General features: G+C 42.2%; 1 long non-coding RNA gene across 1 annotated transcript, besides 3 other annotated features; it reads left to right on the top strand.

Annotated features, from left to right (window-relative positions):
• Nucleotides 16,081-16,273: a silencer, noted in NCBI's record as "fragment chr10:34072014-34072206 (GRCh37/hg19 assembly coordinates)". NCBI's record gives its function as "represses an EF-1alpha promoter that drives an FKBP-Casp9 reporter gene in an ReSE screen in K562 erythroleukemia cells {active_cell/tissue: K562}" and the evidence as "EXISTENCE:reporter gene assay evidence [ECO:0000049][PMID:32094911]".
• Nucleotides 25,293-26,016: an enhancer, noted in NCBI's record as "OCT4-NANOG-H3K27ac-H3K4me1 hESC enhancer chr10:34062271-34062994 (GRCh37/hg19 assembly coordinates)". NCBI's record gives its function as "activates a minimal SCP1, AML or CMV promoter by ChIP-STARR-seq in naive H9 embryonic stem cells {active_cell/tissue: H9 hESC(naive)}" and the evidence as "EXISTENCE:reporter gene assay evidence [ECO:0000049][PMID:30033119]".
• Nucleotides 26,017-26,740: an enhancer, noted in NCBI's record as "OCT4-NANOG-H3K27ac hESC enhancer chr10:34061547-34062270 (GRCh37/hg19 assembly coordinates)". NCBI's record gives its function as "activates a minimal SCP1, AML or CMV promoter by ChIP-STARR-seq in naive and primed H9 embryonic stem cells {active_cell/tissue: H9 hESC(naive and primed)}" and the evidence as "EXISTENCE:reporter gene assay evidence [ECO:0000049][PMID:30033119]".
• Nucleotides 26,679-39,646, top strand: LINC00838 (long intergenic non-protein coding RNA 838). Its single transcript, NR_038932.1, has 3 exons — nt 26,679-27,176; nt 32,013-33,609; nt 38,784-39,646. It is a non-coding gene; the product is annotated as a long intergenic non-protein coding RNA 838 (long non-coding RNA).
• The last annotated feature ends 32,443 nt before the right edge of the window (nt 39,647-72,089 follow it).

Raw genomic sequence — 72,089 nt, 5'->3', positions numbered from 1 at the left:
ACACATCTCTCCTTTGCTTCAAAGTGGTTTAATATGAAATATATTTGGCCTTTGCCCCTGGTTCCTGATACTGAGTTCCTAAACCCTGGTAATTTCCTGAGTGATAGGAATGTCTTTTGTTATTCATAATGAACCCCTTTTGATCACACCTAAGTTTATGTTAATGAGGTAACTTAGGGTGGGGTCCCTAAATAGCCTCAGGTTGGGGCTGAGGAAAGACCAAGCCATTAGAAAGATGGAATTTTCTGACCCACACACTAACTTCTGGAAGACTGGGGGAGCTTGGAGGCCAACTTCTATAAAAACTCTCCAACAAGATTTGATGAGCTTCTGGGTGGTTGAACATGTGGAGATGCTGGGAGTGTCAAAGGCTTTTGAGCCAGAGCAATTCCATCTTGAATAGGGGCTGGGTGAAATAAGGCTGAGACCTACTGGGCTGCATTCCCAGGAGGTTAGAGCATTCTAAGTCACAGGATAAGATAGATAGGTGGTTGTCAAAAGATACAGGTCTCAAAGACCTTGCTATAAAAAAGCATGTGGTAAAGAAGACGGCCAGAACCCACAAAAACCAAGATGGCAACAAGAATAACCTCTGGTCACTCTCACTGCTCAGTATATGCTAATTATAATGCATTAGCATGCTAAAACACTCCCATCAGCGCCCTGACAGTTTACAAATGCCATGGCAATGTCTAGAAGTTACCCTATATGGTCTAAAAAGGGGAGGAACCCTCAGTTACGGGAATTGCCCACCTCTTTCCCTGAAAACTCATGAATAATCCACCCTTTGCTTGGCATATAATCAAGAAATAACTATATAAGTATAATCAGCTGTGCAGTCCACGCCACTGCTCTACCTAAGGAGCAACCATTCTTTTATTCCTTTACTTTCTTAAAAAACTTACATTCACTTTACTCCGTGGACTTGTCCTGAATTCTTTCTTGCATGAGATCCAAGAACCCTCTCTTGGGGTCTGGATAGGGACCCCTTTCTGGTAATAGGAGGGTGGTATGCAGGAGAGGGCATGGAGGCTCTACAACCCCCATACCTTGCCCTCTCCATCTCTCCATCTGGATGTTCATCGCTGCCCTTTATAATAGACCAGTAAATGTAAGGGAACTGCTCCCTTGAGTTCTGTGAGCCATCATTGTGTTACTGAGCTGAACTGGAGTCTGCTCACCTGATGCGTAAAGTCAGACACTGAGAACCAGGTTTGCAGCTGGAGAAAACAATATTTATTGGAGGGCACCGTGCAAGGAGAATGGGCAGCTAATGCTTAAGACCCAAATTCCCCAATAACTTACAGGCAAGGGTTTTTATTGTTTATTTATTCGTTTGTTTGTTTTTTGAGATGGAGTTTTGTTCTTGTTGCCCAGGCTGGAGTACAATGGTGTGATCTCAGCTCACTGTAACTTCCGCCTCTTGGGTTCAAGCAGTTCTCCTGTCTCAGCCTCCCAAATAGCTGGGATTACAGGTGTGTGCCACCACTCCCGGCTAATTTTTTGTATTTTTAGTAGAGACAGGGTTTCACCATGTTGGTCAGGCTGGTCTCGAACTCCTGACTTCAGGTGATCTACCCACTTTGGCCTCCCAAACTGTTGGGATTACAGGAGTGAGACACTGCATCCGGCCAGGCAAGGGTTTTTTAAAGGCTGGGGTACATTTCAGGAAAACAAGTTGCAGGTCAAATCTTAAACCAACACATGGAGGTTAAGCCTTAGTCTGGCCTGTGGATGTGACTCCTTCCAGGCCCCTCAGGAAGAAATTTAGAGAAAAAAATGGCAGTCAGAGTTCAGTCCTCAGTTTTCCTGTAGCTGACAACCATGTGATGTCATGTGAGTTGCTTCCAAAAAGCAATGCAAGTACGTATGTCAAGATGTTACCCTTCCATCTCTATAGCGAGCCCAAACACCTTATGACTCTGGCTTGCTTGGGAGACTATTGCTACTATCTTCTTGCTGATCAGGCTGCTCATTTACATTTTTTTTTTTTTTGACACAGGGTCTTTTTCTGTTGCCCAGGCTAGAGTGCAGTGGTGCAATCATAGCTCACTGCAGCCTCCAGCTCCTGGGCTCAAGCAATCCTCCCCCCTCAGCCTCCTGAGTAGCTGGTAGCTGGGACTACAAGCGCATGCCATCATGCCTGGTTAATTTTTGTATTTTTCGTAGAGATGGGGTTTTACCATGTTGGCCAGGCTGATTGTAAACTCCTGGGTTCAAGTGATCCACCCACCTTGGCCTCCCAAATTGCTGAAATTATAGGTGTTAGCCACTGGGCCTAGGTGCCTGGAAATTCCCTTATAGAGACTCAAGACTTCTGGCAGGCCCCTAAGAGGGATCCCTGCTCTGTCTCGCTAGCAAAGTATCCAATCCAAAGGGGTGGAATCATGAGACCCTGATTTATAGCCAGTTAATCAAAAGCACAAGCTGCATCCTGTGATTCGCCATTGGTGTCTGAAGTGGGGGCAACCTTGTGGGGCTGAGCCCTCAATCTGTGGGTCTGATAGTAGCTCCAGGTAGTGTCAGACCCAGTGACAGAACTGAATTGAATTATAGGACACCCAGCTGGTGTCTGCTGGAGAATTGCTTGGTGTATTTGAAAAACAAAAACAAAAACCACACACACATATCTGGTTGCAGAAGTGTTCTATGTTGAGTGTGAAAGCAGAGAGAAAAAACAGTTTGATTTTTCCTTTACATAAAGGTTCTGAGTAAAGGAAGGAGTGGAATGAAACAGAAGGTTCTGGTATCACCTGGTGTAAATGAAATTCAGGGCAATCCATAACAAAGTCATCTTTTACAGCTCTAACAATCAGAAAGCTTAAATGTGTTTTATTTTTAGGTTTATAACTTATAACTGGGAAAAATGTTACATCTCAGATATCCACTCTTCACACTTCTTTTGTCTTCCCTTCCCTTCTCAGTGAGCACCAAGCCTCTCCCAAGTAAGGAAGATTTCAGGACCAAAACATGGTTCAAATCACAGACCAAGGACAAAGGCAATCCGACTCTGGTGGGGTGATGTGGATGAGGATGTCACTCAGAAAGCTGGCTGAGGCCAGGTGGGGATCACTTGAGCCCAGGAGTTTAAGACCAGCCTGGGTAACATAGCAAGACTTTGTTTCTATAAAAATTAAAAAAAAAAAATTAGCCAAAAGGCATGGTGGTGTGGACCTGTAGTCCCAGCTACTTGGGAGGCTAAAGTGAGAGGATCACTTGAGCCCAGGAGGTCAAGGCTGCAGTGAGTCGTGATCACATCACTGTATTCCAGCCTGGGTAACAGAATGATACCCCCATCTCTATAGGATACAAATAAAAAAAAATAGCAAGTCATGGTGGCACACACCTGGAGTCCCAGCTACTCGAGAGGCTGAGGCAGGAGGATCACTTGATCTCTGGAGTTTGAGGCTGCAGTGAGCCATGATTGCACCACTGCACTCCAGCCTGGGCCACAGAGCAAGAACTCATCTCAAAAAATAAAAATTAAAAAAAAAGTGGTCAGCATGAGGGGTCAGAAGCAGAAATACAAAGATACATTATCCTCAAGTCAAGGCAGAATGTGACAGTTGTCATAATTCATGCACAAAGAAAGCTGTGGGTCTTCAGAAGACAGTAAGGCCACATCCTGTGAGATTTTAAAAAAATGGTAAAAGAAAACCAATGGTTGTGGTTCAAAGTGCTCAAAAACCTAAGGTTAGATAGGAGTGTCAGATATTGAGCAAATGTGATCCTGTTGTTTTAATTTTGCATTTTTGTTTTGAGTATTGGTGGTGTGTTTGAGCCATTCCCTTAAAAAGTAAAGGATATGCATCCTTTTTATTTTATCAATAGATACAGCTTTCTTGTAGCAAGAAAGGATTATTTGCAGACACAAAAATATTTATTTTCTCTTCATTTTCAAAGTACTTGCCTCAGGCTTGGAATTCACTTTCCATCATGAAAGTGGAATAGAGAAAATCCCCCTTTATTCCTTTTGTTATTGCAAATTTGAACATAACTTTCATGTCTGTCATTATACTAGCCATTTTGAGCACTTATGTGTCAGACCCTGGGCTGGGGCCTTTAGTGACAGGATCCTACTTAATCTTCCCATTTTACAGATGAGGAAACAGAAGCTCAAATTGCTTAACTGGTCCAAGATCCCAAGAGACTTAAACCAGGGATGTCTGGTGTGGAGGCCCAAGCACCTTCAGTTTCACTTCACTGCTTGGGACTGGTACTCCCTCAGGTCACATTGGGACTATGCCCACATGAACCACCTTTGCAAGATTATGGTGGTAAGAGAAATCTGACATAGCTGACGCCATCTTGCTTCTGACCTCTAAGCTGTCCTTGATGATTCCTGCGCATAGGCCAAGCTAACTTTGGGAGAAGTTTAGTTTATAGTTTAACTTGAAGGCAAAGATGACCATAGTCTCTCCCTAAAATTAACGCCCTCCTTGTTTAGGGACTGAAAACCACCTTTGTGAGTCTAATAAGAGAGCATGAGAATAGGATTATGGGAAGGGCATGAACTCTGCTAAAATGTAAGTATAGTTTCTATAATCCCTTACTGCTCAGAAGTCCTGTAGCCAGGAGTCACAAGGTTTGTGATTTCCTCAGTTGCGCCTATAGACAACATTGCTATTGAAAAACCGAAGATTGGTTTTTGGAGATATTTCTCAAACTGACCCTACCCAGACTCATGACTCATGACTCAACTGGTCTTGTGGCCCTACACCCCTATGATTTCATTCACAACAAATCAGCAGCACCCATTTCCTAGTCCCCTGCCCACCAAATCACCCACAAAACCCCTGACCTCTGAGCCTTTAGGAAGACTGTTTTGAGAGATAACCTCAATTCTCTCACATGGGCCAGCCTTGCATTAGTTAAACTCTTTCTCTACTGCAATTCCGGGGTCTCAGTGAATTGATTTTGCCTGTGCAGTGGGCAGGAAGGACCCACTGGCAATTACCCATGCATTGCAGTTGTAAGGGAGCCATTGCCTACCTGATCCCTTCTATCCTTCTCCTTCCCCATGGCTCTTGAAACTTTTCTGTTCATTGGTTGGTTCTTGGTTCTTGAACTTAATTTACTCTCCTCCATTGTGTTTGAAGTGAATTTGTTGCATGGCTTTGTTTGCTTTTATTTTTATTTTTGAAAACAGTGTTTTGATGGGGTTTGAGAGAAAGAGGTGGTGGAGACACTAGAAGCCTGAAGGAAGCAGAGTCACAGGCATTAGTGATAGGAAAATGATAGTATAGACCAGGGATTCTGAAGGAAAATTGTGTTCTTCCTAATTCTGTTGAGGCCAGCTTTGCTTCTTAATCCAGAAGATGTTGTCTCCTAGGCCCCGTACTAAACTTAACACTGAGGTTTAGGGGGTAAAAACTAGAAGAAGAAAAAGGAACAGAAACCATATAATATTTGGGTAATGTATTTAAAAACTTTGCCTTCTCCTTCCAAAATTACAGGCATTTTTTTTTTACATTTTTCGTCATGTGTTGGCCTGCAATTTACATATTCATTAAATAATTAATTACTGATGTACATGAAAGAGACAATTTTTAAGTATGCATTAATTTATTAAATTGAACATCACATAATATAATCTGTAAATATAATCTGTAGTCCATGGGTATGCTTGCAGAAATCTGCAGAGGAATCCCCCCACATTTTGTGTTAAATTAAGGCAACTCTTCATGCTTTGAAATGTGCCTCTTGCTGGCTTTGCATGTATTTTTGTGAGGAATACAAATAAGTGGACATAAATAAAACATTTAAAAACTATTACCCATCAAGACTGCTATACTTAATATCCGAACTTAGGGAAACCAGATTGCTTTTATTTGCTGGCTTTCTAGGTAGAGGAATATTTGAAACTGCTAAATGTTTTGAAGGTAGTATTAAGGGATTAGTAAACTGAAATTTTAACTTCCATAGATCTAGAATTATCTATAGATAAAGTCGTGAAAGTCTAAGGCTAGTTTGAGAAAATCAGGGTTTGCACCTTTTAAAATAATACAATGAAGAGTTGAGTAAATGTCTTCAGGACATGATGAGTGATGAAAGCAAATCTTCACCTGTAAGACTAAATTATTTTTAAATGCTCTGTATTTATTTATTTTATTTTATTTTTTTGAGACGGAGTCTGTCGCTCAGGCTGGAGTGCAGTGGCACAATCTCGGCTCACTGCAACCTCTGCTTCCCAGGCTCAAGTGATTCTCCTGCCTGTCTCCCAAATAGCTGGGATTACAGGCATGCGCCACCACTCCCAGCTAATTTTTTGTATTTTTAGTAGATAGGAGGGTTCACCATGTTGGCCAGGCTGGTCTTGAACTCCTGGCCTCAAGTGATCCACTCACCTCTGCCTCCCAAAGTGCTGGGATTACAGGCGTCAGCCACTGCAACTGGTCACATATATTTATTTACTTATTTATTTAATTTTTATTTTTATTTTTTTGAGGACGGAGTCTCACTCTGTCGCCCAGGCTGGAGTGCAGTGGCGCAATCTCCACTCACTGCAAGCTCTGCTCCCCCGCTAAGTTCATGCCATTCTCCTGCCTCAGCCCAGCTGGGACTACAGGCACCCGCCACCACGCCCGGCTAATTTTTTTGTATTTTCAGTAGAGACGGGGTTTCACCATGTTAGCCAGGATGGTCTTGATCTCCTGACCTCGTGATCCACCCGCCTCGTCCTCCCAAAGTGCTGGGATTATAGGAGTGAGCCACCCCACTCGGCCATATTTATTTTTTGACTGTCACATATGTCCGTTGGGAAAATGAAAATACAGAATATAAATAATTTTTTTTTTTTTTGAGACAGAGTCTTGCTCTGTTGCCCAGGCTGGTGTGCAATGGTGTGATCTCAGCTCACTGCAAACTCTGCCTCCCAGGTTCAAGCAGTTCTCCTGCTTCAGCCTCTTGAGTAGCTGGGACTACAGGCGTCCGCCAACACGCCCGGCTAATTTTTGCATTTTTGGTAGAGGTGGGGTTTGTTGGCCAGGCGGGTCTCGAACTCCTGACCTTAAGTGATCTACCCGCCTTGGCCTCCCAAATTGCTGGGATTACAGGTGTGAGCCACCTCGTCCAGCCAAGAAAAATATTTTAAGAGAAGCATTCACAATTCTACTACCCCAATTTTGGGGGGAGTGCCGTAAGAATACATATTCATCTACACAAAGTAATTACATAAATATATTAAATAAACAATTAAACAACCACCTTTTACCATTCAACATTTTTTATCTTAAGCATTTTCCATAATATTAACTATACCTCAAAATATCATTTTTGAGGACTGAATGAATTATTATCTTTTGGATGTCCAAAAATTAATATTACCAGTATTCCATTGGTACGCCACTTATAATTTATTTAGCATAAATAAATAACCCTAATGGACAATCTTATCATATGTATTTATCTTTAGGTTTGTGTGTGTTTTTGTATAGATGGTTAAGTAGCTCGCCTTCTTAGGATAACGTCTAGTGAGAGAATGCCTAGGTTAAAGATTGTGAGCATTTTTACAATCCACATTTGGATCCTAGGTCAGTTTTCCAAAGTCATCCATGCCAGAAGCTGCTGATTTGTAGCCAGTCTCCTTTGGCGAGGGTAGACTGCCATAACGGACAATTCCAGTTTACGATGGGTATCGTCCCAATTGGCAGATACAAGGCTCTGTGAGTTTGGCAGCAATAGGTTCCATCCAGGGCTTATTTTACCTCCACCTGCCCAGAGTTCATTATGGACCCTGGAGGAAGGCCCATCCATCCACAATGAGCTCCTAGTGGGCAGAGGAAACAATGGTAGCTATTGAGATGCTGGCTGGAGATGTCAACTTTATGCAGACAACTGTGTCTCTCTTATTCAGTTCACCAGCTGCCCCTGAATATCCCAGTGAACTACTCACCCCTCAAATATCCTTCTTAACGGGATGGAGGGGGAGGACTGGGAGAAGGATAACAAATGTGTACTGGATGAAGCAATTCATCTCTAGGAAAATAAGAACGAATGTGGAAAGTGCGTCTGGAGAAGATGCCGTATTCTATTTTTGGCAAAATGCGAACATCTATAGATAAATTGCTCTGTTTCCAGCACATCCAGATTTGACCACCTGTGAATTTAATTGAGGCATACCCAAGTAGCAATTTAGGTAATCTGCTCATTTATAAAGTTGGTGCCTGTGATTTATCTGCATAATGAGGGGGAGTTGGTTTTCTTTTGATTTTTCAAAACTGAAAAAAAAAATGGTTATCTTACTCGAAGCTAGTTTAAAGTTTAAAGGAGGGCACTGACCCAGGGTCATTGGTCACTTTCTGCATACATCTGTTTCCTCTGGGTCACAAGTCAATGTAGCCTCTCTGTTTTCAATTATTATATTATTCTCATTCTCAGGGCTGGCGGGAGTCCCTACTCCAGCAGCTGTCAGTCTGTCCCCAAACAGCAGCTCTGAAATGGCATCTGATGCAGGATCCGGATGGACAGGGTCCAGAGAGATGCTGACTGGGAGAAAGATGCGTTTGGGGGTGAGGTGATTCATAACGTCCACGGTAAAAAGAAATGCAGGCATTTGATAATTACAATTGCACTCAAAGCTTGCAATGGAAGCCACTGTTTCGCCACAGCAAGGCAGACACTATGCACAGTGCGTTCCTCTGTGGTTTATGTTGGAAGGTAATGGATTCTGGCTGTGGACTCCCTGAAGGGACCCCCTGGTGTCTCCTTTATCTCTAGCCTCAGCGTCTAGCACTTGGCCCAGCCCACACCGCGATTGTGAATTCGTGGGAAAAGGCCTTAATAACAAATCTTTATTATCACACTCAGATTTGTACTAGGAAAAAATAACCTGGAAAGAGGCCTGCACCGACTAATTTTGATTAACCTACAACTGAACCAGGCCACTCACCCCTGCAGCCAATTCTGCTCCCTCCAGTGAATATGCAGGTCAAAATGAAAGCAAGAACATAATTTTTAAAAATATGTACATTTCAGGCCAGGCGTGGTGGCTCATGCCTGTAATCCCACTCTGGGAGGCCAAGGCGGGTGGATCACCTGAGGTCAGGAGTTCAAGACCAGCCTGGCCAACACGGTGAAACCCTGTCTCTAGTAGAAATACAAAAAATTTGCTGGGCATGGTGGCATGCCTGTAATCCCAGCTACACAGGAGTCTGAGGCAGGAGAATAGCTTGAACCCAGGAAGTAGAGGTTGCAGTGAGCTGAGATCGGCCACTGTTCCCAAGCACACACCCTATAAACCCAGCCTGGTGATAAGAGTGAAACTTTGTCTCAAAAAAAAAAAATGTCCATTTCAGGTAATCTTTCTGTAAAACCTCCCATAGAATCCTCTTACCCATTATCATTGAATTGCTATGGACCATGAGAGATCTTTTCTCTTTCGCTTTGCAGTAAGTAAATGACCAAATCACCCAGGACAGATGAGGCTATCACCCTTGTTCTTAAAGATCCCCATGATAATATCAGGTATTGGCAAGCATGGGAAGAAATGGATTCTCTAAGGCATTGTAGGTATTAGTTGCTACTTTCAGCATTGTCTGTAATAGGAAAAATTTAAAACGGCCTAAGTATCAACAAAAAGGGAATAGTTGAATGAATTATTTTGAGCCATATTATGGAATATTTTACAAAAAGTAGATCAATATACACTGATACAGAAAGATCACCAAGGTGTATATTTTTGGAATGAAAGAATAAGTATAGAATATTATTTATAGTGTGATAGCATCTATCACATATAAATAGAATGCTATCCACCAGATATATGTACTGGTGGGGGAAGTGTGTGCACGTGTGCATGTAAGGAAAAGGTCTGGAAAAACACAGGGCAAATTGATTAGTGTGTTGTGCACTTTTTGAAAGGAAAATTAGGTGTGGTGGGAGAGGGTGTGGTCTGAGATACTTCAAATTTATTTGCAATGTTTAAAATGAAGATAACTGGTATTTATCTTTTTTATATATTCTAATTGTTACCTTTAATTTACTTTTTTTTTTGAGACAAAGTCTCATTCTGACATCCAGGCTGGTGTGCAATGGTGCCATCGTATCTCATTGCAGCCTTGAACTCCTGGGCTCAAGTGTTCTTCTCACCTCAGCCTCCCAAGTAGCTGGGACCACAGGTGCAGACCACCACACCTGGTTAATTTTTGTATTTTATAGAAATAGAGTCTCAACTATGTTGTCCAGGCTGGTCTCAAACTCCTGGGCAATCCACCTGCCTCAGCCTCCCAAAGTGCTGCAATTACAGGCATGAGCCACTGTGCCCAATCAGTCTTATTTACTTTTTATGTTACTTCACTTATTACTTTATTATAGTAAAGTAATAGTTATTATTGATTGCTTATGAATTTATTGATTACTTATACATTTTAAAAAGGGAAAAGTAAAGCTCTCTAGAGCAAGGCACACAGCAAGCACTCAATAGATGCTGTCAGGAATGTTGCTCCATGGGCATGTGGTTCCAATGTTTGTCGTGTTCTTGATTACAGACTGAATCAGGCTGAAATCCTTCTCATCTTAGCTTGAGCTTATGCTTATTTTTTCTGGTTTTGCCCTTATGTTGGGCACTCTGAAAATTCAAAGAACACGGCCGGCGTTTCCTGCCTCTTGCCAGCCTTCTGACAGGCCTGCTTGACATTCCGCCCGCTTCCCTGGCTCCCTTGGTGGGGAGAAAGTTCTCGGCTCTTGATCTGGCCACCCTGGATCATGGTGGTGCTCAATGGTGAACAAGTACATCAGCTCCCTGCTCGGTTAACGTGAGTACTCATGGACAGGGTCTGTCCACATCTTCTCGACAGAACACAGGAGTGGTCCCTGTTGGCTTAGGGGGGAAAAATTAAGATTCATTTTTCCTTGTAAAAGTGATTGACCCAGGGAAAATGTCCGCACCGAACTTGAGCTGTCAAGCTATTCTGTGGACAATTAGTTCCCTGTGGATTGTTGCATATCAATACATATCTGCAAACTCAGAGATTCAACAACTCCAGCCAAACACACTTATCTACCCACAGTGGGAAAAAGTGTTCACAGTAGATTATGTTAACTGTCCATCCAAGTTCTTTTTAACACATGAAAACAGCTGTCTTACTTTTCTCACAAGTCAGCGGCCTGCAGAATTCTATTACCTGAGTCAAATGTAACACAATTTAAAATAAAATAGATGAGCTTTATGATGAGAGACAAATAGAAACAGAGAATCCCATCTCTGGCTAGTGGGGAGAGGCCAGGCGAGAGCAGAATGAAACTACTGGAAATTATTTGCAGAGAAGAGAGCGTGCCCCAGTTTTAAATTTCGCCGCTTGGCCCTGTTTGGTTCCTCCTATCAAATAATGATGTTAGTCTCACCCGCTACCCCTTGAATCGGACCCCAGCAGGATGCTACAATGATAGCCAGTACCAAGTTCTAGAAGCTTTCCTGTCTTGGGCAATTTCCTGACTTTTAAAAATGTCTTTCTTAGGTGGTTTCCATCCAAGCAAATTGATGAGAAGCAAATGCTGAATAAAATGCAGCCCCAGAGAAGAGTAGAGGAGACAGGAGGTCTTGAGAAGAAAATGCCCACTCTCCCAATTCTTCTGCCTCAGCCTTGCTAGAGCTCTGCATCCAGCCCAGCGGCCTCGCCACCAGCTGCAAGTCCATTCATTTTTGGTGGAAGCTCCACTCTTCCAGCGCCCTGGCTGGATACCATTCCCTCTTTCCTGCTGCAAAAGCCAAGGTCTCCTCCAGGCTGAGGTGTGCCAGTGTAACTGCTCTTTCAGATCCAGATGACAAGATTCCCCAGTGGGATAGGGCCTCTCTCTCCCCAGGCCCTTCTATGGCCCAAGATGGCCTGGAGAAGTCACACACCCACCTCTTCCCAAGGCAGGGTCCTCTGAACTCTGGGGACTCCTCCTGTCCATGATTTTTTTATGACTCTAGAATTACTTGTTGGGTCAAGTTCCTGCCTCATCAGTTGAAAATATTTCTATTATTTTTCTGTGTTTTTTAAGGTTGTGCATTATAAAAATGTAGCTGATTGTAAATTCAACATGTCTCAGACTGTGAAACTATATGTCTGAGAGGAGAGTTGAGAATGTCCAAACTTTGCACGTCTTGGAAGTGAGATGAGCAGGCTATGAGGCCTACACTGCTGATGTTTGCTCTGTACGGAATTCTTGTCTGCAGAGTGGCAAGCAGGAGTGGAGCTGTGGCTGAATCAGACTCTGCATCCTAGCTGTGGCTGCTGTTCCCAAGCACACACGCTATACCCATCTAAGGGCCTCCCTCTAGATTCCCCTGCTTCTCTCCTTCTATCTCACACACATCTTTTACCAGCTCCCTTGCGTTGAATACCAAATAGTATTAAAATCATACAGGGATACTTCTGATATATTGCAGGTTTGGTTCCAGACCACCACAATAAAACAGATATCACAATAAAGTTAGTAACACAATTGTCTTTGTTTCCAGTGCGTATAAAAGTTATATTCATGACACTGCTGTCTTTTAAGTGTGCAATGGCATTATGTCTAAAAACCTATGTATATACCTTCATTTAAAAATGCAACCAAGCATGGCGGCTCATACCTATAATCCCAGCACTTTGGGAGGCCAAGGCAGGCAGATTGTTGGAGGCCAGGAGTTCGAGACCAGCCTGGCCAACACGGTGAAACCTCATCTCTACTAAAAATACAAAACTTAGCTGGGCATAGTAGCATGCACGTAATCCCAGCTACTCCACAGGCCGAGGCATGAGGATTGCTTGAACCCGGGAGGTGGAGGTTGCAGTGAGCCAAGATTGCACCACTGCACTCCAGCCTGGGCCACAGAGTGGGACTCTGTCTCAAAAAAATAAGAAAATAAATAAATAATAAGAAATAAATAAGTAAAAATATTGCTAAAAAATGTTAACGATTATCTGAGCCTTCAATGAACAAATTGCCATCTTTTTGCTGGTAGAGGGTTTTGTCTCAGTGCTGATGGCTGCTGACTAATCAGGGTGGTGGTTGCTGAAGACTGGGGTGGCAGTGGTAGTTTTTTAGAATAAGACAGCAATGCAATCTGTTACATTGATTGACTCTTCCTTTCATGAAAGATTTCTCTGTAGCATGCAATGCTATTTGATAGTATTTTACCCACAGTAGAATTCTTTTCACAATTGAAGTTAATCCTCTCAAACCCTGCCACTGTGTTATCAACTAAGTTTATGGAATATTCTAAATCCTTTGTTGTCATTTCAACAATTTTCACAGCACCTTCACCAGAAGTAGATTCCATATCTTCAGAAAGTAATTTCTTTGCTCATCCATAAGAAGCAACTCCTTGTCTGTTCAAGTTTTATCATAAGATTGCAGCAATTCAGTCACATCTTCAGGCTCCATTTCTATTTCTAATTCTCTTGCCATTTCCACTACATCTGCAGTTCCTCCCTCCGCTGACATCTTGAACCCTACAATGTCATCCATGAGGGTTGGAATCAACTTCTTCCAAGCTTCTGTTAATATGGATATTTTGACCTCCTCCTATGAATCACGAATGTTCTTAATGGCATCTAGAATGGCGAATTGTTTCCTAAAGGTTTTCAATGTAAGCTATAGCCTTACAAAATATATCCCTTAAATAGTAAGACTTGAAAGTTGAAATGTCTTCTTGATCCATGGGCTGCAGAATGGATGTTAACAGGCATGAAAACAACATTAGTCTTCTCGTACATCTCCATCAGAGCTCTTGGGTAACTACCAGGTGCATCGTCAATGAATGGTAGTATTTTCAAAGGAATTTTTTTTTTCTAAGCAGCTGGTCTCAACAGTGGGCTTAAAATATTCAGTAAGCTATGCTGTAAACAGATATGCTGTCACCTAGGCTTTGTGGTTCCATGTATAGAGTTCAGGTTGAATACATTCAGAGTAATTCTTAAGGGCCCTAGGATTTTCAGAACAGTCAACAAACATTGGCTTTAACTTAAAGTCACCAGCTGCATTAGCCCCTAAGATAGTCAGCCTGTCCTTTGAAGCTTTGATGCTAGGCAGTGGCTTCTCTCTAGGTATCAAAATCTCAGGTGGCATCATCTCCCACAGAAGGCTGTTTCATCTACACTGAAATTCTGTTGTTTAGTGAAGCTATCTTCATCCATGATCTTAGCTAGATCTTCTGGATAACTTGCTGCAGCTTCTCCACCAGTATTTGCTGCTTCACCTTGCACTTTCATGTGATGGAGATGGTTTCTTTTCTTAAACCTCATGCACCACCTCTGCTAGCTTTCAACTTTTCTTCTGCAGCTTCCTCATCTGTCTCAGCCTTCATAGAATGACATGAGGCAGAGCCTTGCTATGGATTAGGCATTGGCTTAAGGGAATGCTATGGTTGGTTTGATCTTCTACCTAGACCACTCAAACTTTCTCCATGTCGGTAGTAAGGGTGTTTTATCATTTATCTGTTCACTGGAGTAGCACTTTTTATTTCCTTCAATAACTTTTCCTTGACACTCACAACTTGGCTAACTGGATCAAGAAGCCTAGCTTTCATCCTATCTCCGCTTTTGACGTGCCTTCCTCACTAAGCTTAATCATTTCTAGCTTTTGATTTAAAGCGATAGATATGCAACTCTTCCTTTTACCTGAATACTTAGAGGTTATTGCAGGGTTATTAACTGGCCTAATTTCAGTATTTTTGTGTCTCGTGGAATAGGAAGACCCTAGGAGAGGGAGAGAGACTGGAGAATGGCCAACTGGTGGAGCATTCAGAACACACATGACATTTATTAAGTATTCTGTCTTATATGGGCATGATTTGTGCTGCCCCCAAACAATTACAAAAGTAACATCAAAGATCACTGATCACAGATTACCCTAACAGATATATTAATATCAAAAGCATTTGAAGAGTTGCAAGAATTACCAAAATGTGACACAGAGATACAAAGTGAACATATGCTGTTGGAAAAATGGCGCCTACAGACTTGCTTGATGAGGAATTGCCATAAACCTTCCATTTGTAGAAAATGCAATATCTGCAAAGTGCAATAAGGTGAAGCGCAATAACATGAGGTCTGCCTGTACCTAATTTTGGTATGTAGAGAGCCTTTTATGACAGTCTGACTTGCCACCTCTTGTGGATAGAATTACATCCTCCAAAAAGATATGTTCAAGTCCTAATCCCCATACCCATGTAAGTGACCTTATTGGGAAATTGGTTCTTTGCAGATGCAATTAGTTAAAATGAGGTCATGCTGGCATAGGGTGGCTTTTAATCCAACATGGCTGGTGTCCTCGTAAGAAAAGTAGAAGAAACACCAAGACACTCCCTCAGAGGGAAGTTGTCATGTGGCTATAGAGACAGTGTTTGGAGTGAGGCAGCTATGAGCCAAGGGATGATAGAAGGGACAGATTTTCCTGCATAGCCACCAGAAGATAGAAAGGACAGACTCTCCTACATAGGATCTAGAAGGAATCAGTCCTGCTGACACTTTGATTTTGGACTTTGAGACTCCAGAATTGTGATAAAATAAATTTCTCTTAATGTAAGCCACCCAGTTCATGGTAATCTGTTACAGCAGCCTTCAGAAACTAACACACCACCCAAGCCACAACTTTACCTCCTTCCACATCCTGAACCCATCTACAGCAGGTGCTCTGCTGTCCCGTTCACACACCAGACCTCTCCTCAGTTACTTGTAACTCACAAGTTTCTGTATCTTCAGGGTACAGCACTGGGGACCACAGAGAAAATAAGCTCAGAAAAAAAGGCAATTGGGTTTTCTCAGACCACAATGACCTCTGAGTAATGAGGCATTTGCTCCCCAGGTAGAGAACCTTAGCTAAAAAATGTATAATATAAATTGAAGTTAAGTATAATAATAAAATAGACAAGTGCAGATGATCTAACATGACACCTGTGTGGTGTGGTGTTTTCCCATAGAACTTAAATGCTGTGATCAATATTGAACCCAGGAGAAATTGGGATATGAGGGTAGCTGCATGAGACTTGTCTGATTCAACTTTTATGTAACAAAGTTGTGAGCTGTTTTTCAGTTACCATGGACCCTCAAGTCACGTGACCTGAGCATGCCCAGATGAACCAAGTGTGCAACCACAGGGGGAACCCAAGTGCTCAGATAGAGCACGGGGGACTGAATTAAGAAGCGGACACAGCATGGTAGGATCCAGGATCAAATCAGATGGAGCCCTGGTGTCACCCCACAGCAAGATCCAGTCAGATCATGCCACTTGGCATCACCTCATTGCAACATCCAATCAGATCACACTTCATTACCCCATGCTTATAAAACCTGACCCAGTCCCCAGCTCCGGGAGCCACTGCTTTGGGAATTACCCCTGGGATTCTCCTTACTTGTTTCAAGTAATAAAATCCCCTGGCTAAATCCTCCTTTGTGGTGGTCATTGGGCTGATACCCACCAAGCTACTGAACCCACCCGTTGTGTAGGTAACACAAGTGCAACAAGGTCTAGCGCCTCAGAAGCAGTGTGTAGCCAGAAGCAGCCTATCTGGTTGGATTATCTAAGAATGGAGTTTTTTTTCTATTTTTTCTTTTTTCTTTTTGAGATGGAGTCTCGCTCTGTCCCAAGCTGGAGTGCAGTGGCATGACCTCGGCTCACTGCAACCTCCGCCTCCTGGGTTCAAGTGATTCTCCTGCTTCAGCCTTCCAAGTAGCTGGGATTACAGGAACATGCCACCACACCTGGGTAATTTTTGTATTTTTAGTAGAGACGGGGTTTCTCCATGTTGGTCAAGCTGGTCTCGAACTCCCGACCTCAGGTGATCTGCCCGCCTCACCCTCCCAAAGTGCTGGGATTACAGGCGTGAGCCACTGTGCCTTGCCAAGAGTGGAATTTCTGGCATCCATCCCATAGGAAACACATTAAGTATACACTCACAGTTCTACCACTGTGTACTCTGATGGAGTCCATGGTCAAACATTAGGGCTTCAATCTTATGGGTCAGATTTTTCTGGCTGTAATGAAGCTGGAGGAAATTGGAATACATTTCCATTTCTGCTTTTAGTTTTTCAGTTTTGCCATCTTCCACTATTCATAGGCAGTCATGTTCCTTGACTTGAGTTCAAGGAAATGCTATAAAGTTTCTTAAGTCTTTTTCCTTACACATACTTGTAGTGCAAATGGCACTTATGAGGCATCTATATAGAAAGAAAGAACTGCCGGGCATGGTGACTCATGCCTGTAATCCCAGCACTTTGGGAGGCTGAGGTGGGAGGATTGCTTGAGGCCAGGCGTTTGAGACTAGCTTGGACAACACAGCGAGACCTGGTCTCTACAAAAAAATTTAATTAATTAAAAAAGAAAGAGAGAACTAATATAGAGTTGAATGAATGAATAAATTAATATAGAGTTGAATGAACGAATAAATGAGTAAGAGAATGGAGGCTATAAAACTCTAAATCGATTTGCTGAAGCTTTTCAAGCTGACATACTTCTCAGGGCAACAGAGCAGGAAGAGAAAGTCCCTGGTGGCTTGCGCAGTCAGGGATATGAAGAGGAAGAGTAACTCTCCCTCATTCCATTAGAACAGCTGCTACTTCTTTCACTGGTTAGGCAGAAATTCTTTTCAGAAGTCATGAAGCATTTTACGTGTATTAAGTTATGGGTTTTCTTTGCTTTTGCATATTTCTAGTTTTTTCTTCTTTTTTTTTCCACTCCAGGCTATATCCATGGGATTTGTGGAACTCATTGGAAACAAAATTTCTGATATTTAATCCAGTCAATCCACACACTGCTTTTCAGAGGGATTAGAGCTTTCTCCAGTTTGTGGACAGTACACACTGTAACCTCACCTCAAAATCACAACCAAACTTTGGATTACAATTTGATCTGGCCACTCTGGACAAAATGGGTACACTGCTTTTGTATCCAGCCTTCTTTATGATTGTCTTGTTATCTGTTTCTGAGCTATGTGGAAATGATTGTCTACATGTGCACACACACACACACACACACACACATTTAAACACACAGAAGCATGCACAAACATTGGTGTTTCTTTCTACAGGGAAAATGGAGGGCAGGGATATAGTTCATCATTTTATTTGCTTCACTGAATTACGATTCTACGTGTACCATTGGCTTCATTCCGAAGCTGCCTGAGCACAAGGGGGCGAATTCTGTTACAGCACAAGGCTGTACAACTGAGCAGCCAAAAGTATTTAGTGTTGCATTTGTTGTTGATTTTGAAAACAAACAAATGTGCATTGACGTAAAGCGATCTAAAAATTCAATTCAGGCATACTGACTTTTTTCACACTTAGGCATCAGAGAGTAGCTGAGAAATGAAAGATTCAACCAATAATGGATACGTGCCAGCCCGTGGATGTAATGCACATTTGAAGGCTTTTCATCTCAAGTGTTGATCACAGTTTTTAGCACGAATGAACACTCTGGTTGGCACTTTGAATGTTTTTAAGGGGCGTGGATGGACGTAAATGCTTGCATTCCTGTACAGTTTCTTTCTTCTCCACCTTCTTTGCTTTTTTCGGATGCACACAGAAGGATCTCTTTATCTGAAATCTGTCCCCACAAGCTTTGTACTTCATCAGACACCAGGCTGAGACAGGAGAACTAGGTTTCCTACTTCATTGTACCCCAAATCTCAGGGGAAATTGTCAATGATGGAAAATCTGAGAAGCCACTGTTTGGTAGAGGCCTCCCAAATCAAGTTATTACTTTTTTTGTTTTGTTTTGTTTTGATTTTTTTGAGATAGAGTCTCACTCTGTGGCCCAGGCTGGAGTGGAGTGATGCAATCTCGGCTCACGGCAACCTCCACCTCCTGGGTTCAAGTGATTCTCCTGCCTCAGCCTCTTGTGTAGCTGGGATCACAGGTGTGTGCCACCACACCAGGTAAATTTTTGTATTTTTAGTAGATATAGGGTTTTGCCATTTTGGCCAGGCTGACCTTGAACTCCTGACCTCAGGTGATCCTCCCACCTTGGCCTCCCAAAGTGCTGGGATTACAGGTGTGAGCCACTGCACCCAGCAAAGCTATTACTTTTTAATGAATGATTTATTCTAGAAATTCCCAATCTTTTGGGGCTTGTCATACTCTTATTTTTAGAGTTGTGCTATTCTCAACTCTGCCTGTTTTCTAAAAGAGCTTATATTTTAGACCATGAGCTAGCATGTCAAGAGAATTTAAATTATTGTGATCTCTTGAGGCAGTTTATAAAAATGTGTGAGTTTTCTGTTTTTACAATCACTGGACTCCTCCCATCCTGGGACAACATCAGGATGGCAACGTACTGATCTGTCATCTTCTTCTAGTGTAGGATGAGCTGCCACTCTGTAAAACTAGGCATTGCTTAACCCAGGTACTTCTGTATACATACACCAAACAGTATGGCCCCCAAACAGCAGGTGATTGTTATTTAATGCACAGAGCTAAACAGAGTAATTATAGGTTCCGAGGTAACAGGCCACATGGATGGAAGCTGCCTCAGTTCGGGCTTTCTTTGCATGAAAGTGTTCTAATTATATCTTTAATGGCCTAGAATTCACAAGAAGCTAAGAAAGCAATACATTGATATTCTTTCTGGGATTGTATTGGTTGATTGTTTTTGTTTTGTAAAGTTACACAAGGAAATGTTGAAGAGTCTATCAATACTTCAGCAGAGGTGCTTATTCCCTCTGAAACTGGCAGATCCTAGCCTTGAGACATACCCTGCCGTATAATACTTTATTTAGGTTTTGATTTTTTGAAAAGTGGGTTTCAGGGTCTGAAAGATAACTCCTTTTGAAAGCACGTCTTTTTGGTTTTCAGGGTCTGAAAGATAACTTTCTTATGTTGGTATTCTAACAAATACTGATTGCAATCATCTTGTGTAGCTTTAGTTTAACTCTAAGCTATAAAGTAGAACGAAGTCCTTACTGTTTGCATTTTCTTAATGGAAGATAGTTTAACAGCATTGTATTTCACCCAGATTTTAACTCATTATAGTTTTATAAGCTTAGGAGAATATCATTTTCATTGAAAAGCTATAAACATCATTTCTATTTCTTGAGCCATATGGAATGCATGATTAAATAAATAGAAATCATATAACAGTACCTACAAAATTATTTTTATTATATTTAATGCATTAAAAAAGCAAAAGGGTATTTTAAAACTGAGACTAGTGATGACTTCCTTCTGGAGTCTACTGTTAGTGTGTGTTTATCATATGCCAATCAACCAAGCAAATCTATGAATCGGCCATTTTAATAGGGGAAAAAAGTGGGTCAAACCAATTGTTTGGTCTTATATAGCTAAACTGATTGGTCAAATGACCTAAATTTTGCTGGCCAACACGTTGTCATGATGTCTTGTAGCATCATGTCGTAGTCCAAATTGGGATATGAAACTGCTCCAGCAAAAGTGCCCTTGTGGTACCTTTGCTACATTACTGAGTAGCACATCGGGAGGGCCTTCCTTTAGATGCATTTCCACTGACCACTGCAATCTTTGGGACCTTCTTAGAAGCATTGTGGTTGCAGTAGCACCTTTAGGCATTGGTGGAAGGATCAGTCCTGCTGGCAGGTATCACTGTAGCCTGGTAGCTTTCATGTTTTAGGGCCAGAGTAGTCAAAAGATTGAAAAAACTATCTGATTATCCTCCTGGTTTTTTCTATTTTTAGTGTTATTTTACTTTCTTTTCTCTCCATTGAAGAGAAAGTGATTTTCCCAAGCTCAGGAGGAAAGAGTTACCTCCCTACTCTCTCCCATAGTCTCACCTACAACAAGATGAAAAAGTGAAATAATCCCACTTTATAGATTCATGAATTCTGCTTTTGCTTGTGGTGTGATCATCTAAAAATACCTACTTAACTTTCTCATTGGATGTTTAATATAGGCTTATATCAAACTAAAACTCAAGAGAATATGGAAGTACTATACTGTTCAATTCTTTTTTTTTAAATTTCTTAAACTAATGGGCTCAAGTGATCCTCCTGCCTCAGCCTCCCAAAGTGCTGGGATTGCAGGTGTGACATGAGGTCTTGATTGGCCCCAAGAGTTCCTGAAGTGACCCCGGTAGGTGTCTGTTTGCATGACAGGCAGAGGCTAGGTCTCAGCCTCAGTAAAGCATGCCTTGAAGCTCATGGGGGCACATTTCCAAGGCCACCATAATATCTGTCACTCTAATTTCATTCACCCAAGTTCCCAAGGGCTCAAACAGCAGTCCGAGGAAGAAGCTATAGTAAAGACCTGAGTGACAAAGGAAAGAGCTATTTTCCTAACACTCCTATATCACATGCCAGGACTTGTGGCCATGGCCTACGTGATAGCTCAGCCACTGGTGTGGACAGTGGGCACTTTCTCCCTTTATCATTGGGATATGAAACTGCTCCAGCAAAAGTGCCCTTGTGGTACCTTTGCTACATTACTGAGTAGCACACTGGAAGGGCCTTCCTTTAGATGCATTTCCACTGACCACTGCAATCTTTGGGACCTTCTTAGAAGCATTGTGGTTGCAGTAGCACCTTTAGGCATTGGTGGAAGGATCAGTTCTGCTGGCAGGTACCACTGTAGCCTGGTAGCTTTCATGTCCACAGCCACCGATGGCATCTTGACCAAAAGCCAGAGAAAAGGACAGTGGCAGGTGCCACGCAGTAACTTACAGAGCTCAAGCACCCCAGAAATAACCTCTCATGTCCCAGAAAGGAAGATGAGGGTTTGAGGGGACTGGCCATTCTGCAGTTATGGGAGGTCAGAGGAGAGCCAGCACAGAGCAATGCCATTTTGTCATGGCAGAATGATCCTATTGTTATTCCCGGGCTGGAGTGGTGTCACAGAATATGGGCCTGAAAGGCTGTGAATTTCTTGTCTCTCAAGCTAAAAGCAAAAAAATCCTCTTTGAAAATTCAGAGAGAAACTCTTTCAGTGCAGAATTGCTGTCAAAACTGCGTTATCTTGTCAACCAGGGTGTCAATTAAACCGGGCTTGAAGAAGCATGTTCGGAGGTCCCCACCACGCCTGGTGTCTTGGAATTTCGTGTGGCAATCCTCCACATATAGTGCATGCAGCGTTTCTGTCACAATGTGAGAATGGGAATCATATGCTCTGTCTTCCTGAGGGGGAAAAAATATTCTTTAATGTTTTGCAGAAATGACACTGTTTTTCATGATCGGGTGCATCTCACGTCTGCTGTTCGGCTCAATACATTAGATTCACATCCTCCTGGCTGTTTCCACAGGCTGCAGTGGGGAATCAGCATTTTTCTCTGCTATGAGTTTGGAAAGTACGTGTCTATTTCCCTTGAGAAAAGAGAACGAGACTAAACTCTTCTCTCCCGTATTTCCACCTTGCCCTCTGCCATCTCATTTACTGTGTGACAAGTGTGTTAGTTTGGTCTTGAAAACATCTCCCCAGAAATACAAACTTGCCATTGGAATAACGGACATAGCTGAGGTGTCATCAGCATTTTCTTTGCCATCATTTACTGTATAGAAATCAACTTGGTTCTTAATGGGACTTTGCAAGATATAATCTCACAGTACATTTCAAGACAGAAGGGGGCCATATGGTCTATCCAAACCCATCCACCTGTCTGTCTAATGTTGGTATCATGGAATTTTTTTCTTCCTTGTCTAGCTCTTCTTTGAATATCCTCACAGTTGCATTGTTTCATTGTTGCCTTTGGTAGACCATTTCACACCTTAATTATTCTCTGCATAAAGAAGTTGGGTACTTTTTTTTCCCTTCCTAAAGGCTGAAGGGGGAAAAGGCTGACTATGACTAACCTGAATCTTATAATAGCAGGTGGGCAGTTAATTGGGAAATGAAAGCAACCTAACACCAATTTGCAGAAGTGTTCAGATTTCATGAGTAATTGCCATGTAAAAGGTAACTTGGCGGTGGGCTCAGTGAAGCTGAACAGCAGACAGAGCCTAAATATGGCTATGGCATTTCTGACATATGTTCCTTGCCTAGAGGTATAGTAAAAGAAAGGGGTTGTTCCTGGATGTAAACCTTGAATCCAAAGACATAGGGCATTTTTCAAAAAAAAGCAAACACCAATGAGGCCGGGTATTTTCAGTGGAGTCAGATGAGCTCTGTGAGTTGAAGTGACTTTTCTCATCATGGAGGCTGGGGTGTCACGGTTGCAGCATTTGGTTGAGTGCAGGTACAATCACCGGAGGCCAGCTTTCTCTCTCTAACCCAAGAGAATCCCTGCACAATGCAATCTTGAGGAAAGAGCCTGCATTTTACACTGCCCCCACCTTTTTTTTATTTTTATTTTTTTTGAGACAGAGTTTCGCTCTTGTCACCCAGGCTGGAGAAGTTGGAGAGCAGCAGTGCAGTCTTGGCTCACTGCAACCTTCACCTCCTAGGTTCAAGTGATTCTCCTGCCTCAGCCTCCCAAGTAGCTGGGATCACAGGCACGTGCCACCATGTCCAGCTAATGTTTATATTTTTAGTAGAGATGGGGTTTTGCCATGTTGGCCGGGCTGGTCTCGAGCTCCTGACCACAGGTGATCCACCTGCCTCAGCCTCCCAAAGTGCTGGGATTACAGGTGTGAGCCACCGCGCCCCACCCATTTTACCCTTTTTATAGCTATGCAGGCCCTGTTAGTGTCAGAGGTGTTTGAACCAGAGCGACTCCATCTTGAATGGGGGCTGGGTAAAATAAGGGTGAGACCTACTGGGCTGCAGTCCCAGGAGGTTAGGCATTCTAAGTCACAGGATGAGACAGGAAGTTGGCACAAAGTAGAGGTCACAAAGAGAACAACTGTGGTAAAGAAGCTGGCCAAAACCCACCAAAACTGAGACTGCCATGAAAGTGACCTCTGGTCATCCTCACTGCTCATTATACACTAATTATAATACAGTAACATGCTAAGAGACACTCCCACCAGCACCATGACAGTTTACAAATGCCATGGCAACATCAAGAAGTTAAGCTATATGGTTTGAAAAGTGGAGGAACCCTTTTCCGGGAATTGCCCACCCCTGTCTCAGAAAATACACAAATAATCCACCCCTTGTTTAGCATACAATAAAAAAATAACTAAAAGTATAATTAGTCGAGCAGCCCACGCTGCTGCTCTGTCTATGGAGTAGCCATTCTTTATTCATTTACTTTCTTAATAAACTTGCTTTCAGTTTACTCTATGGACTCGCCTTGAATTCTTTCTTGGGTGAAGTCCAAGAACCCTCTCATGGGGTCTGGATCCGGACCCCTTTCCAGTAACATAAGAGTGCCTTGCACATAACTGGTTCTCGATAAATAGAAGGGTGTTTGATGGAAATATGGAAGGTGTGGGCCTTCCAGCCCATCTTGAAGGGTGTATTCAGACTGAAACTTTTGAGTAACCTGTTGCTTGTCCCAGCTCCAAAGATGAGAGATCCTAAGTTTCCTTCTGACTTCCTTCTCCAGTATGTCTTTTCTCCTCCTTCTCCCTAACGTTCTATCCCAGTTTTCCAGCTGGATAGTTAAGTGGTCTTCCCGGCAGAATGCAACTGCACATCTAACTCATATTCCTGAGTAGAGCCAGGAAGAGTTTTACTGAATCCTGTGCCACAGGCTGCCTCATGTGCCGGAGAGCCTTATACCATTCACCAGGCGATCTTGGATGAAGGGCCAGTGAAACAGGAAAGGTCCCCTTGTCCCCCTCACAGGGGGTGCAACAGGGGGAGTAGCTCACTTCTTCCGTGCCTAGCTGCTCAAACCTCTTGGGAAGCATACAAGGTGGGCAGGTTGTGGGGCTCCAACCCCACGACAGCTTCTGGGGTGAATATTTATAGCTCCTGAAGCCCCAGTGGGCGTGTGTTACATACAGAGTGCTCTTTTAATTTTACTCTTTTAGTTTTCCATTTATAGGCTTGTGTTAACCAGCTCAATTACACCCTCTACCTTGTCGCAAAGACAGCAGGCTTTCTGTATTGCGGGTTCTTGCCTTGGTATACCAGAAGAATCGGATCACACCTGGGCTTGGAGAAGGAGCGAAAGGTTTTATTGAGCGGAAGTGGCCCTCTGCAGATGGGGAAGCCGGAAGGGAGCTGGCTTTTTCCTTGGAGTTAGGCCGCTCCACAGCCTGACTCTTCTCCGACCACTCAGGCCAAACTCTGCATCATTGTGCTGGTCAGTGGCCTGCCGGCTTGTCGGTGTCTGTCCGTGTGCTCTTCTGCTAACGTGCCCTTCTCGACGTCCAGCCACTTGTGTCTTCTTCCGGCGATGTGTTCCTCACGATGTCCAGCTACTTGTGTCTGCCTGCTAGGGTATAGGGCCAGGATGGGGGTGTGGCGGGCCAGGGTAGTCTTGGAAATTGCAACATTTGGGCGAGAAGACAGGACTGCCTGTCCTCATCTAGGCCCTTGGGGGTGGAGCCCTAACCGGGGACCACGCCCTCCTCTACCCAGCACTCCCCTTTCCACTTCGGTATCATTTAAAGGGACCATGCTCTTCTCTCCCCAGCACTTCTGTATCACCAGGATGGGGATCCTTTAGATGGGAGAGCTTCGTAAATGCACTCTGGACTGAAAAGCCCAACAGCTTTGGGGCTCAAACTGTCGATGGCCCAGAGGCGAATTTTCTATCCATAGACATCTCCGTGAGAGTGAAGAGATCGAGTCCCTCACTGACTGTGCCCTGTAAACAACTGCTGTATTTGGCTGGGGCCCTGAATTCTGCCATAAGGTGCCCAGGCTCCTGACCAAGTCATAACCAAGACAGGACATAGCAAGCCTCAAGAAAAGGTTACCTTAAGGGAGGCAGGGAGGTGGTCACCAAGACACAGAGAACACGTGTGGACTGAGAAAATTAACTTTAATGGGGGCATTTAAGGCATATGGGAAAGCATTTGGAAGAATCACAATTTTCATGCTGGCTTCCCAAGTCCCTAAGAAAAAAATTCAGAAAAGGTCTCTTCACCATTTGTGAATTGTGAAATAAACACATCTCAAGGGGAGTGTGTGGGTGTGTGTACATATTAATATTCCAGGGGTGGGGGAAATATTGACACGGATGATTTTGGAAGTACTTGCAATTCCTGCCCAACTCAGACTCATCTGAAATGGGTGTGTTTCAAAGGCTCAAAGGCTGCCAGATTCCTTTTGAAAGGAAATGTTTCTTCCCGTTACCTTTCAAAGTCAGCTCGCGGAGTTTAGCCAAGAGCTGTATTTCAATGTGTTGATGTCACTTAACAAGAGGAAGAGGAAGCGTTCCTCTCTGAGTGGGGTTTAGAGGGAGCCAGGAGAGTAACTGCAGCCACGTTAGCAAGGAAATGTGCCTGATGACTTAGCTGGGGCTTTTGTATCTTCCCCATTTACTAACAATTTACTAAATGCCTTCGCTAAAGTGTCTTTTTTCTGCTCCCATTGTTCTATGTAACTGAAACAAGCCAGCATAGCATTGTCATCTAAGTCAATAATGGTCACAAAAGCGCTTTCTCTCCTTCTGCAGCAGGGTGCCTGCAAAACATAAAAGAGGGTAGTGATGCACCCGAGCAAATTACCCTCCCAATCTCATTTAAATAACGTCTTCCCCTCATCTATGCAAAACTCAGATGAATATTTACAACATCCAGGAATAGGTACCACAGGAAAGAAAGAAAGAATAATAATAATAATAATAATAAAAACCCCAACCAACCCAACCCAACCCCGCAAGTGTAATCATTCTCAAAATGCTCCGGAAACAAAGTGTTCTAGCTGTGGTTGCCCGGCAACAGGCCCACTGTAGTATTCTGCCTGGGTACGTGTAAAGTGGAGCCGTCTTTTCTGCACAGAGTGTGCACTATCATCGTAACAGCAGAGACGGAGAGCAAGATGTGAGGAGGTTAAAAGTCAGGGTCAGAAGTTCAGGTTGCTCTGACCCTCAAATCAATTTCAAGCACTGTTTGTGACATTTTCCTGTGTTCCCTCGCTTGATGTTAGTCTTTGCAATGAACCACCGAATCAGACTTCAGGGCTCATGGGACTTTGGGGTTTCAGTAGGGTCAGGTCAATTTCTACCTACCAGTGTACTGTCACCTATGAGGCAAACCATTATCTAGGCGTTTGAGAACCTCAAAGTTTTGAAGCTCTGAGGGGAAAGAGAGAGGATGAAGCGCTGGGGCCCCTGTGTCTTTGGGGCCTGACATAGCTCAACCTGTGGCTTCAGGGGGACCGTGTGCAGCCAGGTCACAGTGGTACCGGAAAGGGATCCTGATCCAGACCCCAAGAGAGGGTTCTTGGATCTCGTGCAAGAAAAAATTCAGGGTGAGTCTATAGAATAAAGTGAAAGCAAGTTTATTAGAAAAGTAAAGAAACAAAAGAATGGCTATTCCGTAGGCAGAGCAGCCCCGAGGGCTGCCGGCTGCCTATTTTTATGGTTATTTCTTGATTATATGCTAAACAAGGGGTGGATCATTCATGAGTTTTCTGAGAAACGGGTGGGGATTTCCTTGAAACTGAGGGGTCCTCCAGCTTTTAGACCGTATAGGGTAACTTCCTGATGTTGCCATGGCATTTGTAAACTGTCATGGTGCTGGTGGGGGTGTCTTTTAGCAGCTAATACATTATAATTAGCATATAATAAGCAACGAGGACTACCAGAGGTCACTTTCATCGCTACCTTGTTTTTGGTGGATTTTGACGGACTTCTTTATTGCAACCTGTTTTACAGCAAGGTCTTTGTGACCTGTATCTTGTGCTGACCTTCTGTCTCTTCCTGTGACTTAGAATGCCTGACCTCCTCGGAATGCACCTGAGTAGGACTCAGCCTCATTTTGCCTAGCCCCTGCTCAAGATAGAGTCACTCTGGTTGGAAGGCCTTTGGCAATAGGATTGGCAACTCAGAGAAAGCTGGTCCCTGGCATGGGCATCTCTCCCAAGGCATTCTTCCAAAGGTATAGGGATCATTTTTTATTCTCCTTTTTAACAAATGTATATGTACAGGGGAAAAAGAGGAAGAAGGAGAAATCACATAAAATAATACGTCCTCATATGGCCTTAATCATTGGTCCTAATAGAGTTATGAAAGCGTGGATACCTGAGGCTGCAGTGTACTCAGACCCACCCCCAACCCCCTCCCCACAGCTGGACATGATACCTAGGGTGGTTCCAAATCTCACAGGACTTTTCATTTTATTTCTAGATCATTTTAAGATGATCTCATGAACCTAAGCAATAGGTGACTTCATTTTTGAGTTTTTTCTTATTTATTGGTTATTAATTTATAATATAATTAAGGAGTTTTAGTCACTACAACTCACAATTATTTGGGGGGAGGGGTTCACATAATTGCTTAATTTGTGACTTATCTGAGCAAAATATTAACAATACCCCTGAAAACTCCCACCTAAAATTTCCCCAAATATCTCTGTGATTAGAATAACTTTCCTGCTCAAAGCTCTTTAGTGAGTACCCCGTTCCTCCGAATAACATTTAAGCCCCCTAGTTTAGCAATTTTGCTGCCTGGCCCTGACCTACCTTTCTAAGGCTTATCTCCCACTACTTCCCTCTGCGAAATCTGGGTTCAATCAAACCAAAAGTGCAACTGGATAAAGCCGAAGCTGCGCAGCAGGGCGTCAGGGCATCTGCCTGCTAGTCAGCTCCCTCCTCATTGACAGTGTGATTGTGGGCAGGCACCCTCTTCCCGTCTCTTGGTCTTCATTTCCTAATAAATGCATTGGAGGAGTGAGACCAGGTGCTTTCTAAGATCTCACACTTTTAGATCCTGGATTCTTCAAAGAGTTTTAGGCTGTTGACCACCCTGTCATTTCAGAAGCTTTCTTCTCTTGGATTTCATGATATTGTTCTCTCTTGGTTTTCTCTCTACTTCTCTAATGCTTCTTTTTAGTTTGTTTCTCATGTAATGCATCCTCTATTCCAGGATGAATGTTGATAAGACCTGTCCTCAGCAATCCTCTCTTTCAATTTTCTGGATGATCTCAACCATGATCACAACTCTGTGTAATGCCCCAGAGCCTATTTCTGTAATCTCCGTCTCCATCTGAGAAGGCCACCCTGAGTTCCAGTTACATGCTCCAACTCCACCAGACTTCTCCAATGGGGCGTCTCAGGCACTCCCATCTTAGCGTTTCTAAGCCTGAACTCATGATCTTTCTCCTCAAACTGGTTGTTCACCATGCTTTACTCCCACATTTTGTTTAGTGATATCTTGCAAGCCACAGACTTCACAGTCATATTAGAATGCTACCTTTCCCTAACTTCCAACAGATACTCTCAGGTAAGTCATCAAAGTCTGGCCATTTTTTATTCCAATTAAATATCTCTTGAGTCTCTCCTTTCTTCTCCAACCCCAGTGTCAATACCCTTGTAGAGACCTGACTGCTCTTCAGGTCTCCTAGCTAGTTTCCCTGCCTTTAGAATGACCAGCCACCCTGAGGCTTTCATTCTGCTGCCAGTGCCATCTGTATAACATGAAGTATGATCAAGCCCTTTCTTTTCTAAAATCTGTTGGTGTTTCGTCATAGCCTATTGTGTGAAGTCTGATATCCTGAGCATGATGTACAAGGCCTTTGTGATTGGTGCTGTCTCATTTCTCTCGATCTGCCCCATGCACCAGGAAGATGTCATTACTTTGAGTTCATGACTGGTCCATGCTCTCTAACACCTCTATACCTTTTCAATGTGGCCCTCTCTGCCTAAAATAATCCTACTTACTCTTCTCCTTCTCTGTGCTTCTCTAATGCCCTAGCCATGCCTCTGTTTTCTGTTGTATTGTTTTTTTCTGTGTGTGTGTGTTTCCCGCCATTGGATTGAAAGCTACCTGAGGCCTAGGACTGCCCTCATTTTTTCACTTAGCTCATTACTGGAAGGAAGCTGGCATTTGTATAATTCTTGAAGGCTGAGAGTGATGGCTCATGCCTGTAATCCCAGCACTTCGGGAGCCCAAGGTGGGAGGGTCGTTTGAGCCCAGGAGTTCAAGGCCAGCTTGGGCAACATAGTGAGACCTTGTCTCTACAAAAGAATTTTAAAAATTAGCCGGGTGAGGTGGCATGTACCTGCAGTTTCAGCTATTCAGGAGGCTGTGGTGAGAGGGTTCCTTGAGCCTGGAAGGTCAAGGCTCCAGTGAGCTATGGTTGCTCCACTGTAAAAATAAAAGAAAAAAATATATATATATATATACACACAAAATTGTTAAGTAAACAGTTGAGTCTGTATGGTTTATTCACTCTCTGATAAATGGGTCTTGCATTTTTCTTGAATGATCTCTCTATTTCTCTTTGACTTTCCATATAATATTTAAATTTGAATATCTCATTCTTTCCTTCTCTAAGCCTTTTCCAAATATTCTAATCTAAAGAAACAACTTCATCTTCAGAAATAACTTATTATCTGTCATGTATTTCATAATTAACATTGCCCGTGTCAGTTCCTGCTCCCCAGGTAAGGTATTTGAAGTGTTAACTTTGTCTTGCCCACAATGATTTGGCAATCATGGTCTTCAGAAAGTACTTTTTTCTGTGTTGATTATTACTGGTGAACCTGGTTTACTGATGCCAGTCTTGTCATGTCTTTTTTTTTTTTTTAAGACAGGGTCTCACTCTGTCACCCAGGTTGGAGTACAGTGGTGTGAACTCAGGTCACTGCAGCCTCCTGGGCTCAAGCCATCCTCTCACCTTAGCCTCTGGAGTAGCTGGAACTACAGGTGTGCACTACCATGCCTGGCTAATTTTTTGTATTCTTAGTAGAGATGGGGTTTCACCATTTTCCCAGGCTGGTCTTGAACTCCTGGGCTCAAGCAATCCGTCCACCTTGGCCTCCCACAGTGTTGGGATTACAGGCATGAGCTACTGTGCCTGGCCATTGTCTTTTCTATTTAGTGCCATTTTTATACCACCACAGAGTGGTCACTTAATATCTTAGCCATAAAAAATGGAGCTGGTACCATTTCTTTTCTTCTCTAAGAGTCTGCTTGCTTCTCTTATTTGTTTGTTTAATATTTAAAGAAATAAAGCAAGGTGTCACAGTTACATTATAGAAAATGTTGCCATGACAAACACTTATATTAAAGAAATTCTAGTCTTATCTGTGCTTCGAAGATATGTCCATTTTAATTAATCTTACAAGGGGAGCTCAGAGAAATTTTGGTTCTCAAAGCAGTAATATCAAAAGACAAACTCCAAATGGGAATGGTTTTGGAAAGCAGGTGACGAGGAATATGTGTTATTAAGATCTACTGGTTGTGTAAGAGCTGTTATTATTCATGATTCTGCTTTATATGCTTAATATTTTCTTCAGAGGTTTAGGCAAAGATTATTGCTGTATTTCTGCAGTCATTGCAAAAACCCAGCATGAAACTCAAGACTAGGAATAGATAAACCTTTAAAAAAAAATAAGGTTTGGGTGAGGATAGGTATCCCACAGTACACTGGACATTTCATAGAACTTATCTGATGCCCTCTTGGGAGACTGTCAGAAATTTTGCAAATATTAGGAGAGTAGACTTTCCGGGGCTGCTTCTGTGCTCCACTTCTGCCTCTAACAAAAAGAAAAAATATAAAATTATGCAATTAAAAAGCTATTAGTTAAGTCCTTTCAGGCCAGAATGGAGCCTGGACTGGAGTTTGGGGTATATGTTTTATTTAGCCCTGAAATTTATAAAACAAAATTTTAGTCTTTGGTGAAACTTACATTCCTAGAAACCCACTGGAAAAAAATAGTTGTTTATCACCTTAAAAATATGCATTATCCTTTTATTTAAGTGCTTTTAATGTGGTGAGCAATATTTTATATCAGTCTCAACTTTTAATTTCATAAAATCCCAACTTTTAATTTCATACAATCCAACTAGTCAAATGCAGCCACCACAACTGAAATTACCTTCTCACCTCTAGCCCCTTAGGTTAAGAAAGTTTACTGGGAGGGTTCAAAGGATGCCTTGGAAGACTTTACTGAATAGAAGATGTGATCAGAAATGGCAAAAGAACTATGTTGGATTCTAATTTGTGGGGTTTGTGATATTTACTAACTTGGTTTGTGAAAATTGGGTCTTGGAACTAAGACTTTCTTATGAGAAATATATCTAACTTTGCTTCCACTAAGTTTAACAGTACAATTAACAAAATCCTGTTACTCCCTTCCCAGCTGATGGCACTAAGGCTGAACCCAGAAGCTGCAGCAGTGGACGGATGATGATCTGAAGAAATGAGATCCCTGATGGGCTTGGAAGTCATGGTTCCTGTAACCATGATGTCACACCCTCGTCCTGACACCGAGATGGGCTGGACACATCTGTCACCCAGGGCAAACAAAATGCTTGGTCTGCATCTTTCAGAAGAAAACTAAAAATCAAGTAATTTCTTAGAAGTTTGCTTGCGTGTGGCTTAAGTCTTCTTCTCCTGTTGAGGAAGGTGTTGAGTTTGACCATGACAGCCCCACCCAGTCCTTGGCTCATCTCACCCATCAAAGAGGATCTGGAGATTCAGAGCTATGCCGTGGAAGACCTTGTCAGAGCACCAGGCCATACTGTGCTGCAGGTGGGGTTCAGGTGCCCAGTGACAACCACCGGGGCCGCTCATCCCTAAACGTCTGTTGAACTTAAAGTTCTACTCAAGACTTTCTACATTAAATACCCTTTCATACAGCAAAATCAGCCATGTTCTGAGATGTGAAACTGCAGCACAAAGTTACTGTGGTCTCCACCTATAGAAATGGAATGTTACTTCATAAAGCCCCAGGCCAAAAAAGAAACCCCAAAACTCTGAAACGACACCCTTAAATTTAACCTGAACATCTGGCCAGCCTCCTCCATCATTGAAACTTCTCCTGAGTGTTGGCATGGATCCTATGTTTCTCCAGCCAGGGAGCTTTGCTCCCCATTCTTGATGGACCCACTGAGTCCCAATTTTCTACATTTTACTTGGGTCATTCCACCACTTTGGGATGCTTTTCCTACTCTGTTGTACTTTAAAAATGTTTCTTCTTTCCTATTCTCAGCTTCACGCATTTGTCTTCTTTCTCAATTCAACTTGCTTAGTTCTCGCTACATCAATTCCTAGAGCCATCCATCTGCACTTCTGAATCATTTAAGTTTTGTTTGGCTACAAGTAATGGAAACCCACTCTGAGTAACTCAAGCAAGAACTGGAATTTATTGGAAGGACAGTGGGATATATCATAAGATCCAAAAAGAATTGAACAAATAAAATTTCAGAGGGAAGAAAAAGGGCAGCTCCAGTGACTTCAGCAACAAGACAACATAAGTCTTTCTAGAGCATAGCTACTAATATTATTCAGCTGCAAGAGCCCCTCCCCATGAGAAACTTGATTGAAAATTCTGATTTCCCACAGAGAAGAATCTGATCGACTCAGTTTAGCTTTGGTTGCCCAACTGCTCAATCTTGCATGAATTATTTCCAGCCAAGGGGACAAGGTGTATTATAGGGACACACCTGCTTTCTCCAAAGAAAAGATCTGGGCATTTCCTGATCATTTCCCTGAGAAGGAGGAATCATTGTGAGCCAAGAAGATACCTCAAGTATAATGAGCTCAGTTACACTTTTTTGATATCTGAGTATTTGGTATGTAGTGTGCATTTTAAAAAACATGTCTCTCTCCAGGACAATGTTAACCTCTTCCACGGTGGAGTGGGGCTATGTGATTTTGTGCTTAATTTACCTAGCTGGTGGGCCTCCAGTAGAGGCTGTAGTCGAGCCAGCTGATACCACATCAGTTCTCCAAAGGTAAGTTTCTCTTGGCTAATATTCCTTCTCTCAACTTAATAAACACCCACTATACACCAAGATACATTGAAAATTTAAAGGTAAATTAGATATGATCACTTTTCTTAAGACATAAAATCTAGTAGATTTCCTATATAATGAATATTTTTTAATTTTTATTTTTAGAGACAAGTTCTCAGTCTATCACCCAGGCTGGAATACAGTGGCAAAATCATAGCTCACTCACTGCAACCTCAACTCCCGAGCTCAAACAATCCTCCTGTCCCTGCCTTCCAAGTAGTTATGACCACAGACACATGTCACCACGCCCAGTTAATTTTAAACAATTTTTTTTTTTTTTTTTTTTTTTGTAGAGACAGGGTCTCACATGTTTCCCAGGCAGGTCTTGATCTCCTGGCCTTAAGCAATGCTTCTGCCTTGGCTTCCCAAAGTGCTAGGATTACAAGTGTGAGCCCTTCACCCAACCTATATGAATAATATTTTAAGGATATTTTAATAAAAAAATACTTTCAAAAAATTATCATTAGACCCATTTTGAAGGTTCTCAGAAGCTGGGCAGTTTCTGCTTGAGTTATCAAGTGGGCTCCACTTTAGGCAAGCTTTTGGAGACTCACTGTAAAGTACAGGACTCTAAGTGACCACATCTCTCAAATACAGTGTTTTTTATTATCTCCTGACATTTGGAGCTTAAGGAAATATACAATGACATGATTTTTTTCCCTCTAACAATCCAAGACAACATTGGAAGACCACACACGTCTCCACTTTATTGACATTTTGCATTGTGCTTGCAGGTGCTATCTTTAGAGGTGTGATGTTGCTCTTGTACTATGTATATAAATGCTTTCTATGACTCAGGAATTCTATTGCATTTACATGAAACTTGTTAGAGTAGAAAGAGACTGGAGTAAGCTAGACTTGGGTTTCAGTCTTTTCAACTTTACAGCTTACTAGCCTCATGACTTTGGCCAAGTTACTTTCTGAGACTTGGTTTCTTTATCAGCAAAGTGGAATAATGATAATACATATTTTACACATATGTGTAATAATATAATATTACACATATGTGTAATAATAATAATACATATTTCCCATAACATTGTTATGGGAAATAAGTATGATAATATATGTAAAAGGGGCCAGGCACGGTGGCTCACATCTGTAATCCCAGCACTTTGGGAGGCCAAGGCAGATGGATCCCATGAGGTCAGGATTTCGAGACCAGCCTGGCCAACATGGTGAAACCCCGTCTCTACTAAAAATACAAAAATTAGTCGTGAGTGGTAGCACGCTTCTGTAGTCCCAGCTATGTTGGAGGCTGAGGCACAAAAATCACTTGAACTTGGGATGTAGAAGTTGCAGTGAGCCGAGATCATGCCATGGCACTCCAGCCCAGGCAATGAAGAGAGACCCTGTCTAAAAAAATTATATCATATATTTTATATATATATATATATATATATATATATATATATACACATACATACACACACACACACACACACACATATATGTGAAAGGGCCTGCCAAATGTGTGTGTGTGTGTGTGTGTGTGTGTGTGTGCGCGTGAGAGAGAGCGAGAGAGAGAGAAAGGACCTGCAAAATAGAAAAATCAGTATATATTTTCTTGCCTCCAGCACAGTAAAACCATAAATCTCCTTCCCTGGGCCTGCATCTCATTATAGATGCCTCCTCTGTGTCCTAGCCTGCAAAGACAAGCAGCTCAGGGAGGATGGGCAGGTGGGTTCCTATTCCTTCCAAGGCAGCCCAGCTTGATAGTATCCAATGATTTCTGAGGCTGCATGGCCATAGGCAGTCAAACTCTGGGTATCTGAACAGAAGGCTGAAACCATAGAATCATTACCCTGTGACTGCTGGCACAGCTTTGTGTATTCTACAGAGGCTTACTATATAGTTTATTTTGACACACAGACAAAGATGCTTAATGTAAGGAACTGCTACAGGTTAATCAATCAATGGCTCCTGTAGTGGTTTTTATTTTTAAAAACAAGTGGATGAATAAACAAATTTGGCCTTGGGATGCCATTCAGCTCAAAGTCAGTGGCAATCACAAATGGCTTTAATAAATGAAAGAGATATTTTGGCATAGCCCATTGAGGCATATGAAGAGTAATGCCCTTGCCAGGATCATAGAGTACATTAGATACTCTACTTTAATTGCTTCTTATGAATGGAAGGGATGTAGGAAATGGAATTTTAATTTGTACATTTAAGTTATGTGATTGAAGTTGAGAAGGTCTTTGTGACCTTATGGATTTGAGAGAAAAAGAAAACTTTATAGGGCATAGCTGAAATTGGCATAAAAGTTATGTCCCATGGCTGACATTGCTGCTGTTTGATGCTTGCTGTCAAATTGTAGAAAAGCAAGACTTGAATCCCAGAGTGATTTTCTATGTGTGCATTTGCTAACAAATAAGGCTGAGTCTAGTTGGAACTTTGGGTTGTTCAGAAACGGTAGAAACATAATCAGTTGTTCTATCTTCCATTGCGAATTATTGGGTTGGTGGAAGCTTAAACTGTTTTTACACCACTTGCTTGATAATCAGACCCAGACTGTATGTTCTGGAAATATACTGACATATTCTATGACAAGCCTTGAGGGCTTCTAGCATGAATTAAGATGAAAACCCTAGAGTGGTATTGACATTTCATTTTTGGAAAAGCCAGAGAAGGCATAAGGAACATGGCTGGATGGCAGGCTGGGGTAGCTTCTTCACTTGGGCTCTGTTATCATTTTCCACAGCACTGTTTGCTGCCACACCCTGAAATGCATTCTTTGATGGTAGAACTTGCCCCCCATTTAAATTCCATGTGCCTATGACTTATTCGAAGGATGCCCTGAGTGCATTGTGTTTACAGCTCTTGTGCAGTCAGATCTCTGCCTCGTCTCCCGTAATTGTCAACCATCTTGGTTGCCCAATGAGAAGCAGCTTGATATGTGCATCAAGCCAACTCATTTTCTCTGTTTTCATGCCTAATTCCCCAAAATGAGTTTATTCCTCACAGTATATAAATAGATATTTGATATATATCTGACATATCATATGCCTGAAAAATCTGACATACATGTACAACAATGAAAATAAACATTAGACCAAAAATAAATAAATAAAAATAAAAAAGAGATAGGGCTTTTTCCTAGCTAATTATGTGATCCTGAGTAAATAAATAATGTGTCTTCTTTGGACTTCTCATTTCTCATCTTTAAAATTCATAAACAAAAAAGTGAAAAGAAAAAATAAAAAAGAAGAAAAAAATTAAAAATCCACAAACAAGGTATAAAAATAAAAATAGATAATCTGTAAAAAGTATCTGAAAACTATTAAGGCCTATATAAATGGTGGATGTCTTAGTCTGTTTTGTGTTGCTATAAAACAGGGGTGTTCAATCTTTTGGCTTCCCTGGGCTACATTGGAAGAAGAATTGTCTTGGGCCACACATAAAATATACTAAAATTAATGATAGCTGATGAGCTAAAAAAAAAAAAAAAATCACAAAAAAAAATCATAATGCTTTAAGAAAATTTACAAATTTGTGTTGGGCCATATTCAAAGCCATTCTGGGTTGCCTGTGGCCTGTGGGCTGTGGGTTAGATAAGCTTGCTATAAAAGAATATCTCAGGCTGGGTAACTTATAAAGAAAAGAGGTTTATTAGGCTCATAGTTCTGCAGGCAGTACAAGAAGCATGGTGCCAGCATCTGCTACTGGTGAGGGCCTCAGGGATCTTCTAATCATGGTGGAAGGTGAAGGGGGAGCAGGCGTCACATAGCAAGAGAGGAGAAAAAGAAAAAGGAGGAGGTGCCAGGCCCTTTTTAACAATCAGTTCTCATGGGAACTCATAAAGCAGAGATGGCAACAAGCCATTCATGAGTGACCCACCCCCATGACACAAACACCTCCCACCAGGCCCCACTTCCAACACTAGGGGTCAAATTTCAACATACGATTTGGAGGGAACAAATATCCAAACGATATCCAGGGGCAGTATTTTAGTACTTGCTTTGAATGGAGCATATCACTAGGAAAGATGAAAAAATGAAAGACACAGTACCTGCCTTCATGAGATTGGTAATTTCCACAGGAATATCACACATATACACATATAAGAATTAGCCATGGGAGTCATTATATGCTCACGCATATAATGTAGGCAGGTGGCCTCCACCATGATCATAGTTCAAAACAATTGAAATCTTATAAACATTAAATTGTACACAAGCGTAAGGTGTTATTATTAACGATAAACATGATCATCATTTTACCATTTCCATATGACACTGATTATTTTAGAGATTGTTGCCATCTTTCTTGATGTCCTAGATTAGGTTCAAGATAAACCTACGTACATATCATTTATTTAATGCCTTTATATATCTTGCCTACCACTATATCCCAATACTTAAAACAATGTCTGAAGGTATGTCATGGAATGAATGGATGAGTCAGTTAATCAATCGATGAGAACAGAAGCTGCTTTTTATTTGGGCCCACCCATGTACTTTGTAATTCTGGAGAAAAAAATAAAACTGGTCTGGACACACACACACACATATTAGCTTCATCATACAAAAAGACATATCGGCATTGAAGACAGCAAGTACAGGGGCCTGGTAGGTATCTGAAAAACCTGTCTAGATAACTGTTGATCTCCCGCATCCATTGAGAACCATTAGTCTAATGTACCAAGGATTCTGTGTCTCTACCATGGTGGAGCAGGGAGATGGAAACCTTTCATGGACAGTTTCCGGCCTTCTAACTTTCTCTGATTCCTTACAGCCACCTAGAGCTCATGCTATTAAGACACTTGCTTAAGGTTACTATGTGAATTTAGGTCTGATTGAATCGTTGTTTTAACCAGGATATTGTTCTAAAAGCAGTTGGGGGGATGTAAAGCAAAATCTTAACCCATCGGTGTTCACCTAATGCTGGTCTTGATCAGTCTAAATGGAGTTGTTTCCCAGGAAGATAAACTACTCTAATCAGTTTCAATGCAATAGTTAACCCCTCAGGCCAGAGCATATGGTTGTCATTGTGCAGCTGCGCTGATAGAGTAGTTGGGCCCTTCTGAATGTTTGTCCCATTTTTACATAATTGCTGACCACCCATAATCTGCAAGGAATAATCAATTTTTTCTTTCCTTCTGATTGTCTAAGGAACAAAAGCTGCCCTTCCTTCCTTATTGCAAAGTTTGACAAAAAGCAAAACGTGAAGAATAAAAGCGACTTGCATTGTCTAACATCTACCGCAGTGTTTGAGCTGCAGCTGCTCCTCCTCCCCTGATTGTTTTCAAATATTTCTTCAAAAAAGGCATTAAAGAAAAACACAAGATATTGCACAGGGAACCAAAACAAATCACAATCTTCAAGGACAAAGCATTGCAAAATGGCTTACATCCCCAAATGGGAACAGATATGGTTGGAAATTAAAACAATCTTTTTTATTTTAAGCGGAAATGCTAGCAGATGCCACAAGAAACATATGGAACTCGCCACAGACAAATAGGGAATGCTTTCTGCGTGTGGAAGTAGAGCAAAGGGAGTGACCACCTCTGACTGTCAGGGGGAACCATCAGCTCGAACTGTTTGCTATGGCAGGAGGGAGTTTGCAGAGTCCGGAGTCCTGCCCTCATGAAAAAGCTTTAACGGTCTTGACTGAGTAATTTAAGTCATTCTTGTCAGGGAGTTTCAGAACACTATGCACAATTATATTTATTTCACAATGCATTGATTCCAGATATCTTTTTAAATGTGCTTACCTCTGTGTGCGTTGTTACCTGTTCCCTCTTTGAATCTCTGAATGAAACAAAATAAATAGGAAAAAATGGAGACATAGAAGCATTGTCCACAAGGCATCTCCCACTCTAGAGGTCTCCCAGCCCCGTGCTAGCTTGTTAATTTATTATCGCTTGTCTGTCAAACAAGGAAGATATAATTTGCCACACAACATGTTTTCCTAAAGCAATGTTTTTGTACAATTTCCTGATTTCCAAAAATATGACCAATGATATTCTGGTTGAGTTTTGTTGTTGTTGTTGTTGTTGTTTTAATTTCTCTGAAAATGGCAGCGATATAGCAATCATTCCCTTCCCCATGTACCACGTGGAATAATTTTACTGTGAGACTCAGAGAAGGCAATCACAAGCCATCGTTCCTTAAGTAGTATTTATCCTTCCCAAATAGTTCACTGGGGGGCGAGACAGGAATAAAATGCTTTCTATATACAAAAGTATTGTTTCTAAAGATGAAAAAAGCCTGAAATCCTGACTGACATTCAAGTTGGAGGTGCTGTGAATATGTGGAAAAATAGGATTTTACACAGTGACACCACCAATAAGCGTTCTGAAAGGCATGCTTGCAATGAAAGAGCTCCGTTTGGAACAACCCAGATTGTGGGCTAAAATGGTCTCCATGTGGCAGAGTATATTTGTGAATGAAGTGCCTGTCAATGAGGATAAATCAATTTTAACAGCTCATTTATTGATGAAACCAAGTCTAGTCTCAGCAGTTAAAGTGCTTTCTTGGAACGAGAACTAGAGGATTCATCTGTCTCACCTTAACGGATGAAAGAAAAGCTTCTCATAAAAAATGTTATGGCTCCTCTGCCACTGGAGCTTGGATGAGCTAATATTTGATAATTAGTTAACAGGGCAGTTGGGAAACTTAGAATGCCTGCTCTTTCCCATGCTTGTTGGATTCTGTGGAGTAAGGATCATTCAAATATGCCTAAAAATGAATGCTGTAATGGTTGTATTCTGGAATTATTTATCTTTCTAACTCCGCCTAACTTCTTTAACTCTATTTTTGATTTGACGACTCTGGTTTATTTACCATCCCAACACTGTGCCTGGCATTTTCCAGGCCTGAACTCACACACAGCTCATGGGAATGGCACCCCATGGAGTTGCGCAGTGCACAGCTGGGTGCACTGGCCCTGTATAGGTCACCTCCTCCCTGAGTCTGGAGACCTACTCGTCTTCCTTCCTAGTTGAAGTCCTGCTCTTTCCGCTCCTGGTTCCAGCTCTTCTGTGAAGCCCTTCCCCACTCTAACAGAAAACTCTTCTCTTGTATCTATGATGACCTCAGTCACTACTTGGAATTGACCATGTTTTGTTAGTTGTATACATGTGTCTGTTGAGAGACATGAGGTGATTGGAAGCTTCCAGGCAGAGTTGGAATGCTGTTTTCACTTCCCATAATGCACAAGTGTCTGCCGCCTTGATTACTGGCACTATGCCAAAAATCGAGGCATCGTTCTTGATCTTTCTCTCTTTATTACTTGCCTTTCTTCAAAGAACAAGTCCAGGCAGCTCTATGACCAAAATATATTTCTAGTCTTACCTCTTTCCACCACCTCATTGTCTATCTTCTTAGACCAAGCCACCATCATTTCTCACCTAGACAAGCCACCATCCTTTCTCACCTGGACAGCTGCCATTTGCCCCACAACTAGCTTCTGCTTTTACCCTTTTCCCTCAATAATCCATATTCCACATAGTATGTATTTTCTCCCCACCCCTGTTTAAAATATACCGTTAGCTTTTCATTGCAACTCACATAAAATCCAAAAACTGCATAGTTTATATTTGTCATTTTGTACATGCCTAGAATCTGAATCTCCCTTTCTACTTGGGTAAGCACTCACCACTGTATGAGCTTAGTGAGAGGTAAGACTGTGCTTTCTGTAGTGAGCTAATTTAAGCACTGGTGGTGACTTAATTGCTTTTTCAATTAGATTCAACAGGGGACTATGTTAAATGAAGTTGAGAGGGATATATATTGGTAAAATAAAAAGTGGGGAGTTCAAATTCTTCAGAGTTAGAAATGCTGGAGTAAATTTATTCTTGTAATTTGTCTTATTCTTTTCTTCTCCTCTGTGAGGGTTTAGAAGGTCTTCATTCATTAAGGACTTGAGAAACATGCTTTTGAAATGGTACCATCATCTTTGAAAAACATATCAGTGTCCCTCTTCTGTGAGCCCTGAAGTGAAAATACGATCCCTCATTTCAGTGTGGCTAGAAGGATTCTAGAGTGGAAGAGACTAACCAGCAGTGGATAAAGGTCAGAGGTGAAGAGGGGAGGGTGAGCATGATAGGCTATAGGTCCTGCCTGGGATGTGTGACAGTTGTTAATTGAGGATGGATCCTAAGACTGAGGTGGGAGAGGAGAAAGAGAGAGAGAGTCCTTTAAGTCCTCTTTTATATTAGAAATTCTATTTCTGTTAAGTAAAAAACAGAACTTTAGGATTCATGGAGAGAGGCCTGTTGAACCACATTGAGAGATGTAAAAGCTCCTCATCCTATTCCCAGAACTGTGCTCATTCTGGAAACCTTTAAGTGAAGGGAAAAGGCAGAATCCTTGAAGACCCTGCAATACAATCACAAGTAGAGACAATAAAATATCCTTCTCGCTTTCCTCAAGGAAGCACAAGACTTTAAATTAGAGTAACCGCGCAATGAAGCAATGGAAATACCCAACTATTCTATTGGTCATTAGACCTTTGGTTGAGCTAACACTAATTTCTGGTGCTCCAAGTAATACTTCAGTCCACCAAGCAAAAGGAAGAATTGTAGAGGGTCAATAATTCAGCTGATGAATATTTATTGACCAACTACTGTCTGATAAGCATTGTTCTAAATGCAGAAAATATACTGGTGAGCAAGATGGAGTACTTGTGAAGCTTATAGTAGGGGAGAGAGGTAATAAATAAACAAAAAAAATTATTTTCAGGACTAATAGATGCCCTAAAAAGGACAAAAGAAGGAAGATAGTGAAAAGTGACTTAAAGGCAGCTGTTGAGTCCCGAATCCAGTGGCCCGAATTATGAAGAAGAAGAGACAGTCATGGAAGAGAGTTCCAAACAAAGAAAACAGGATCCTGAGATGAAACAAACACGTCATAGTCTTCAGGGAGAAAAAATAAGGCCAGTGTAGATTGCAGTATATTGAAGATGGTGGAAAACAGAAATAATTGATATCAGAATCAGTCAGGAGCCAGGAGAATCTTATAGGCTACAATAAAGAGTTTGGATTTCATTCTGGTTGAAGTAAAAAGCCATTTGAGAATTTTATGCACAGGAGTGACATGATTTGATTTATGTTTAGAAAAATTACCTTTGATTCTGGGTAGAGTAATGCAAAAATTGGTGGAAACTGAAAACTTTATGAGCCTATTACATTAGTCAAAGAAGAGATGATAGTGGTAGAGACAAGTGTCATGGGAGTGGTGATTGTGGAATGTAATCAAATTTGGGGTAATTTGGGGTACACTTTGTAGGTAGAACTTATGTTCTACTTTTTTTATAGAACTTATGGATGAATTAAATGTCAACACAGGAGTGGAATAAAGGATAAAAATCAAGATTTCTAGTCTGAGAAACTAGGTAGATGGTAGAAGTCTTGCTTGGGAAAGAACAGGTTTGCTGAGTGGAGAACAAAAATGAAGTGTTCTCTTTTATTAGTTTAAGATGTTTGTTAACATCCAAATGGAGATGATTAGTAGCCAGGAGAATATATGAGCTCAAGGAGAAGTTCAGGCATGTAAGTGCATATACACATACATACATATATATGTGTGTATATGTGAGATATATATATGTTATTGAGAGTCATGGATTGGGTAAGATAACCTAATGAGAAAGTATACATGGAAAAGAGAAGAGGGGGCCAGGCGCGGTGGCTTACCACTGTAATCCCAGCACTTTGGGAGGCTGAGGCAGGCCCATCACCTGAGGTCAAGAATTTGAGACCAGCCTGGTCAACATGGTGAAACTCTGTATCTACTAAAAATACAAAAATTAGCCAGGTGTGGTGGCATGCGCCTATAGTCCCAGCTACTAAGGAGGCTGAGGCACGAGAATTGCTTGAACCCAGGAGGCGGAGGTTGCAGTAAGCCAAGATCACGCCACTGCACTCCAGCCTGGACAACAGAATGAGACTCTGTCTCGAAAAAGAAAAGAAAAGAAAAGAGAAGAGGGAGAGATGAACACCAACCAAAACCCTCATAGACTGCATACTCTGACAATTAGATGCTGAAGGAAAATAAGAAGCTATCAAAGGGTGATAAAAAGCATTAAGTCAGGTGAGAATGTAAATTGAGTTTTGACCCAAGTCTGCCTTGTTATACCCAGTGGAATCTTAGACCTATCCCATTGTGTTTTCCCCAGTCTAAACATATCATGTTAAAATAGGTAACATTGACAACGGACAGAAACCATGCACACCAGCTCCCAGATCTGTGAAGGGAAGACCAAGACCAAGTGAATGTCCCTGGATTTCTCCCTCTTTACCTCTTTAACAAAATAGTATTACAAAAGCGATCTTGCATAATTAGAGACTTGAAAATGCAAGGGCATAGTGATTTTTATAACATTCTGGTTTCATGTTCCACTGTGACTTGCTAAGGGGTCTTGGAGCATAATATATTACTGTTTGATTAATCAAATAGTGACTTTCATTTTAGTTGCTGTTTCAGATGTGATTTCCTTACTAAAGCAAATTAGTGCCTCCCTGGCACCTGGTATACAGTATGAAGTAAAAAAATACTTTTCGTTAGTCTCATTAAACAAAGAACACTAGAATTCATTTGCTTTCACCTGGAAAGGATTGCAGATTTGTCAGAAGTTATTACTTTACCTCTAACTGTGGGCCACAATGTGGGCCAGAGACACTGATCTTCTCTCTATCCCACACAACATCATGCTGGTTCAGTAAGTTTGTAGTGTTTTGCTGCAGTGAAAGTAGCAGATCTAGATGCATCAACAAGACATGTACAAGCCAGAGGTTGTACCATAAATTCCATGAAAATATAGGGCACAACTACCTTAGCAACATTATGGGGATTGCACCTGACAAAACAGAGTATGTTTGCATTCCATACCACTAAGAGGCGGTCTCTCCAGATTTTGGAGGTATTTTAGCAGTCTCCCCTTGCCCATAAAAAATATATTCAAAGACCCTCAGTGGATGCCTGAAGCCCTGGATAGTACTGAACCAGACAGCCATCAGGTGGAACGCCTTTCTGTTCGTGACTTCCACCCACAAATTTTACACCTTTTCCATCTTAACTAAGCACTTTTCATGCACTGTGACTGTAACTTTTTCAGGTTCGAGGTGTGACAGCAAAACTAGTACAAATTTCTATTTCCTTCTTCACAATTCCACAGATAGAAGACTTGTTCTTACTATAGATCTTAGCAACCTCAGTGTGCGATTTTCTTTCTTTCCTCCTCAAGTCAAGAACTTTCATTTTCTCACTTAAGGGAAGTGCTTTATAGCTTCTCTTTGGCATATCTGAATTTCCAGCATTACTACTCTTGTGCTTTGGGCCATTATTAAGTAAAATAAGGATTACTTGAACACAGCACTGTGATACCACGACAGTTGATCTGATAACCGAGACAGCTTTTAAGTGACTCACAGGTGGGTAGCGTAGACAGCATGGAGATGCTGGGAGAAGGAAAGATTCATGTCCTGGGTGTGGTGGAGGAGGACAGCCCAAGATGTCATCATGCTTCTTAGAATGGTACACAATTTACAATTCATGAATTATTTATTTCTGGAATTTTTCATTTAATATTTTCTGACCATAGTTGACTGTGGGTAACTGAAACCACAGAAAGCAAAACCATGAATAAGTGCGGGTCTATCATACATGAAATATTTGTGTGTTCCACTCTAACCCACTTACAAGGTGAACTGAAAGGCTCGAGTAGGGACTAGAGCAGGAGGTTGACCAATGGCATCTGGGTGACCAGCCATTTTACTACTTGGTCCTCATGGCTGAGCAGAATTCTGGTGCTTTAAGTGTCTTGGAAAATGGGAATACTACATGAAATTCTGGTACCATCAAATGGGAAATCACAAGAATTTTGAAGGGAAATCTTACCTTCTTTAATAAATATTTATCCTTATTTTACTTAATAATGGTCCAAAGGACTCATGCTCCTTTTCAGAAACAGTTGTTTAGTTGTTTTTTTGGTTTTGTTTTTGTTTTGTTTGAATGCTGGGATCTGGTATAGATTGAATGCCTGATCACAAACAGTAGGAGACCATGTGATTCATGCTGCCCATCATGAGTAAGGATTGTCGGATTGCCATTGCCATAAAATCTGATATGTCCAGCGTGTCTTCATCATATGAAAATAGGGTTTATGAGACAGAGACCAAGCACGTTGTGAAAGAACAAGGCAATTCCATAAGCACACAGCTCACATTCCCAGTATGGCTATTCCTGCCTCACTGCAACCCCCTGTTTAATCTGCCTTAATACCTCATTGGAGGTCCCTATGAAAAGATGGCTACAGAGGAACAATTTTAAAGCCAGGTTTACAGATGGCTCTGCTTAGTATGAGTGTGCTGGTCCCCCTGGAAATGGACTGCTGTGTTATTACAGCTGCATTTATCACAGGTGGTCCTGAGGGGAGTGGAAAAAGAACATCTTTCCAGTACAAATAACTTTGGGTAGAAGATCTCATAACTACACTGTCAGGAAGAAGAGAGAACCTGAGATAAGAATCTATTTCAGGGCATGTGCAGTGGTTCATGGTGTGGCATGGTGTGGCATGTGCAGTGGTTCATGGTGTGGTTCATGGTGTGGTTGGAGACATGGAAAGAAAAATATTAGAGGGCTGTTGACAATGAAATTTGAAGGGAAATATGTAGATGGACTTATTGGAATGGGTCCAGAGTGAGATATTTGCTGCTGATATGAATGCTCACCAAACAGATTCCACGACAGAAATATGCCTCAGTTATTAGGTTGTTGAGAAGAGCATCATTGTGGTTATTAGTTAAACCTCATTGTCCAAGTATTTCAGGGTCCTTCATGGGCTCTTGACCAAAGGAAGCATGGCAGGAAAGATGGAGGCTGAGGATAGCTTCAATAACTTGGACTTTTAGTCAGTAAAGTTCATCTGGATGCTGCCATCTCAAGAGCCTAATCAGCAGCAGTGAGCAGTCTTGAAATTTTGATATCATATTATATCCCTGGGGCAGGTGTGAGTAGACAGTAGTAATCTGGTGGCAGGCTTTCCATCTTGAAGAGGGAAGCATCATCATAGCCTACCATACACCACTGCTTGTGACTCAGAAACTCACTTAGAGACAAAGAAAAAGAAGGAGGATGAGGAAGAGAAGGAAGAAGAGGAGAAGGAAGAGGAGAAGACTGATGTCCCTGGGAGCTGGTATAGATTGAATGCTTGATCACAAACAGCAGGCGACCATGTGATCCATGTTGCCCATCACTAGGGAGTCACTGGTTCTATCATGCAATATCCCCATTACCCAAAAGCACCCGGCTTTATAGAATGATGGAATAGCCTATCAGCTGAAATGTCGTCTCCTTATAGAGCCTTTCCCTGACCACCCAAGTAACTCTCTGTCTTATTATTCTGTTTTATTGTCCACCTTGTATTTCTTTTCTTTTTTTTTTAAGATGGAGTTTGGCTCTTGTCACCCAGGCTGGAGTGAGATGGTGTGATCTCAGGTCATTGCAACCTCTGCCTCCCCAGTTCAAGCAATTCTCGTGCCTCAGCCTCCCAAGTAGCTGGGATTACAGGCACGCACCACCATGCTCAGCAAATTTTTATATTTTTAGTAGAGACGAGTTTTCACCATGTTGGCCAGGCTGATCTTGAACTCCTGACCTCAGGTGATCCACCTGCCTCAGCTTCCCAAAGTGCTGGGATTACAGGCGTGAGCCACCATGCCCAGCCTCCACCTTGTATTTCTATATAAACTTGTTTTAATGTATTACTTAAAAAAATCGATTTCCTCATTAGAATGAAAACTGGAGGAAGTTGAACCACACTAGTCTTATTCATCACCTAATCTATAGCATCTAGAACAGTACTAGGAGCAAAGTAAATGTTTAGTAAATATTTTTAGTGAGTAACTAAGTAAACTATTAATGAAATGAATAGTTAGGACTTCATATATATTTGATCAACCATTGGAAATTTAAGGCTGAAATTACTTAGCAAACACTTTCCCTTTTGACAGGTGGATCTGAATCTCCATCAGGAAACCTGCAATCCTAGAAATTTTAATGCCTGGGAACAAATTTAAAAATAAACCAAACTGGCATTTATTCTTTCAGAACCTATTACTTGCAAAACGTTATTCCAGTTATCACAGGATATATTGATGAATGTGACATGTCTACCGCACTCAAGGAATTTATAATTGAGAAGAGAAAACACGTAGAAAATGGTAAATAACAGACAGAAATAATACTATTGGATAATTGTGTATATGCAAAGAGAAAGTAGTGATTGATTGATCTGGGACTGGGGAAGAAAGGTTTTGTGGAAGAGGCAATATCTGAGCTAGGGCTTGAAAAACACATAGAATTTCAATAGGCAAACTTTGAGAGAAAGATGTAGGTGGAGGCAAGACATTGAGTTGAACAGTGTGTCTGGGGGATGGGTGATCCAGAAAGCATGGAGAGATTGGTTGGAGGTTTTGGCCAATCATTCAAGACTTGTATGCTACTCACTCAGGTGGTTGCCTTCATTGCGTAGCCAATGGGAAGACATCTGAGGCTTGTGAGGAAGAGCCTTACACCATCTGATCAGTGTTTTAGGCTGTGTAGTGAGAGAGAGATTAGTGAGGGAAGAGACTGGAGACAAGGAAACCGAGTAAGAAACTATTCTGAGAGTCTAGGGGGTAAAAAATGCAGGCAGACTTGAAATCGATCTATGCTAGAGGAGATGAAATGAACCAGATAGATGTATAGATATTAAAAGAGGTTTTGTAGTAGGATTAGACAACATATGGTATGTTGATGAGTTGAGTGAAAGCACAGTCTAAAATAACTTTGTAATTGTACTCTGGGTGATTTGGAGGATTGAGGTGGTGTTAAATGTTAAATGTTAAATGATGAGAAGATGGAAGAAAATCAGGGATCTAGTGGGAGATTAATTCAATTTGGCTGTCAAGTTTGAGGATCAATAGAACATCCCTCTTCACATGGCAAGCAGGCATGCAAAAGTTTGGGATGAAAACTCACAATGGAAGTCAGGTCTGGTGACTCAATTTTGAAGTGATGTTTAAATATCGTAATGATGTTAAAGAGATGAGAAAGCCAACACTTAACAATAAAGAGGAAACAAGAAAAGAGATAAAGGAGAATGAACAGGCTTGCTCCAACCAAGATGGCAAAGCAGAAATGTGTGTGACTGGTGATCCTAGCCCTGCCGTTCTGTCTTTTTCTCCCAGTGGTTCTTCCTCCCTTTTCCTCATCATGCTTCAATTATACCTGCCTTATCTTTCCCAGGGCAAATAAAGAAACTCAACACACCAACTTCAACTCGTCACTTCATAGTAGTTTCCTACTCAAAACCGTTCACTATTGTCTATATACCAATGTCCAAAGTCCCAACTCTTTATGTAGCATTTGGAACTTTCTTTGGCACAGCCACAGTGTAACCTTGTATTCCATGATGTTGCCCCTCTCTCATTCCCACACCCTGTGCTCCATGCTGACTTTTCTACATTTGTGGCTTCACTCTCACTGTCCTTGTGCCTGGCATAGTCCCTTCCTTTCTTTACTGAACTACTGGGGGCCTAAATGCACTTAAAGGTTTTAAGCCTTCATAGTTTTTTTTCCATTCAAAATTCCCTCACTTTATTGACTGTTATAGAATCTTAGCCGTGCTTCTATTATTATAGCATATGCCTTGGCGTCCCTTGCTATTTATATGCCGTTGTCCTTCAATAGACTGTGAGCCTCAGGGGACTGTCACTTCCTGCCCTTTGTACCTTGTACAGCTTTCTCAAGAACTCTGAGCACAGCAGTGATTAGATGGATGTTTTTTGAAATAAAAGAGAAAAATAATTGCAGTATGGCAGTCTTAGCTATGTGTCTTCTCTTTCTTAGTAGGACTGATCTGATATGACGGTAGGAAACATCACTGAATGCCTATTAACAGGTGGAGAGGTCTCTGGTATTGCTTCATTCCCTGGCCGATTACTTCCAGGAAGAAAAAAAAAAGAAAAGAAAAAGAAAAAAAGAAACCCACAAAATGTATTAGGTTTGGGACTGGAGGGAACTTCATTATTTTTAATGTCTCAGTAAAAGGTCTTTTTTTCTTTCTACATTTACCAGACTAATCCCAATAATGTCTTTTAAACAATTAATTCTAGTTTCAAAAGCATTCTACTCTGCAGTTTGTCCAGAATTAAGTGACCATTAGAAGGCATTAGCTTAGAAATGAGTGCCCTAATTACTTCTGAAAGTTAGCAGTAAAGGAGAAAAAAGTCTAAATTTCAGAGACATCAGCATCCCTGCAGCCTCCTGGCTGCTTTTTGTATACGTTTCTGTCCTCCTACCACACAAAATGTTGCCAGAGGAAAGTACTTTGGTGTTTGGATACCTGCCAACTGAATTTTGGATTAGGCAAAGTTACTTCTTGTCCCAACTCTGGAAAATAAAGCATATGAAAATACATTAAAATGTGGACAGTTTACTTTGGATAACGTCAGAGAATGCCATAAAACAGGAGCATACAGATAGGGTACAAATGGTGCCAATCTGATTGTGAAACCACAGAGTTTTGCTACTTCTTAGAAAGGGTATTGTACACATAGCACTGTGGCAAACTTGCTTGTTTCAGCAGCAACTTCATGTCAATTTGCTGTCTGAGTTCAGAATGCACAGCTGCTTGTGTAGGCCCATTGGATATTCTGTTCCTAATTCTAGGTATAATAGAGGTCTTAGGTTTCTAACACATTCTCGTCTGGAGGTGAGGGTAGTTATTGTCATTTACCCTGCTCAGGGGAGAAGATGTGCAGGGCTCTGCACGTATGGCTGACGGAACAGATTTCTCTCCATGGAATAGTTTTGTGCATCCTATGTGTAACCCATTTGCACATGTGAGAGGGAAGTGTTAGCAGGGCTCACAGCCTTAATGTTTGCTTTATAGGCAATTACTTACAGCTTCCATGTCCGCCCATGGAAGTGCAGGTGTTCTTGAAAAGGATTCTTGCACTGTGGCGGTGGAGGCTTCTCGTATGTACTGTTTCCCTCTTCCCCTTTGCTAGAATGTAAGATCTTGGTTGTTGTAACCCTTAGGGGAATAGGATAGGATTATGAATGCTTTAGTGGGGTAGGGCAGGGCTTGAACTCCTTTAGACTGCTTTGTCAGGATGTTGAAGTTTAGGAACAGAATGAAACAAGCCAGCTATTTTTTTCTCCTTAGATTTCGCTCTAAATGATAGCAGCTACCATTTCTCAGGTCAACATATCTTTTGCATGTCTCTGTGCTGAAGAGAGGGCCTTTGAGGCCACGGACTTGAATGACTTTCCTGGCAAATCTGATTTGGGTTTCTTCCCCACTTGCTGAAGTGGACAGTAGGAAGTTGGCACAGAAAGGCAGTCTAGGCTGGTGGCAGTGGCTTACGCCGGTAATCACAGCACTTTGGGGAGGCTGAGGCGGGCGGATCACCTGAGGTCAGGAGTTCAAGACCAGCCTGGCCAACATGGTGAAATCCCGTCTCTACTAAAAATGCAAAAATTAGCCAGGCGTGGTGGTGGGTGCCTGTAATCCCAGCTACTCAGGAGGCTGAGGCAGGAGAATCACCTGAACCTGGGAGGCGGAGGTTGCAGTGAGCGGACATTGTGCCATTGCACTCTAGCCTAGGCGACAAGAGCGAGACTGTCTCAAAAAAAAAAAAAAAGAAAAGAAAAAGAAAAAGAAAAAAGAAAGGCAGTCTAGCCTTACTTTCTAGACTGGGCTTCATACTCCACACTTCACCCCCTGGCTGTGTCCCTTCCTTTTGGTGGTACAGGCACCTGCTTCCTTATCATTAAAATCCATCCCACAGTCTCAACGTGATGAGTAAATGAGATAAAATGTATGAAAGTTTGGGCACAGTGCAAAGCATATAGTTAACACAAGCTGGCCGTAACAATGACACCACCACCACCACAAAGAGTTTGTTGTCCAGTTATCAGAAGCTTCACAAAAAAGAGAGCTATCCAAGGGGAGGGAGCAGAGAACAGCATTGCTGTTTCCATATTGCTATTTTGGCAGGAGTCTGGACTTTAATCAAATGAAAGTATATTAACTTCAGAGCACCACATGACACTGTACCTGCAGGCCTAATGAAGTCTTTGATGTGGTCTGTCCAGTTGCATAGGTACCCTACCTTTAATCATGGGAAGCCAATGACAGATAGTAACTCATAAGACTAGCTTTCCTCTCAAAATATTCTTACAGCATGATTTTCTAAGTAAATACCTAGGCATATTATTTTTTTTTTTGCCTTTATACCAAATTAGAAGCAGGTGAGATGATGCTATTTTGTGGCCTTTGCCATGAGAAGATGAGTTGTTCAGAGCAAAGAAATATGTCTTCTTCAAAATTTATATCTTTCTCTGAACTCCTATGGTTTAGGTGAGAGCTCAGGGCTAGAAAAACTTAGAAGTTTTGGAAAACTGTACGTATTGTACCCTGGAAACTAGTTTCAACTCCTTCAAGAAAGATTGTCAAATGCAAGGATGTTATGAATTCATCACGCATTAATCATTTAGCCCCACTGGGGAATTTTCTGTTCCTTGCCTTATCTGTCATTGAAAAAAATTCACAAGACCTACATTATTCCATTTATGTTATGGTTATAAATAATCAAATACAATTTGCTACTCTGTGGTTTGTAATGCATTCAGATTGACTTAGAACATGATGGAAAAGAACAAGCTTGGTTTGTACTTGAGGTTTGCTAAGGACTGGAAATCCCCAGGTAGTTCTCTCTCATTATGTAGGGCACAGTTATGTTGTAGAGACCTCTCCAGAAGCCCAGGGGAGAGCCTCCTCTCATTAGGCATGTACCAGAGAGCACCGTTGATGGGAGAGTGTGACACTCCGCAGATCCACAGGCGGGGATGAGAATGATCAAGATTTTTAAAATGGAAATTTTTTGAGTCATCTTGGCTACAGATTTTTTTTTTTCTGTAATCTCCAAATCCTTCAATGCAAAAAAGAAATAGAGGGTGATAATTCAAAACTGAAGATTGTTGCTGTGAATTGGTAGTGACAACAATATGGTCAAGGTCTGTTTTTCACAGTTCGGTTCACACTTATTTCAGGGCTGGGGGAAAATGTGTTCTTGAAATAAAATTCAGCTCATTCAGAGATTGTGAGCATGAGATCTTAATGAAGATTCTTTTCTTCTGAAATTATGAGCTTCCTTCAGGGTTCAGCCTCCCTGCCTGCCTGAGATCTTCTAGCAGACTGGAGATGGATGCTATTCTCATTGGCATTTCCCAAGGCCAGTTTCCAAACTTGTCGCCCACCAGCCCCTGTTGGCTGGAGTGCGGGATTCTAATTAAGTCATTGCACATTCCGGCTGTCTCCTTTGGTGGCAGAGCCACGCCCAGGGGGATGCTGAGCCTATGACAGTTGTGTTCCTGAGGCTCCATCGTGGACAACTGGATTACTTGGCTATTGCCACTCAGCCTCTGCGCTGAGCCTATGGGCTTTGTTCAGGTGGTGTTTGCATGAACAAGTGAGTTATCCATGGAAAACATTACCCTCATTAAGGCATTAGCAAAGTTCAAGGGTATTTCTACACTGAGGCATCTATTTGGGCCATAGGCACAGCAGCTTGTGCTGTACATCCTTGGTATAGCAGGTAGAGCAAGTATGTACTTCTGTGGTCAGATTTAAAAGGCCAAGATCAGAATAGGTGTTCTGACTCTGTTGACCTTGTTTAAGAGGAGATGAGAGCCCTGAAATCCTGGGTCCTTTATGTGGCTACAACTCTTGAACTGGCAGATTCCCTAGTGCCCCTTGACTAAGGTGTCCAGTCCCAGGACATACGGGGCCAGTAGAGTCCACCGTAAATCTATGTCTATCAATACAGGCAAGATTCATCTTTACCTAGACTGGGGAGATAACCCCCAATCACTTTCAGAAATTTCTCCTCTCTGCTTCTCCTCCTTCCCCTCTTCCATCTGTTTCCTGAGATCTAACATCATGAGCATATAAAAACCTGAATGCCCCATGCCTCACCAGCTTGTGGAGACAAGTCATATAAATATTGATATTTAAGTATTCTTGCTCATGCGCTTGTAAAGACTATCTCTGTCCCTCCTCCTCCTCCTCTCCCATCTATCCCTTGAAATCTGGGGCATTCACCTATCCAAATAGTTACTTCTCTACACCCGCACTGTTCATCTCTTCTTTGTTTTGGTCATGAACCCACTGGAAGAAGCCTTCATGCTTAAAAGTTTCCCATGCTGGAGGTGCTGATCTTTGAGTGTGCCCACACTTCTGATCCAGGAAGTACCAGGAATAATGGGTTCTAAGCCCACCTGTAGCTTTCTCCTTTAACCATTCCCTGCACTGGGCTCCAAGCCAACCATGAAGTTTATCCTGATATAGTATATGATATATATATGTATTTATGATGGAATATATATATATGATAGAATATATATATGATGGAATATATATATATATGATGGAATACTACTCAGCCATAAAAAGGAATGAATTAATGGTATTTGCAGCAACCTGAATGGGACCATAGACTATTATTCTAAGTGAAGTAACTCAGGAACAGAAAACCAAACATCATATGTTCTCACTCATAAATGGGAGTTAAACTATGAGGACGCAAAGGCATAAGAATGACACAATGGACTTTGGGGACTCAGGTGGAAAGAGTGGGAAGGGAGTGAAGGATAAAAGACTACAAATTGGGTTCAGTGTGTACTGCTTGGGTGATGGGTGCACCAAAATCTCACAAATCACCACTAAAGAACTTACTCATGTAACCAAATACCACCTGTTACCCCAAAACCTACGGAAATTAAAAAAATTTTTAAAAAAGCAGAGCACCCTCCTGCATGTTAATTTATGTAAATGGATACCTGAAGTGACAGCCAGTTCTCCAGTTCCAGAAACAGTCAAAATAGAATCCCAGCCCAGCATAGTGGCTCATGCCTGTACTCCCAGCAGTTTGGGAGGCTGAAGCAGGAGGATTGCTTGAGCCCAGGAGTTCAGGATTATCTTGGGCAGCATAGTGAGACCCTGTCTCTATGAAAAATAAAAAAAATTAGCCAGACTTGGTGGCACACATTAGTAGTCCCAGCTACGTGGGAGGCTGACTGGGAGGATTTCTTGAGCCCAGGAATTTGAGGCTGCAGTGAGCTATGATGGCGCCATTGTACTCCAGCCTGGGACAAGATTGAGACCCTGTCTCTAAGAAAAATAAAAGTTAAAAAATAAAATAAAATAAATAAAATAAAACCTCAGCCTGGCACTCAGTTAGGACACTCTGTTACAGACAACAGGAGACCCTATAGGGCAGAGACCATCCGACTGTGCAAAGAAGATGCAGCCGAACGGCTCCTCCCTCTGGGTGTTTGTCATGTAGGGACTAAATTGTGTCCCCCTAAACTTCATCTGCTGAAGCCCTAACACGCAGTGTGACTATATTTAGAGACAGAGACTTTAAAAAGGTAATTAAAGTTAAATCAGGTTATGTGGTTGGGGCTCTAATCCCATGGGACTGGTGTTCTTATAAGAAGAGGCAGAGGCTGGGTCTGGTAGCTTGCATTTGTAGTCCCAGCACTTTGTAAAGCCAAGATGGGAGAATCACCTGAGCCCAGGAGTTCGAGACCAGCCTGGGCAGCACAGTGAGACCCCATTTCTACAAAAAATATAAAATAATTAGCAGGGCATGGTGGCATGCAACTGCAGTCCCAGCTACTCTGGAGGCTGAGGCAGAAGGATTGCTTGAGCCCAGGTGGTCGAGGCTGCAGTGAGCTGTGACTGAGCCCGCACTGCACTTCAGCCTGGGTGATAGAGTGGGACCTTGTCTCAAAAAAAGAAACAAAACCAAGTGAAAAAGAGGCAGAGACACGAGGGATGCATGAGCACAGAGGAAAGGCCATGTGAAGACACAGCAAGAAGGTGGCTGTTTGCCAACCAGGAAGAGAGGCCTCACCAGAAACCAATCTTGATAGCACCTTGACCTTGGACTTCGAGCTTCAGAACTGTGAGAAAATAAATTTCTGTTCTTTCAGCCACCCAGTCTGTGAGATCTGTGGTGTCTCGTGTGGCAGCCAGAGCTGTTCCAATCCTTAGTTTGCAAAGCTGGGCCCCTGTGCAGGCATGTGGGTTTTCTTACAGCAGCACTGTAGTAACAGGTGCAGAGAAATAATAACCCCTTGCCCTTGTACAGTCATCTGTCCCTTCCAAATGGCTTTCATGCATGTTATTTCATTTGGTTCTCATAATACCTTTATGGCCCTTTGCAGGAGTTAGGGCATTTTATTGCCATTTTACAGCTGATGAAACTGAGGTATAAAAAGGCTATGTAATTTATGTAATTGGTCTGAAATCACCTTGAGAGTTTGTGCACCAGGCCTAATCCAGGATTCTTTTCACTATGCAAGGGTATCTATATGTGGATTAGGATAAAGGACCTACGTGCAGCTGGAGAAAACATCCATTCTTTTTTGTGTTTTTAGCATCCGTGTGATGGCCAATGTGTCCCAATTCCCATTCACAGAATAGTTGCAGAGCCTCTATGAAAGAACTCAGTGGAGTCATTTTATGATATGTAGGACAAGATGATAGCAGCAGGAAATAGGCAACAGCGTTGCCAAAAAAATAGGCCTGTGGCAACCCAGTGGGGAGTGAGCCCAACGACAGGGGCAGCTGAGCCTCTCTTGTCAGCCACCGCGCAGCCTCCGCCCCATCCTGCTGTCTGAGTTAGATTGCTCTTGAAGCTGTCTACACTGCAGGTCCCTATTATCATTTAGCTTTTCATTCTATGATTCTCTGTAGGAGGGAGTTGGAGGTAACGTCCTTTCAGGCTTGATGTTCTGTTAAGAAGTGGGTGTTCTTTCTACCCTTATTCAGAAACTCCCAGTGGAGACCGCCTTGAGTGGGCTGTTTCTCTTCTTAGTCCAGCTAAATCTGTGGGATAACTCAGAGGGATTTTCCTCCCCGAGTCCCTGACAGCAGTGGGGCACCTCTGTGAGCACCTCATTTCCAAAACAGCTTTTACATGGATGGCCAGAGATACAAAGAATCATATTCCAAATTCACTCTGACCTCTTCTCCATCTTGAGAAGGAAACTGCCAGGGTGAGCTTTCTTCTTCCTTTAATGATCATGCTGTTTCGTGCCTTGCTTTTGTTCTGTCTTATATGGTGACCTGGGAGCCCAGCTGCCTGGGTTGCTTATGTGACCTTGAGCTAATTACTTAATCTCTCTAATCCTGAATTTTCTTCACCATTAAATAAGGATAAAAGCACCCCTCTTCTTGTGATTGAAGTAATCATTACATGGGCTAAATGTAAAGTGCTTAGAATAGCCCCTGGTACGTGGTAAGTGGTATGTAATGTAAGCTATTATTAATAGTATTACATCAGTATTCCTTATCCAGTAGTTACCTCTCAAATGAATGTTGATTAATATACATAAAACGTTTTCAGGCTGGAGTGCAATGGCATGATCTCGGCTCACTGCAACCTCTGCCTCCTGGATTCAAGCGACTGTCTTGAATCCTCAGCCTCTCGAGTAGCTGGGATTACAGGAGTGCACCACCACAACTGGCTAATTTTTGTATTTTTAGTAGAGACAGGGTTTCACCATGTTGGCCAGGCTGGTCTCAAACTCCTGACCTCAGGTGATCCACCCAACTCGGCCTCCCAAAATGCTGATATTACAGGTGTGAGCCACCGCATACGGCCCACAAAACATTTTTATACAGTTAATTTTCCTAGCTGCACTAGTTAATAATATGCATTGGGACTATTTCATTTAGTTTTTAAATGGACAAAAATTATATATATTTATGGTGTATGACATGATGTTTTGATATAATATACGCATACCTTGTGGAAAGGCTAAATCAAGGTATTTAGCATATGCATTACCTCACATGTGTTTTCGTTATAGTGGGAACACTTAAAATTTACTCTCTTTGCAATTTCCAAGTATGCAATATATTGTTATTAACTATAGTCACCGTGATGTACAAGAGATCTCTTGGCTTATTTCCACTAACAGAAATTTTGTTTCTTTTGACCAACATCTCTCTACCCCCGACCCCCTAGCCTCTGGTAACCACCATTTTACCCTCTGTTTCTATGGGACTTGACTATTTTGAATTCCACATATAAGTAAAATCAAGACACTGTTGTCTTTCTGTGCCTGTCTTATTTCACTTAGCACAGTATTCTCAAGGTTCATGTATGTTATTGTAAATGACAGAATTTTCTTCCTTTTAAAGGCTGAATAGTATTCCATTATATGTGTGTATCTATCATCTATCTATCTATCTATCTATCATCTATCTATTATCTATCTATTGTATCTTTCATCTATCTCACATTTTCCTTATTCATTTATCTGTCGATGGACACTTAGGTTGATTTCATATGGTAGTTCTATATTTAATTGTTTGAGTAATCTCTAAGCTGTTTTTCCAAAATGTCTACAATAGTTTACCTTTCCATCAATGGCACACAAATGTTCCCTCTTCTGCATATCCTGACCAACCCTTATCTTTTGTCTTTTGGTAATAGCCATTCTAACAAGTGTGAATGACATCTCATTGTGGTTTTATTTTGCATTTCCTTGATTATTAGTGATGTTGAACATTTTTTCATATACCTGTTGGCCATCTGCATGTCTTCTTTTGAGAAATGTCTATTTAGATTCTTTGCCCATTTTTCAATTGGGTTGTTTTCTTGCTATTAAGTTCCTTATATATTTAATATTTTGGATATTAACCCATTATCAGATGTATGATTTGCAAATATATCTTCCATCCCATAGGTTGTCTCTTTACCCTGTTGATTGTTTTCTTTCCTGTGCAGAAGGTTTTTAGTTTCTTGTAACCCATTTGTCTATTTTTGCTTTTGTTGCCTGTGCTTTTGGGACCACATTTAAAAAATCATTTTTTCAGGTCAATGTCATAGAATTAGATGTTTTCCTCAAGGAGTTTGACAGTTTCAGGTCTTATATTTAAGTGTTTAATCTGTTGTGAGTTGATTTCTGTATATGGTATGAGTTGAGGGTCAAATTTCATTCTTTTGTATGTGGATATCCAGCTTTTAAAGAGACTGTCCTTTTCCCATTGTGTGTTCTTGGAAACTTTGACAAAAAAAAAAAATTGACCGGCCAGGCACAGTGGCTGATGCCTGTAATCCCAGCACTTTGGGAGGCCGAGGCGGGTAGATCACCTGAGGTCAGGAATTTGAGACCAGCCTGGCTAACATGGTGAAGCCCCATCTCTACTAAAAATACAAAAAATTAGCTAGGCGTGGTGGCATGCACCTGTAATCCCAGCTACTCAGGAAGCTGAGGCAGGAGAATCACTTGAATCCAGGAGGCAGTGGTTGCAGTGGCTGAGATCGCACCATTGCACTCCAGCCTGGGCAACAAGAGCGAAACTGCATTTCAAAAAAAAAAAAAAAAAAAATCAATTCACCATAAATGCATTGGGATTATTACCATTATTATTTTTCCAAGGCATATTTATTTGGAGGAGCTTGGGATTATTTTTAATCTTGCTCTTTTATTCTTGGTTCCTCCAATTTTAATCTTGTTGTCTTCTTTCTTAGCTACTCCTCAGATTTAAAAAGTTTTAAAGAATTAAAAAATACTACCTTTCTATTCTTTCCTTTTAAATTATTTTCAAAATATAAAGTTGGCAAGATTGATTCCATGACAACCTAGTTGCCTCTCATCCTCTTCTGAATGCCCATTGTACTTCATGTCTATCACGAATGCATCATCACCCAGCTATACTGATGTTTGTAGGGCCAAGGCCTCTATTTGATAGCTTTTCCAAGTCCTGCACAACACTTTGCATGCAGTAAAAATTCAGAAATTACATGGGGATTGATTTGTTCATGTCCTATTTATTTCATTCCCACATCTAAAGTGTTTATCTCCCACAATTGCCAAGTCAATTCTACTCCCACTTAATGTACTTAAATATACACCTGGTGATACTAAAATCCACCCACAGAAAGATGTATATGTCATATTGCTTTGCTTTTCCAGTCTGATTGCCTTATAAGTTCCTCTCTCCTACATTATCCACCCACATTCCCATGCCTCTACTAGAAGGTAAGCTCCTTGGGAGCAGAACCTTGTGGGGCTTGTGTGCTGACATGTCCTTGGTACTCAGAATAGTGGGTGATAGACAATATTGGTTGCCTATCAGCCACTGCCCTTGCTTCTTTGCCAGCCCTGATTTTTCTGGCATCTTTTAACCATGTACTTCACATGGCTGGCCCCCTCACTGTGCCCAGTGTGTGTATTGAAATCCATCTAAATTTATCCTGGGTTTTTCTATTCTTGTTGCTAGTAATTAGTTTAGGAATGGGCACATTCTGTGCTTTTGCAACACTTACTTGTCTTTGACCCTATAAAAGAGCAATGTGATAGCTGGATCTGTGGCAGCCACCTTGGCATCATGAGGAAAGCCAGCTCAAAAGCACAAGTTAACACCACAATGATGGCAGAGTAGGAGGAAGTGAGACTCTGGGGCCTTGACAACATCATTGAGCAACTACTGATGAACCAATTTTGGAACCACTCCATCCTCAGACTTCTTACTTGAGATAATACATTTCTATAAATGTTTAAGCCACTTTTAATTGGGTCTTCATTTTCTGCCACTGAAAGCATCTTGACCCAGGAGGCATGCCATAAATATTTGTGAACTTACTGACTGATGAAACCTGCCTTAATTTATGTCACATCAGTGAACTAAAGCTCTAAGTGTTGAACAGGAGAGGCAGAAAATTCTGATGGGAGAAAATCCTACTGTTCATTATTTAAGCAGTCAGGAAAACAATGATGTTTGTGTTGTTTTATTTCTTTTTTTTTTTTTTTTTTTTTTTGAGACGGAGTCTTGCTCTGTTGCCCAGGCTGGAGTGCAGTGGCGCAATCTCGGCTCACTGCAAGCTCCGCCTCCCATGTTCACGCCATTCTCCTGCCTCAGCCTCCCGAGTAGCTGGGACTACAGGCGCTTGCCACCACGCCCGGCTAATTTTTTGTATTTTTAGTAGAGACGGGGTTTCACCGTGTAAGCCAGGATGGTCTTGATCTCCTGACCTCGTGATCCACCTGCCTTGGCCTCCTGAAGTGCTGGGATTACAGGCGTGAGCCACCATGCCCGGCCTGTTGTTTTACTTCTTCACTTAGCTGGTAGGGTTGATAAGTAAGGAGGTTCTAAACCTTGGGAAAATCACATTAAAAGAAAAATTTTACTACATTTTTTGGTCACTTTTTAGTTGAATTATATATTTAAATTGGCCAGTGCTCAAAATATTGCCCTTGTGAAGGTGGCCCTGGGGGCTTTTGCTCTGGCTGGTGCTGTTGCAGGATGTGGAGCTGGGCCCCCTGGGGCCCCTGAGCCACTAAAGTGCCCATCTCTGGGGGAGGGCTGCAGAGGCCTCCGGTCACTACCAGGGCTGACACCAGTGGAACTATGTGGCAGGTGCCATGAATGCAGACCCGATTCCATGGTTTTCTTAAGGGCCATTTGCAGCCCAGATAAGATCATTCTCTTTACACATTGTCAGGTGTTCCTTACCTGCCCGCCTCACCTGTCAGTTCTGAGGACCGCAGCACCGTCCCACGAAGAAGGAAAGCAGGCTCTGGCATCAGGCCACTCCTTCATGCCTGCCTCTTGTGGTCAAGGTGTCAGAAGGACTCTTGGTGATCTGTCAACTTCAAGCTTTGCTGTCTCACTTGGAGTATTGCAGTAACTATATATCCACTCCACCCCCTGCTTTTGCCTCATTCCCATTCAGATACTGCAACGGCACCAGGGATGTACTTTCCTCAAGGCAGAGTTGTCGGTGCTGCTTCTCTGCTCACCATCATTTAATGGCCCTATCATCTACGGATGTACGTAGGCTTCTCAGTCCACCATGGAAGGACTGGCTCCATCTGGTCCCTGCCTTCCTCTGTCGTGTCATCCTTCCCCTCATCTTCCATAGATATAAAAATCTACCCACATCAAACTGCCTTAGTGTCCAGAATGTGACACATGCTAATACCTCTTTGGTGCCTTCATTGCTGCTATCCTCTCTCGATTGCATTGTCTACCTTGTTCTCCCTGCACCTCCTTTTTTGAGTCAAATCTTTTTTTTTTTTTTTTTTTTGTGAAACAAGATCTGGCTCTGTCACCCACGCTGGAGTGCAGTAGCATGATCTCGGCTCACTGCAACCTTTGCCTCACAAGCTCAAGCAATCGTCCCACCTCAGCCTCCTGGTTTGCACTACCACATCTGGCTAATTTTTGTATTTTTTGTAGAGACGGGATATTCGCCATGTTGCCCAGGCTGGTCTTGAACTCCTCGGCTCAAGCGATCTGCCTGCCTCAGCTTCCCAAAGTGCTGGGATTACAGGCCTGAGACACTGTGCCCAGCCTGAGTAACATCTTTTGTGGTCTTCTGGGAAGCCTTCCCTGATTCCTTCATGCAAAATCAGAGTCTAACTTTTCTCTGCTCTTCCTTTTAATCACCTAACTGAACCAATCACCTTGTCTTAGGATTGTTTCTTTATCTCTCTCCCCAGCTACATGCTGAGCATGTTGTGGACAGAACTTGGTCCTGTTCATCTTTTTCTGTCCAGTGTCCTGCACTGGGCTTAGCACACACTGAGTGCCTGCCAGATGCTTTGTGGTTTTAATGGAAGTGAATCCAATGGAAAAAGAGTAAGAATGAAACACCTGCAGCAATTTCTGATGCAGGCAGGTTTGTTGTAGGCATCCTCTCTTTGGGTTTGATCCTAGGAACCCAGAAAAAGAACCAAACATTAACTCCTTTGCAGGGTAGCGTCTGGAAGTAGGTCTTGAACAGAGGAAGAGAATTTGGGAGGTCGAGGCAGCACTGCTACATGAGCACCGCTAACTGACCTAGAAGTAATCAATGCTTTGTTTTCTCTTATACGTTTTCCTGCCATTCAGACCATCAAAACATTTTTGCAATCTAATAATAATACATTAGGCTAAGTGTAGTGGCTCACACTTGTAATCCCAGCACTTTGGGAGGCCAAGGTTGGGAGGATCACTTGAGGCCAGGAGTTCAAGACCAGCTCAGACAACGTAGTGAGACCTCATCTCTAAAAAACATAAAAAAATTAGCTGTGTGTAATGGCACATGCCTGTAGTCCCATCTACTCTGGAGGCTGAGGTGGGAGAATTACTTGAACCCCTCGGTGGGGGCGGTGGTTGGGGCTGTAGTGAGCCATGATCACACCACTGCACTCCAGCCTGGGTGACAGAGCAAGATCCAGTCTCGAAAAAAATAATTATAGTTACATATTAAAGCTTAAATAGGTTAATTATATTCATTTTAATCCTCCTTTTACTTCATAATTTAGAGCTCTGTAGGGCAATGAACTTGCACCATCTCCTAAGAAGTCTAAGTCCTTGACTGACTGTGAGACTGGAACATTTGTTCTTCCATTTCTTCCAGGGTCTTCTATTTCCATTTGGGAAATTGCCATCTGTTTCTGATATCTCTCCCCAGCTTCCTCTGTGAACTAAAGGGCAAAGTTTCAACTCTATAATTTTAGCAATATCCACCTCCTCTGTTGATAAATAAATCTTTCTGTTTTCTTTTGGGAAACCGCCATCTCCTTTGCTCACCTATCATTCAATACATGCTTCTGTTCTTTCAGGGACTTTCTTTGGAATGTTATTTGGATTTATCTTGGACAGAGAGCTGCACCTGGATTTCAGAAAGGTGGTCTCCCAAGGATCCTATAGATCAAATTCTTTCACAGTATTTTTTCCAATGGATAAACAGAAGAATCTTCCTCACTCCTGAACTGCCATTGCAAGAGAAAAACTGACTATCCCTTTGTGAGGGAGGAAAAACACTGTTAGTGACATCTTTGAATGAGATTCATTTGTTTGTATTCCTCTCTTCATAGCAACCAACTCTGTTTACTTCTGTGATTTTTGTTAGCTGGGTGAGTCAAGGTGCCTTAGTTTCGTTTTCCTGATCTCTAGATTTTAGAAAAGTGTACATTCCCTTTTGCTTGGCTACCATGCCTGAACTCAGAAAGTATAATTAGCAAGATGGTATTTTACATTGAAACATTTGCATTAGTGTCTTTTGAGAGAATGCTACAGCTAAGAGAAGGATAGAAAAGTAACAGGTGGGCCAGGAGTGGTGACTCATGCCTACAATCCCAGCACTTTGGGAGGCTGAAGCGGGCAGATCACTTAAGGTCAGGAGTTCAAGAACAGCCTGGCCAACATGGTGAAACCCCATCTCTACTAAAAATACAAAAATTAGCCAGGCGTGGTGGCATGCACCTGTAGTCTCAGCTACTCTGGAGACTGAGGTGGGAGAATTGCTTGAACCTGGGAGGTGGAGGTTGCAGTGAGCCAAGATTGTGCCACTGCACTCCAGCCTGGGTGACAGAGAGAGATCCTGTCTCAAAACAGAAAAAAAAGTAACAGGTGATGAATGCTTTTGCTTTTGGTGCATGGGATGGTAGCTGACCACTGAGAGGACTATGCCCATATCTAGCTTGGTTAGATCCAGTTAAAAAGGCATATAGAATGCCCAGGAACCCTGTGTCCTTCGGAAGTTCAGTCCTCTTTAGGAAAGCTACACCTATACATTTCAGTTTCTTTAATGCTTTACAAGAGTTTCTGCCAGTTTCCTTTGGTGAAATGGTTTCCAGATCATAGGAAGAAAAAAAGGAAAAGAAAAAGAAATGGAAATGATGAATGGCTGTCATGTGCTTCAGCTCCCAAGCATGAAATTGGGGCTCAGGCCAGAGGAGTGAGTTTTCTTTGGGTCCAAGCCAGCAACCTGAAACCCCAAGAACCCGGTCTTTGGATATGTCATTATCTACCAAGCCAAAGGAAATGGTTGACATGATGCTGACTAAGTGAGATGAATTTTGGTCTATAATTTATGTGAACACCAACTAATAGTTAAAATGTCAATTACTATCAGTATCAAATTGTCCAATCATGTAGACAGTGAGAACAGAGACACAGGGCACTTCCCGAGCTGTCGTAAGGAGTTTGGGCTGCATACTCCGGCGATGATCACTAATTTTGCTGTGTTTTGATTTAGTGTTTTTGTTAATAGAGTCTAGTATGTCTGAGAATATGAAAGTAACACCTGGTGTGCTCTGTGCAAATGCTTCTCTGCTTCAGGAGGAAAGCCAAAGGGGACATGCAGCAGAACCTGAAGCATCATTATAAATAGGCTCCAGGGAACAAACTCCTCAGATTGCTGAGAATAAAACAAAGTCAGAAAAAAAGTACAAATATACAAACCTTTCTTATATGCAAGACATACCTTTAAGAAAAGATTATGTTCAGAAGTTTGTTTTGGGGCAGTTTGTAAACCAAACTAGGTTTTTGGGTTTTTTGTTTGTTTGTATGTTTTTTGAGACAGAGTCTTGCTCTGTCACCCAGGCTGGAGTACATTGGTGTGATCTTGGTTCACTGCAACCTCCGCCTCCTGGGTTCAAGTGATTCTCCTGCCCCAGCCTCCTAGGTATCTGAGACTACAGGCCAGCACCATCTGTCTCACTGTGATTTTATGCCACATCAGTGAACTAAAGCTGTAAGTGTTGAACAGGAGAGGCAGAAAATTCTGATGGGAGAAAATCCTACTGTTCATTATTTAAGCAGTCAGGAAAACAATGATGTTTATGTTGTTTTACTTCTTTTTTTTTATTTTTTGAGATGGAGTCTCACTCTGTCGCCCAGGCTGGAGTGCAGTGGCGCACTCGGCTCACTGCAAGCTCCTGGCCTGATAATTTCTGTATTTTTAGTAGAGATAGGGTTTCACCGTGTTGGCCAGGCTGGTCTTGAACTCCTGGCTTCAAGTGATCTGCCCGCTTTGGCTTCCCAAAGTGCTGGGATTACAGGCGTGAGCCATTGCTCTGGGCCCCAAACCAGGTTTTCATTGCATAGCTTTGTTTGCATTCAAATGTCCTCAAAACACATTCTTGTGTGCACAAACACACACACGCATGCACACAATTTGCAAGTAGAGGCACTGAGTCCAATTTTTAAAAATGTTCATGTGGAGAAGTCTAATTTTCCTGATATCTTAAGACTGTGAAAAGGTGCATATTCTGCCTGGAGTTATTCCTGCCCGAACTGGGCATATCATAGGCTGTGCTAGACTAGTGCCTACATGAAGGCAAAGCTGATGACTTCACAGCCCTTGAAGCAATTGCTTCAGGTCCCAGTGCCTTGGGGATCACATTCCCTTCCTTTTGAGCAACTGAGGTCTAGCAACTCTCAAGTTTAGCTTATTACACGAAGAGTCTCCAAGAAGAACAGGCAAGGCAGGAAGGAAGCCCTCTCCTCGAAGGACCTAAAAGCTCAACATGCTCACGGGGAGAAAAGCTGCAAGTTTATTTTAAATTTATAGTATTTCCCAGATCTACATCAAATCTAATAATGAAAGATATAATAAATTGACCTTTTGGATTTTCTTGTACACAAATATCCTAAATTCATGTCATTATTTTATTCCATTTCCTTCCTTCCTTCCTTCCCTCCCTCCCTCCCTCCTTCCTTCCTTCCCTCCCTCCTCCCCTCCCTCCTTCCCTCCCTCCCTCCCTCCTTCCTTCCTTTCTTCCCTCCCTCCTTCCTTCCTTTCTTCCCTCCCTCCTTCCTTCCTTCCTTCCTTTCTTCCCTCCCTCCCTCCCTGCTTCATTCCTTCCTTCCTTCTTTCCTTCCCTCCCTCCCTCCCTGCTTCCTTCCTTCCTTCCTTCCTTCCCTACTTCCATCCCTCCCTGCTTCCTTCCTTCCTTCCTTCCTTCCTTTCTTCCTTCCTGAACAGCTTAACTTCATTTGCCTGGCTTGCTCTGCCACCTCTGTGAGAAGTCACCACCAATGAGAAGATAACGAATCACACCGTGTCATTTTCATTACTCTGCTCATCTTACAAATCTACAGGCTGTGCTGGTGGATGCTTCTAAGATGTAATATGAGTAAGAGAGAATTCAACATTTCTCCACTAATGTGTCCAGAGAGTCACAATGGCTTTCTGCTTGCCACATTTCCAGGGTTGGGAGGTCCTACTAGTGATCTCAGCCTTCACCTGGACGTGGAAGGTGAAAATATACAATCCATGAATTCAATATCCACTGAAAATAGATTTCTGGCTCAACAAGAGTTTCTGAGACTTCCACTGGAGTTCTCAGGTGCAGAAGGAAAATGCAGTGGTCTGTGGAGCTCACATTCTAGCTGATTAATACGCTGCTAAACGCTGTTTGGCAATCTGCCAGGAGAAATATAAACAGCAAAAGAACTTACTCTATAAGTTATCTGTCTTTTTGCGAAATCGTACAAGGAAAATGTTTAAGAAAAAAAAAGATAGGAGGATGTGTTTTTATTACATCTATACTCATCAGATCCCAGCTCTGTAAAACGCATTAAAAATAACATGAAGTATTTAAAATCAGCAGCAATCACCTTGGTTGGTTACTGATTTACAAGATTAAAAACATTCTGAACTGAAGATGAAGGTGCATGAATAAACACGGGTTCCTGAAAGAATCCTTGGTGATTACTTGCCGGTCTGTTTGGTGAGGGGTTCAACATCTTAAGGAAAAATGTCAGCACGTAAGTGAGGAGGAGGCGTTGATAGTCAACCAGTTTCCTTAGGAAATTGAGAGGACTGTTTCCTAGTCGTGGTGCAGAGCCCTAAACATGATCAGGACTGGTTTTGAAGTCTCTGGCATGCATTGGTTGAGTGGTTGGGCAAATTTTCAAGCTAAATGTGCCTCCTGAGGGCCTTCCCAGTGTTGGGGGGAGACATTCCCTTTATTCCACACCTGTTGGGTTTTCTAACTCATAAATTCCTAGAACGCAAAAGGGTCTACCACGGACGTGGAGTGCAATCACAGAACCGGCATCCTGAGAGCCAGGGCAGGACCTGATACTGTTTTAACATATCCTAGTCTTAGCCTTTGAGTGGCTCTACTTGAATTGATTCTCTTGTTATTTTTTTGCCTTCTTTCAAAATTTATAATTTTGGAGGAAGCACACATCTCAAATAGACAGAGCCTTTGTTTATCTGCATTGTAAACAAAACACTATGGGAGCTGCATAATAAATACACATAAAAATGGGAAGAGGAAGATGAGCAACAGCAGGTTGTGGTCAGCTTTGAAGAATAGGTGCCTGAGTCTACACGTGTTGATGTGTGTGATGTGTCGATGAGTCCAGTGCCTCAGGGTCAGCTGGTGTCTCGATGTTCCATGTAGGGATGTGACTGGAGGGTAAATAAAGGTCAGGGAACTATGAGGTCGGGAATGCAACTGATGAAAGCTGTGTTTGCATCCATTTCTACACCCCAATGCACCTGCGGGATACAGCTTTGACCCTCAGTGACTGTCTCAGAGCCACGATATTCTCCACTGTGGTCAGAAGTGCTGAGTCTCTTTGCCAAAACCCCCATAGGTATATATGCTCTTACCACTGGAGGATCCCTCTGGATTTTTGAGAATTAAAAACCGTATTAATTCTATTTTATCATTTACTTATTTTAGAAACAGGGTTTTGTTCTGTGGTCCAGGTGGGAGTGCAGTGGCACAATCACAGCTCACTGCAGCCTTGAACCCCTGTGTTTATGCCATACTCCTGCTCAGCCTCCTGATTAGCTGGAACTACACGTGTGCCCCACCATGCCTGGCTTAACATTTTTTATTTTTTATTTTTGTAGAGCTAGGATCTCATTATGTTGCCCAGGCTGGTCTTGAACTCCCGGACTCAAGTGGCCTTCCTGCCTCAGCCTCCCAAAGTGCTAGGATTACAGGCTTCAGTGTATCTGGCCCATATTAACTCTTTATAGCATTTGGAGGCCTCTGCAGTTGAGACAGGCTGTCCGTGAACCCACAAGAAGATGATGGAGTTTTCAGTGAGCATGAACTCCACAGGACAAGCTAAGGACACATCCTGCATGCTGCTCCAGGGTCTGACTTAAGGTCACTCGTGTTCCAGATGCCACCTGAACTTGTGCCAACCAATTGGACTACAGGGCATCAGACTCTCCTTTGTGCATTTGTTTGATCCGAGTTTGGCTTTCTAAGTAGGTAGATTTCCAAGTCCAGCTGAGGGAGGAAAAATTTGCCAGATGAAGAAAAACTGCTTTATAACATGAAGCCCTCTATGTCTCTGTGATGGCAAGGTGTCTTAGCAAGCCCATCCTAAGCACTTCATAAAACATCCTTGTTGCTGGGTCCCAGTGGCTCAGGTGGCTTCTCCAGATGCTACCCCGACCCTCATTACAATATCTTTCACTCATGCTTTGGGTGTCCTTGATGTCCTGTAGATTTGCACCTGGACCTGCCTCTAACAGCCACTGCAGACAGATGCCCCTTTGGGATGGCCCAGCTCGCTTTCCGTCACAGCTGTGTCCCAGATGCTGCATCTGCCCGAGTCTTGGTGTCCCCTTCCAGAGCCGTTCTACCCACTGAACTCAGGCCTGGGAATTCCAGGCCAGCAACTGCTGCTTTGAGAGGGAAGTTGGAAAACTGCACATCAGGGTCAGGCTTCATTTTCTTTCCGTGAACCAAGATACCAGTGCTTGTCCACAGGAAATAGCTGCTAGAAACAGCTCTGGAATCATTGATACAAGCGCTAGGTATTATTATAAAGCTCTCTCTTGGCTTTCTGCAGTCTCTGCCCTTTACTGACTTGCTCACTGGACACCCCCTGTCACTGGGTGATTTCTTGATTTTCCCCCTTTTCTGGCAGCACAGTTACACATTCCATTTAGCCAGACACTTGAGCTTTCCTCCTTGTACACATCAGCGTATCAGCAATAGCAGATAGCAACCGAGATACCCCACAGTGCTCTTTCCCAAACCTCAAAACCATGCTAACGTTCAACCCGAAGGTAAGAATTTTCTAGAATTAAAGAGATCAGTAAAAACATTCCTGTTGTATAAACTGATGATGTTTTAAATGTTGGTTTCAAATACATTTCAGGCAAAGTGCATAAAATATATTGGAGCATGGGACCCATTCTGAGGTCATTGTAAGAAGGTGATATCCAGGTATTCTCCTGGGGAATTATTTGGGTAGCCCAGTGAGGGACAAATGAACAGGACATAGGCTGGTTCCGGCATCAGTGGGTGATGTCTGTGACTATGTCAGGATGACAACACAGAAATTTTTAACTCATAATTCTAGGGAAGTGGTAATATGAACTAAATGAAAGCCTGTTTGGGGGAATTCTGAACTGCATTTATACCCCACCAGAGAGACTCATGTTAATGAAAAGGGCTACAGTGATTGAGGTTAACTCTGTCCCAAGGACAGTATTTGGTACGTATTACCTCATTGAATCTTCGCAACAATACAAGAGGGGAACAATATTTATCAGCTCCATTTAACAGAGGAGGAAGCTGGGCTCAGTTAGGTAAAAGGACTTGTTTATGGTAATGTGGTTGATACATTGCAAGCCCAGCAGACTAACCCTTTTCCTCTTGCCTCAAAGCCCATAATCTCAGGACTGTCTCCCATGTGGGTTGGAGATCTACTCACACTCTGATTCTAGTTCTGCATGTGAAGGGGTTGGGAGTTCTTGCCTGAGTTCAGAGACAAAAGAATACCCTTGTGCCTCAGGTGGAGGACACTTTATCCTGGTGCCACTCCCTTAGAAAGTCAAGTGACAGTTGTTTTGTTTTATGTTTTCAGGTTTTTTGGTTGGTCAGTATCCAACCACGCTGCCTATTTGTGGTACCTCTTTCATTCTTTGTACTTTTGGTGGGATAGTGTGCCCTTCCTACTCCAAAAAGAAAGAGAAGGTGGGTGTACCTTCCCGCTCCCTGTACCTGAAGGCCAAGCCTTAAATATGTGGCCTTGATCTGGCTGTTAGAATTTCCTGCCTGGGTTCTCGACATAAGACTTGTGTCATATGACACTGTAACTGCCCAACGGGTTCACCTTGCCCACTGCCTCAACAGAGCTGATTCATCAAGACAGGGGCATTGCAATAGAGAAAGAATAATTCATACAGAGCTGGCTGTGTGGGAGACTGGAGCTTTATTATTACTCAAATTAGTGTCCCTGAGCATTTGGGGAGCAGCGTTTTTAAGAACAACTTGGTGGTTTGGGGGAAGCCAGTGAGCCAGGAGTGCTGATTGTTCAGGGATGAAATCACAGGGAGTAGAAACTGTTTTCTTGCACTGAGTCAGTTCCTGAGTGGGGGTCACAAGATCAGATGAGCCAGTTTATTGATCTGGGTGGTGCCAGCTGATCCATCAAGTGCAGGGTCTGCAAAATATCTCAAGCACTGATCTTAGGAGCAGTTTAGAGAGGATCAGAATCTCATAGCCTTCAGCTGCATGACTCCTAAGCCATAATTTCTAACATTATGGCTAATGTTAGCCCTACAAAGGCAATCTAGTCCCCAGGCAAGAAGGAGGTCTGCTTTTGGAAAAGGCTGTTATTGTCTTTGTTTTAAACTATAGACTAAGTTTCTCCCAAAGTTAGTTCAGCCTAAGCCCAGGAATGAACAAAGACAGCTTGAAGGTTAGAAGCAAGATGGAGTTGATTAAGTTAGATCTCTTTCACTGTCTCAGTCATAATTTTGCAAAGGCGGTTTCATGACAAAAGGTGGATAGAAACCATAGTGAGAACAAGAGGGTGTGCAGTGCTGGTGGCAGCTTCCTAGACTGTTTCTGCTGAGAGGTACTGCTTGGACCTTTCCAGCTAACTGGGTTCCTTCCAACTTGGCTCCTTCAGCCTCCCTCTGGTCAGGGAGCCTTCAGCATCCCACCAGTGAGTTCTCCTCCACCATTTTTTCCTTAAGAGCTGCTTTTGTGTGTGTGTTGCTGAGCCAAGAGCCAGTCATCTTCTTGCAGCACTGTGTCTCCCAGGTCAACAGAGAGGAAAGGCAGTTGAGAAGGAATTCCCACTCCCTGACTTCTGGGGTTTGGGTCCCTGGGTGGCTGGATTTGGGGTCAGCTAAAGTCTTGGATTTTTAAGCAAAATATGCTTTTGCAGAGAAATCTTTTGCAGAAACAAAATGCTTTTTGACAATATTAATTTTGACATATATGCTTTATGACAATATTCATTTTGGCTGTGCACAGTGGCTCATACCTGTAATCCCAGCACTTTGGGAGCCCCAGGTTGGTAGATCACTTGAGCTTGGGAGTTTGAGACCAGCCTGGGCACACACGGCAAAACCTGTTTCTACAAATACAAAGATTAGCTGGGCATGGTGGCGTGCACCTGTAGTTGCTCTACTCAGGAGGCTGAGGAGGGACGATAGCTACAGCCCAGGAGGCAGGGGTTGCAGTGAGCTGAGCATGTCATTGCACTCCAGCCTGGTCAACAGAGTAAAACTCTGCCTAAAAAAATAAAAAATAAATAAGAAAATAAACTTGATTTTATTTTAATAAGAAAACTATATCAAAACAGAAAATGTTAGTCTGTGATGTTCTCAAGTTTGTGATGTTCTCAAGTGA

This window comes from Homo sapiens, chromosome 10 (assembly GCF_000001405.40).
Source record: "Homo sapiens chromosome 10, GRCh38.p14 Primary Assembly".
NCBI lineage: Eukaryota > Metazoa > Chordata > Mammalia > Primates > Hominidae > Homo > Homo sapiens.
The sequence above is the reverse complement of the archived record's forward strand: the minus strand, read 5'-3'. Positions and strand labels throughout refer to the sequence as shown.